Here is a 56,881-nt window from a genome sequence, read left to right as displayed (position 1 = left end):
CTTCTGAAGGCAAAGATAATTTTATACTCAAAATTATGTTTATAGAAAAAAGCAATAATTATTAACTTTTGCGTTCACTAAGGCTGCATTTGTTTTTGAGAATAAAATAAGACACCGAGAATAATATATAAATTGTGTTTGTTTTTAGAATAGGACAAGACAAGACACTTAGAATAAGACATAATAGACAAAGATACAAAATTTTGTATTCTTATATTTTGTTTAGTGATAAATTAGAACAAATTATAAAAATCTACTTTATTCTCATTTTTTTCATTCAAAAAAAATTGAGAAGAAAAATATAATTATAAAAAATTAAGAAGAATAATAAAAAAAATAAAAAATAAGTTGTATCTCTCGTTAGTATTTCTATAACCTTCCTGTTAGGATGGACACAAAATACATTAATTCATGTCTCTAGACACAATGTCTTTGTCCATGTCAAGGTTCTAAGAACCGGATTGGTTATTGAACCGCTCTAGTCACTGATTTACTGATTTATTGGTCTAATCAATCCAACCGTAGTCTAATAAAAAAAACTGTTTTAGAATAAAATAATAAATAAATTATAAATAAACATCCTAAAATATAATTATAATCTAATATAAATTTTAAAATATCCTCCAAATTTAAAATACTATATGAAATATCATCAACCAAAATGATATGATCTTATCAAAATACAAAGTCAAAAATTAAATAATAAGCAAGACAAGAGAATGTCCTGAAACCAAAAAATTATAATAACTTTAATAAAGAGATAATTGAGAACCTTAGATGGTAAACAAATTCATGTGAACGGTGGTCACTTTATAATACAAAAAACTAAAGATATTGCACATCATTTTAGCAACAAAATTTTAGTTCCGACAAGACACACTGAATCATATATGTGTACTTAAGCACAAAGCTTATTTATTTATAGAAACTAAAAACACTATCAGCAGAGAGCAACAGCATGATCAAGCGGTAGAAGTTTAGAAGGGACAGAGTCTTTGACAATTATTATGGCACATACGATCACCTAAAAAAATCCATGTAAAAAAATAATGATAATATCAACAAATAATATGATACATAACAAGATGGATGTAAGTATATACAACTTGACCAACAAAACATTTTATATATAAATCAAGACATACGATAATAATAATATAGTGAATTTAAGGTTTTGCTTTTTCATAACACTTATTGTGAAGAGAAAAGAATACAAGTAACTGAGTGTTCAAAAGACAACATGCAAAAATAGAAGAAATTGCATTTCAAGAAGTGAAATTTAAAAAAAATGCAAAAAAATATCAAATATGTTCCTTTTGTAGCAGCAGCAACTAATTAGTGCCAACAATTTCAACCAATAAAATCCAATAGCCCATTTAATGTCAACATTACAATTGATCCACGTACACAATTTCATTGCTATATTTCAAACAACAAGAAGTATTAATTTGATTGATTCTGATAAAATCAACCACCACACATAACCAAGGTAAATACATTAACAAATTAGTTCTTAAATTCATATCAAAATTCTACTAAGATTGGTGGATTTTTTTTCAGAAATAAAATAAAAAAATTCATATTTTACCAAACATCATTTTTGAACTTTAATTCCTCAAATGCGATTTTTTTTTATTTAGAGCAAGTTCGTTGCAGGTCGCACCCCGACAAACTCTATAAAATTATAAAGTTCGTCTTACCGCCAGTGAATTTCCTTTAAGTTTTTTGAATCCCGCGTTTTTAATCTATTTTAATCAATTATCATTATCTCTAAATAGTATATAGATCTATAAATAATATATAGGAGTACACAACAAACATGACTTCTTCAAGGATTTTTTTAATTATAAATTAAAAAAATAGCCATATTTAATAATTCAAAATAAAATACGGACTTATAATTAAAAAAATTCTTATTAAATATAACTTATTCTGGTGTATCTGTATATTTTTCGAGACGATGGTAATGGTTGTCATTGTTAAATATGACTTATTTTAAAAGAAACGTGATAAAAAAAATTTTTACTATGAAAAAAGTCATTTTTTTTACTTCTTTATAAACACTTAAATAGCTTTTTAGAAAGTTACAATTTGATTTTGAAAATTATATCAGACATTAATATTATTACTTTTTATAAGTTAAAAGCTCAAAAAAGTAATAATGATACTCATAAAGATGGAAACCGCTTGATGGAGATGTTTAATTTTTAACTTTCAAAAGAAAGTTAAGGGAGTTGAGTGTTATGGAAGAGAGAAAATATGAATGGAAAGTGAGAGGAAAAGAGAGAAAGAACTCAATACATCTACCATTGAGTTATGGGTTCCTGCCATAGAATGCGTGCGGTGCAAGCACGCAGAGAGCGTATTATCAGTGCAATAAGCTGGGAGCGGGTTGCATGTCTGTCAGAACAGCGCCTCTAACCTCCTGTTAAATTTTGTTTGGAACTATTTCACTGTAAAACTCACACTTCTCTCCAATTATTAAATAAAAAAGTGGTAGGATGTTACTTATTACCAAATTCGATTAAATTATATTTTTTCCTATCGTCTTTATTGGTGGAATTTTTTTAAATAAATAAAAAAATTATATTTACCACTTTACAGTAAAATACAAATATTTACTATTTTACATAGTATTTTTTCATTTTGCAAGTACTCAATTTCGCCGTCAATGCATGCAAAATAGAAAAGAAATGCTAGTGAAATGTTAATAATCTATTTTTTGTTGGTTTGATTTTATTAAACAAAAATAATAAATTCTGTTAGTATTTTTTGAGATAAAATATACAGAAAAAATATTCACATACAAATTTAAATAGTATAATACAATAAACAGTCGTTGAAGAAAAAAAACAAGAAAAGAAAAAGAAAGAAAAAAGGAAAGGAGGAATTCACATATTGATTTCTCTTTATATTTGTAGGCATTTGCAATATATATAGAAACAAATATCATTTGCTAACGAGTTATAACTCAAATAACATAATATTTTCATACTCACTTAGAGATCATAGATTCGAGCCTTTCTCCTAACTTTAGGGAAAAAAAAGAAAAAAAAATAAATACCATTAAACTAATGTAACAATGATATAAATTATTATGTGATAGTCCTTTTTGTTTGACTATCTAATAAGAAGGAGCATTGATTTTTTTTTTCTAATAAAATAACATTATTACAAAGAATTCGAAAAAGATCACCATTTGAAGCCAGTCATTGGTCATCATTTGAATCTATTTAGGCATCTTATTTTGCAAGGAATTCAATCATATCATTTACTTTTCTTTTTATCATATTAAATCGTACCGTTTAAAATTGGTAAAGTTTTATGTTAAAAATCATTATAATTATATTTCTCTGCAGGATCTAATACTATTTTCTAATTCTTAGCCACATTTATTAGCTCTGCACAACATGATATTATGTGATTGTCTTTTCATATAAAGCAATCTAACATGCATTGTGTGATACATTTGACAATTCATTCCACTTAATAATACTTGCTCACAAAACCAAAGTCGGTTAGTTTAGTTGGTCTCACTCTCTAGATTCTAATAGTTGATTCACTAAATATAGTTGAAGATATCTTTGAGAACAAAAACAAAGAGCAATGAGATGAGGTATAAGAGGTATGCAGGGATTGATGTCCAAAGAGGGAAAGTGGTGCGGAAACTAGCAGCAATCCCCATGACAGCACAAACAATGGCCACAACAAGAACATCTGCTGAGAATTCCCAAGTTATGTCCCTCACATATATCAGAATAGATATCACCACAAATCCAAGAATGTTGTTCATGAACACTGCTCCATATATCTGCATCCATTCATCCAAATTTCTAATATAAGTATCTACTACTTAAAAATATAGATTGATCTCTATTTACAATGCTTGGTTGTTTAATTAGCTCAATACTTGGTATGTTTATATGAGATGTTAAGAGCTATGATGATTCTGGAGTAGAAAACATGTAACAGAAAGTGAAGGATACTATGGTGACATGACTTAATATGAATAAAGTATATTTTTTGTCCCTGAAGTTTGACAAAAATTTTAAACATACTCTTAAGTTTTATTTTGTTTCAATTTTGTCTCAGAAGTTTTCCATTTGCATCAAATATATCCTTGACGGCTAATTTTTAAAAAAATTTAAGACCAATTCAACAACAATTTCATAAAAACCAACTCTCAACACAAGCAAATCAAACATCATTTTCATGCATTATTGTTAGATTGATCTTAAATTTTTTGAAAATTTAACCGTTGGGGATATATTTGATGCAAATCGAAAACTTTTGGAACAAAATTGAAACAAAATAAAACTTAAGGGTATTTTTGAAACTTTTGTCAAACTTTAGGGACAAAAAGTATACTTTACCCGGTTAATATTATACTAAAGTTGTACTCGAGAGATTCAGGCGCTAATAAATTATAAAAGTCATTTTGAAAAGTTGAAAAAAAAAACCACAAATAAATATGTGATAAACATTGAAAATTGATCACTCTTGTCAAAAAAAGTGTTGAGAATGGAATAGGAAGATTGCTAACCTCATATATTGTTTGACAAGTGTTGCTGCTCTTCTTGTGACTAGCTTCTTTGATTGCTGCAGTTGCTTCTCTGAAATTTGTGGCCAGAGGTACCAAGATAAATGAGATGGAAAAAGAAGAAAGTCCTGCTTCTTCAGAGAAGTTCTGGACACTTGCTATGAGTGGCTCTGCAAGAAGGGACAACATGGTAATTCCCAACACCACATATCCTATAGCCTCCAACCATGCAGATGCTCCTTTGCTTTGGTTTTGTTCCATCACCTTCTCAACATCTTCCCATGTCTAAACCACAAAAATATCAGATTGTATGCAGTTATTAAGTTATGAATGTACCAAGTTTTCAATTTGTTTCTGGTTAAATTGAAGAGTTTAATTTTGATGTATAATAGTATAAAACATTTTACAAAAATATCTGTTCTTTTCAATGACCACTCAGACGGAAGCATTACATATTGAATGTATATGTAAAACTATTTATACTAACAGTACATCAAAATTAAATTCTAAATTGAATGGTGGAATTTTGAAAGTAAAAAAAAAAAAGGTGTTGTTTGAGCAAAAAGGAATAGGGAAAATACTTGATGAGTTCCATGAGATGAAGATTTTGAATTAGCAGCTTGGCTGGAATTTGAGTTTATCCATTTTGTGAAACCATCAACAAATTCTTTCTCACTGATTTCATTGTCTCTATTGACATCAAGATCTTGAACAAGTTTCGAGAGTGCCTCCTCCGCATCGACAGCCTTACTAAAATGGATGTCTTTCACTATTCTTTCTAGCTCAGATCTTGAAACATGGTTATCTCCATTGACATCAACTTCCTCAAATAGCCTGTCCAAGTTGCATAACATTGGTTACTCAAAATCATGAATATGTATCAAAGAATGTTATTGGCAGATAAAAATGAGGGAGAGAATAGTAATTGACCTTCTAATGGCGGCTTTATCGGCTGTGCCATCATCATTAAGGAGCCTGCCAACCACATCCTCACTCTGGACATGCTTCAAGACTTGAGATACAAGATGTCCCTTCAATTCTCTTTCTTTCCTCACATGTTCAATCCATGGCTTGATAAATGTCTGTTCAAGTTTTAATTTTAATGTTAAATGGACTAAAATCCTGCATTTTCTTAGATAAAAACGTATAAATGGTTATATATCTAGCAATTTATGCATAGGTCTATTTTTGTTTTATGTTAAAATTCTATCTTTATTTAGAAGAACTCTAAGTCTAAACATTTTTGTTACCTGATAAACTTTGTTGAGTGATTCTTTTGGGAGGTATTGTCTATCCAAAGCATGTTTTGTTTGGTTAATATATTCTGTCAAGCCACTCACAAATTCTTCCTTGGTTATAATTTGGTCACCATTTTTGTCAAAAATCTTCAACATGTCTGCTATCTGTTCCTCTTTGATGTTTGTGTCTGATAATTTGTTCTTGAGTAGTAACTCTTTTACTTCTGATGCTGATAAATCCTTGCCCTCATGTTGACTAATTTCTTGATATAGCCTGCAAGTTTGTGTAGAAAAATAAGTTTTGAATTTAATTTCTATGCTTTAATCAAGTTAATTCTTTCTATTAAATCTTACTCACCCACTTATGGCATTAACATTAGGAGTGCCATCCTCAGCCAGAATCTTTTGCAGAGTTTGCTTTTCAACACGTTGCAATATTCTTAATATCAAATCATCATGTTTTATATACTCTAGTCTTGTTTTCTCTATCTGAGGTTTGAATACCTGCATACAATAAAATTAAACAAATTTAGTTAAGATAATTCAACTAGAAATACTAATAGAAATTGTTGGATGAGAAATTAAACCTGGTAAATGAAGTATGAGATGAGGAAAATGACAGCTACAATAAAAGCAATCATTAATGTCACATTGCGCAGTGTGGAAGAGTTTGGGAACAAATTGGTAATCTGCATTATAATCAGTGGTGTCACTGAGAAAACCATATTTCTTGCCATCTTTCTTGTGTCCACATCCATGGTAATTCCATAACCTATAAATCAAAGTGAATAAGCAACACCTAACTTTAACATTCAAAAATAAAAAATAAAGAAGAGAAAACCTATAAATGAGTTAAGTTAATTAATATTATGCATATACATGTAAGTGATTCTTTTATCCCTCCACATGATGAGTTTGTAGCATCAGAATCAGAGTCAAGTTTCAACTTTTGCTTGCCAATGATGACACAGGTTCCCCACACAACAGTGAGAAGCAAGATAGAAGAACCAGCCAACAAACCAACTCCAGTTGAAGCATACTCTTGTGCACTCTCCTTATCACTTGAAAGTCCAGTCACTTCCACAAACAAGGAAAAAAAAAAATTAGCTAAGACTAATTAAGATACAGCATATAAATAAACTAATTGTGTTAAGAAATTAGTCAATTTTAAAATTTCTTTAAGAAAAAATATAAGAACCAACGTTCAGGTAGTCAATGTTAGCTAATTGTGTTAAGATCTAAAATTAAGAATTTATGATTTCGGATCTAAAAAATTTAAGACACACAATAATTTAAAAAATATTAGTTGATATTGACCATAAAAAAATAGCTTTCAAGCATTACTCAAAAAAGAAGTTATTGAGTAACTAAGAAGAAAACACGGAGAAAATCATGAAACTAAAAGAGGCTCGGAATGATGTTGCATACCAACTAGAATTAAAGACTCAGGAAGAGCACCAAGAATGTCAAAGGCACTAGCACCAAAGACACCAGGTCCAAGAATCTTGAAGATTTGTTCACCACCAGCAGCCAAGTATGATTCACCATGGAACAACAAGTACTCATACACCAATATCAGGAACAAGTGACCAAAAATGTTGTTGGAACATGGCAAGAACCCATACATTTGTTTGCAATACTTCCCACCAGAAGAAGACTCATCAACAACAAAAACCTCTTGTCTTTCATTATTATTATTATTATTATCAACTCCATCAGAGACTAATAACTCATCATAAGGACTAGTAGTGTATGTGTGGAGAATGCGGCATTCAACATGATGAATTGCTACTACAACAAAAACAGTAAGAAGAAGAATAGTGAAGCATGGTTTATTAGAAAGAATGCTCTTCATTTTTCAGGTGCTGTATGTAGTGGTGACGAACAAGAGAGAAAAGTATCCAAGCAAATTAAAGCCAAGTCTTCATTCACATGCATCATGTGAATTAGGAACGGATGCTATATAAAGTATTATTAATCCAAAATATTTTTCTGAAAGTAACGTTTGCTTGTTTAGATCAGTAACAATTGCACAATAAAAGAAAAAGAAAAAGAAAAAGAAAATACAACCTGGTCCATAGACGCTCAATAATGCAAATGTAAATCCTAACAAATTATTCATGACGGATAACCCACTTGAACTGGTGGAGCGATCAACTCATTCGTCCGCTTAAATAAGTATTGGGAGTTAGTGTTCTACCTTGTGTCTGCTATAACTCATCGGCTAGTAACAGATTTTCAAACGGAGTTTTGATCCACAACAAATTAGTCCTTAGTCTATCAAATTGAAAAGTCCTGTGGAAAATCAAAATTTTTCATCACATATCTTTTAATGCAACATCAGATTAATTTGGAAAGTTTTCTATACACAGTTCATGGTGAAAATAATTAGGAGTTGATGAGGGATGTAAGATGTGACTATCATACATTTTAGGGGCTGATGTTAATTCTTCTTTTATATTGCGTTTATAAATTCTCTTTCTAAGACAGAAAAAAGAGAGAAAGAAAAAAAATTAATTTACACTTAAAAATATAAAAAAAAATTTAGCCTTTTGAAATATAAAAAATAAAATTGAAATACAAGAATGCGAGATTGTTATGAACATTTATAGCTAGTAAAGACACACAACAAAATTAGACACCAAAAAATATATATATTATAGCTGGTAGGTGAAAATAATAAGAACCTCTCCTACCTTATCCTCAGAGTAATTATGATCCAATGGAGTAAGGTCCTCTTGATGTCTCTGTCCCCAAAGAAGTTATATCAAAGCAGTGTCTTATTATGTATCTCACTCCATAGATCATAGTCATATTTTTGTCGTCCAGTTCTTGAAAACAAATAAACAAAATATGCAATGATGCATGAAAAATTTAAGGGAAACAAAAATATATAAAATATTAAGCTATATGCTTAATTTGAAATTTCGTGTGAATATCACAAACATGATATGAGTGGTGCTAATGTGCTAACAAAAAAGTATCTGAAAGGAATAGAGATGCACCAAATTACATCAACCAATGGAATTTGGAACTTAAGAAACAAGAAAAATACACTGGGTGGTGATGAATCTATTTATTTATCCATATATATCTATCTACAAAAATATTATTTATATCCTAAGATTAGATCAATCATTATATCCTCGTATGTTACCTAGATTATTTTTTTTATCAATAATAGGCTTACTATTGTAATTATTTTTTAGTGAAAGTACATAAAGAATATATAGTATATAAAGTATAATAACTCAATAAATATTTTTTAAGGGGATTTTTCATTCTCTTCAATAATGAGAAGAACTCATTTTTCTTCCTCTTTTAATCCCTTTTGGTTCATCAAACCATCAACATCACAACTTAAATAACTTAAGACATGAGATTTTCTTCATCATACATATACAAATACAATACATATCACTATATCAGCCACCTAACAAACCATTCACTTTTCATTGTGTTTTTATCTATTGCGTGATGCTAATCTTGCGTGTGATACATCAATTAATTTTTTGTTTGAGGTAGTGATAGTGATTAGTGAGAACTAATTTCTTTTCTACCAAATCAAATTGGGATGTATCGGTGGTATGTTATGCTATGCTTCTCTACTTGTAATTTTACTCCATTGCAATTAAAATAACAATTTAATTTGTTTTATTACAAAGCAAAGGGTATAAGAATTTTCAAGTGGCATCAAGGGTGCAACGTCTTCTAACAAGTATATAATTTGTAAAATTCATATGTTTGTGCAGTTAAGGCATGCTTTTGATTAATTCCTTTTGATTTATAAATGCACATTCAATTATAAGTTAGTAGCAAGTAACAGCTTGTGTGATATATATCAACCAGTTATAATATATAGATTATTTAGCTTTTATATTGTGTGGTCTTTAGTGTGCTTTCTTTTTCTTTTATGTAATGTTGTTCTTAGTAATAATTTTAAAATTATTTTTTCTATTTGTATAAAATAATTTTACTCTATTAAAATTTAAATAACAATTTATTCTGATATAAAACAGCAAAAGGATATAAGAACTATGAGATTAGTTTTTAAAGATAACAATATTAGAGATTAGTTCTTAGCCATCTTATTAGACATACCATAGCAACATAAATCACCAATAAATAATTGTTGATCATTTTTCAACTTTTTGACTATTTTCTTTTTTTATTTCTTTCTAAAATTGAAGTGTTTGATTATGCAAGGTCAGAAAAACCAATTAAGTATATGTGTAGCTGTTAGATTGTTCATTCTTTATAGAGAAGCAGATATATAGAGGCATACGATTAAAAAAGAATTGCGTTTGTAGAGTAATGAGAGAGTATAATTAGTGATGTATGTTTAAAAACTTGGGAGCAAAATGGTAAAATCAGCAAAATAGCATTAAATAAGTCCATTCACATCAATTAACGTGATGCCTCGTTAGGCGCATGCACGATTACTAGGATCAGAAATTTCTAGGTGACCACTCGGTGCTAGCAGACCTATTAGGACAATGGGCACCAGGCCCATGGAAACGCGCTATGGCTAGGATTAGGCGCCCCGCGTTTGGGCCACTGTCGTGGACCCGAATTCTGGCCTCAACGGCCTAATGATAACTCGGCTACTAATCCTAAATCATTCTTCTCAGACCCAAAATTCCAGCACCTCTGAATCGACACATCACTAATTGATATTCGAATTCAAATTTTTCTTATCTCCTAACAAATTGGGAGATTAGATAGACAGCCAAACTTGTATAACGGGAAGTTGCAGGTTCTCCCACACACCTACTCTCACTAACCTTACCTCGGAAATCCATTCTGATTTGATCGTTAGTATCTATGCAGGTCACCCCTCACCTTTCACACAATTGGACCGGAGACCGTGAAGATCACCAGCTCAGTGAACAACGAATCCCAACATTTCAGGTAACTCATAAACAATTATCATTTTGCACATTGTCTCTAAAATAACAAAAATATTCTCTTCAGCACGTATCATATTTTTTCTCTTCAAAAAGATTCGTTCCCAAATGTATAAATATAACAAAAAGAGAAAAATTAGATACATCAATCAATTATAGCTAAACAATAGTACTCACCAATTAAATTTATCTTGTTGGTATTGTCATTGATATTCTCCAACACTTGGAATGGACTATCTTCTCTAGCAACAAATGTAGTTTTTCTTTGAATATGAAACTTCTTTTTCATCCAATAAATCCAGACCTAATCTCATGGTTCAAAAACCATATTTTGATGGATCTTCTTTACTCACTAAATTGTGACTATGTCCTTGTTAATTATGTTATGAGCCTTCACGTATAAATTTAATCTTTTCAACCTTATTTTCACTTTCTAAAGTAACATCATTACTCAAAAGTAAAAACATTAAATCCAAAATAGTTAAAATCATTAAAAATTCACCAGAATAACGACCAACAACCAACAGAGTTATAAATTTCAGAGTTATAAAAAAGCTCAATATCTCACAAATAATTATCCAAAGGGGAGTGTTAGGTAAACAATGATTATTTTGAATAACATGAACAACCACCAATCAAATACAAGTACACTACACCCTAATTTAATGCTATTCATTAAATTTACTCTTTTAATCCTATTAATTCACATTGTTCACACATTATTCAAAAATGTTATTAGTTACCTAAATTTTTCCTTATCCAAAACACTCTTAACATGCAAGACATGATTATCTAAACAACTAGCATAAAAAGTTATCACATAATCAACTTTTTGAAAAACAACTTAGTAATGGATGTAGAATAATCTTTAATATTTTGACATACAATTAAAGTTACGATCATATTAGTTCTGTCCACAATAAGAAATTATGATAAATTCCTTTAACACTTCTATGTCTATGAGATCAACAAAAATATATAAATAGCAAATTTAATATTATTTTATTCTATTATAGCCTTTTAGATCAATATTCTCACAAGCAACATAAATAGAACAAAAATCAAATTTAGTTGCATAAAATATTTTTATACATTCAAATACTAAGTTAAGAGTAAGATTAGTGATTAGATCATACATTTATACATCCAAATACTAATAAGAATAATATTAGTGATTAGATCATACCTTATTACCAATTTATTAGTAGCTGCATTCTTATTACCTTGTACGATTTTATATGAAAAATAATCAAACTCGGTTCATTTTGCAGGACTCTTGTTCAAAATCTTTCACTATCAAATGCAAAATATAAAATACCTTGTCATGTATTGAGTATTTGAGACTTGGTTCATGTAACTACTCATTAAAGTATGCAATTTTTTTTTTTTCTTTTCATCCACATAGCCTTCAAAATTCACCAATAAATATGCAAAACCTTGAAAATCTGATAAAAATACACTAAGCAATTCATGGTAAGATATATGAAAAATTAAAGACTCTTTATCTAAACTGGCATTTTCTAGATCTCTTTCACAAATATATTTATTGCTCCTAATTTTTTTTCCCTCATCGAATTTTTTTCTTGCTATGCTCTTTCTTTCTCTCAAAATTCTCTCTTTAAATCAAATATTGACTCTTTTCACTCAAATATCTACTCTTTTTCTTAGTTTTTTCTTCTCTTAAACTCGTCTCATTTTCCTCTTATTTTTTAGGGTAAAGTATTAAATTGGTCCCTACGTTTAGACGTAATCCTATTTTGGCCCTTAAGGTTTAACGTGTCCTATTTGAATCTAAAAAAGTTTCATTTATCTTCAATGTAGTCCCTGAAGTTAAAGTTAAATAATTAACAGAATATCCTACATGACAGCAGTACAAGAAACAAGATTATATGGAGAACAAGTACAAGCTCCAAAAGCACAAAATCAACTGTGGATGCATCAATATATTTATTTATTATTTTTCTTACAATTTAAATGAAATATTTTCTATAGAACTAAGGAGAATAATAAATAAATATATTGATGCATCTACGGTTAATTTTGTATCTTTGGAGCTTGTACTAGTTCTCTAGATTATCGACTTTATTCTTGTATTGCTGTCATGTAGAACATTCCACTAATTATTTAACTTTGACCTTGCAGTGGGACTACATTAAAGATAAATGAAACTCTTTTGGATTTAAATAGAACACTTTAAATCTTAAAGACCAATACAGAACTACACCCAAACGTAGAGAACCAATTTAATACTTTATTCTATTTTTTAAATTGCTTATATTCCAAGGACCTTTTTAAAAACGTTTGCATCTTTGATTTTTCTAAATACATATCTCAATTTATAACATATTCAACAAATTTTTTTATTATTGGTCTTGAAAAAGAATTAAAGATAGAATTAAAAGAACTCTTTTTCTCATGTTGATTTATATGATTCTTTTTGAAATCTGTAATTTTAAATGTTGTCTTATCCTCAAACTTTACTCCTTTATAAATTCTTATATAATTGGAATCAGGCGAAAGTCAAGTTGCAATAAATTGCTGGTGCTTCTCAACCTTAATGACCAAATTGACTAGATCATCTAATGTTACATAATAATGATGTTCAACCTCATCTACAATATCTTGGTCTAATCCATCCAAATATAGCCTCATAAGGACTTTAGGACCTTTTTCCAACATTAACCTTACTCATCAAATTCAACAATTCAACAATTCCTTGTAGTATTTCTTTACAAATTTTGACCCTTGTTTCAATCTACAAAACTTTTTAAAAACTCCTTATAATATGATAGTAGCACAAACTGGTTATTCATGATTTTCTTTTTTTTTTTTAGTCAGTATTATCTTCTCCCAAATGCAAATTGGGCTTTTTTTTCGTACTTTTTTCTATATCTTTCTAACCTATTCCACCAAATATGAATATCCTCAAAAAATTTGGCTTCTAATAATCTAACCTTCCTTTTCTCTAAAAGATTGCAGCATGTAAAAATAAACTCTATCTTATTTTTCCATTCGGTATAAGTTCCAACTCATTCTTTCTTTAAAAGGTAGAGATTTACATCTTGAAAATCTTTTTTTCATGAGATGCTTCGATCATCACTGTTACCGTTTTCAGTTCTCATTGATTCTGATTTGGAAACTTGTAAAGAATAATAAAGATTTCAGACCACTCTTTTCATGTGTATCATTTAAATTAGGACACTTATGTTTACATTCAATTTGTGGCTTTTTTTCCTTTTTTGAACTCATCACTCTTGCCTTTTTTCACTCTTAAATTGCTTTAAACAAATTGCACTTCAGAAATTAAGAAAAAAGAACTCTAACTAAGATAATCTTAATGATAAAATTTTTAATTTAACAAGAAAAAGAATTAGATTATGTGACAAAGAAAACAAACAAGGATAGACACTTTTCTAAGTTTAAAAAAAAAAAGATCCAATTTGAATTGATACCTTAGAGTAATGTGAAACAATTCTAGATTTTTTAGTGTTACTTTTTTTAATTGTCAATTTTCTTTTATTCTCCTAATTTTTTTTTGAACTTTTTTATTTTTTTGAATATAACTTTAAAATAAAATTGTTGAAATAAAAGATAAAACAAAGAAGTTAAGTGAAAATCCTAAAATGTGTAGATAAATAAGAATTTATTTACGACTTGTAACTATAACTAATACCAAATGATGAGAAAAAAAAAAACGAATGATAGAAGACACAACAGAAATGAAAAATAATGATAAAAGAATAAAGGGGATAATTGGATAGTTGTTTTTCTCTTAGACTTCTAAAAACCTTGTTCTTAGCAACCTAGATCATTAAAAAAAAAATTCTACTAAACTTTCAAAGAACATGTACTTAACAACCTAGATCAAAGAGATGAAATTAAAAGTATAACACTAAGAGTTATCTTAGTTTGAATCTTTCAATTTCTTCGTATAACAAACAAAGCATATTACTTGCCTCACTTGAATACACATAGAAAAATGTGCATAAATATACCCATAAAATTTATTTACCTTCATAAAATGTCTTACAAATTTACTTAAATAGCCCCTATTTAATCAACCTAAAAATAGATCAAATCTTTCTAAAATAAAATAAAACAATAAAATATGAAATTAAATAAAAGATATGACTCCAAAACTAACTCTAACTAATTTAAATCATATTTAATCCTATTAGTTCAGATAAGATTTGATTAAAAATTAAATTTTTAATGATATAATAACCAATTTAAATCATATTTAAACTTATTAAATTAGATCAGGTTTGATTTAAATTTTAAACGTCTAAAAATACTACTAAACAAATCAAAATCAAATCAAATCTTTTGATAAACCCTAACAACAAATTAAACAATACAAAAAAAATGGTCTATGGTCATAGTAAAAAAAAACAGTGACCATAGCTAGTGAAAAAAGTGACCATAGATCCATTGTCAAATTTTTTGAACTATTGTCACGGTTTTTTTACTTTGGCCTATTTTGCTGTAGCCATAGATCTATGGTCATAGTTTTTTTAGTATAGTCATAGTTGCAATTTTTAAATTCTGACACTTTAGGCCACGTTTTTTTACCGAGGCCATAACTTTATCTATGGTTACAGTCTATGGTTACAGTTTTAGCGTGACAATATCTATGGTCAGTCACCCTATTTTAAAATCATGATCATAGCTTACTCTATGATCACCCATATTTTATACTATGACCATAACCTAATCTATAGTCACGGTTTTCGTGTGACCATAGATATCTATGGTCATCCTACTTTAAAACCATGATCATAACTTATTCTGTGGTCACTTTTTTGTAAAATCGTGACCATAAACCCTAGCTTATCTATAGTCACCCTATTTTAAAACCATGATCATAGCTTATTCTATGATCACTCTTGTTTTAAACCGTGGCTATAGCTTAATCTATGATCACGGTTTTAGCATAATCATAGCTATCTATGATCACTCTACTTTAAAACCATAACTATAGCTTACTCCATAGTCAACCTTTTATAAAACTGTGACTATAGCTTATCTATGGTCACCCTATTTTAAAATTGTGACCAGAGCTTACTCTATGGTCATCTCTGTTTTATATCGTGATCATAATCTAATCTATAGTCACGATTTTGCATGACCATAGCTTATCTATGGTCACCCTATTTTAAAACCGTGACTATAGTTTACTTTATTTTATGAGATTTATTTTTTTAAAGCATAATCATATCCCAAAATTATGATAACCATAAAATAAGCCTAAAAAGACAAATTTAAGTAATCTAAATCATAAAATTCACATTATAAGCTAGATATATTTTTAGTCCAAACAATACAAATTAAAATATATTATATTATATCCATTACATGTAATATCTGGTAAAATCTCTTAAAAAATACAAAAAACATCAAAATATTACATTTAGATAACTAAAGTATATATGAGACCTATCTCATCTCATATTTCTATTAAAAATAATATTTTTTTCAATCACATTTTCTTGCTAGCAAAAGAAATAAACATTTTAGTGATATTTATATTTCATTAAAAAATATTTAAGTAATTAAAAAATTATAACAAAAAATTTATAAAATATAATAACATAAATTGTAAAAGAATGCATGACTAGATAAAAAAACAAAAGAGAGAAAGAGAAATCATTGATAATATCATACGCAAATTCCCTTGCTTCCTTTTTATGCTAATCTATGTATTTGTCACCATGTTTAAATTACATTAACACTATAAAGAGAACTTGTGATCAATCACATGGAAAAAGATTTAAAATTAAGGAAAGTTTAAATTTGAAGTAAAAAGGAAAAGGGAAGGTAAGTAATATAATATAATTGAGTTTGCATACCTGTGCTTCTGATATTTCAATACCCTCTATTTCATTGAAGCTTTTCATCAAGGAATCTCGTCACTCCCTAAAGGCTTTCATCATATTAGCCACAATTTCTGAGATATGCTATTGGCAGATGAAATCAGCTGAATTCAACAACATGCATCAGCAAGCAATTTTACAAATATACACAAATATATAGCATAGTATAGTCTTCCAACTCATTCCGAATGAAACTAGAAAGTAGAAAGTTTCTTAAGTTTCACTCACCAATGTTGAATCAAAAGAGATATTGCCCGAGACAAAGAACAAATATCCAAATAATTAACCTGAATTTTCTACAATCAACCTAAATATAATTTATTAAGAGAACAGTACACTATACAGTATATTCGTGCGGTTCATACAAAAATGGGAGGAAATATGGTATATATTAGAAGGAGAAAACTGAAAGTAAAGCAATGAAATAAAAGTCAAGGTAATTAATATGCACAACACGGATCTTAGCACAGTAAACATTTTATATATCTAAATGTAATATTTGAACAGCATAACAAATATAACAAATACTAACCTCACTCCAAATAAGATCTTAGCACAGTAAACATGGTATAAAGTATAAACCCTACAATGCAAATATTACCCTCTCTGCCGTCTACAATAATTAATGATCACAATAAGCATGCAAAGTAGCTCAAAGTTGGTGAATTTGCAAGTATGATGAATTTGCAATTTGGAAAACTAAAGTTGAGCAACAGTTTGCCGAAATAACAAATAAATTGAGTGATATCAAAGCATCAAGGAAATGTGTTCCCCCTAGTTCTCCTTCAGACAGGTGAAAATATTGGATAGAAAATACTAACCTACCGGAAGATGAATTTGCAATGAAGTATATGGTATGCTGCAATGAAGTAGACATCATTTTCAAAGCCTAGGATAGGATTATAACCACGTCGTCCGTATGTTTTTCTTCCTCCAATGTGAAAAATGGTAGAGATTGGAAATTGTACAGCATTAACAATATGAGAAAACTAACTGCTTAAAGCCAATTTCATAAGCAATCTAAGAGAAAAATTATGTAAATCTTGTGAATTGAAAATAGGAAACACAGAAAACAAGTTCCACTCTTTTCCATCTCTCTCAGGAAATTCACCAAACACATGGCAAGCATAACAATACTGAACCGAAATACAGTTAGAAAACAAGGAAAAATGGATTACAATTATAGAAAGAAAGGAACAGATTTCATCTTGTAAAGTCCCTGTATCTTAATTCTAAATTTTGGCTCCCAAATAAAGGTCAACAAAATCGCATTGAATTGGTGGTATTTAGAGGAAGAGATGGATGTGAAACTTGAGGGAAGAAGTTCGAGACGTCGAAGCCTTGTGCAATGAGAGCGAGTAAGCGCTTGAGCAGTGGAAGCGAGCTCGAGACAGAGACGCGAGCGAGGCAGAGACAGAGAAGTGAGCGAGACGCAGGCGGCCGGAGGCGGAGACGCGAGATGCGGGCGGAGGAGAGCTGGTGGATCCGGCGAGAGGTGCGGCGACGAAGGTGATCGTGCGATGGCGCCGTGGCGGTGAATCGAGGTTACAGAGACAGAGCTGGGGTTGTTGTTCAGGGGGGCAGGAAGGAGACCAAGGACGAAGGTGAAGGAGGAAGGAGAATGGGGACGAAGTCTCTCTGAACTTGAATAGGGCCAGGGTTCTCTTTTTTTTTTAATTCTGGGACGTCCAACGACGTCGTTTGGGGCTCGGGTTTTTTTTCCAATTTGAACCGGTCCGGGTTTTAAAAACTCGGTCGCTTCGTTGCTTTTTGGTCTTGTTTTGACAATTATGCCCTATACAAATTGACAAGATACAATGCTAATTAATAATAACAAAATAACACAAACATGCACTTTCTATTTTTTTCTATTTTTTATCATTTTTATTTTTTTATTTTATTTTTAATTTGTTATTATCATAATTATCAAAACAGAATCGATAATCAATCCAGTCAAATTACCGAATTATTAGGTCATTAGCTCAACCGATTAATCATAGATTAAACTAGTTGATCTATTCATAATTATATAAAATTTTATTTTATTTTTTATTTTTATAATGAATATCTTTTTTCTTTAATTTTATTTTATATTCAATTAATTATTATTTTTAAATATTTTTTATATTTTGTATTCAAAATCGTGACTATAGATATTTATAGGTCATTTTCCAAAACCGTGAATATAGACCTCTTAGGTCATACTTTTGTAAAATCGTAATCATATACTCTTTTAGGTCACTCTTTAAAATCGTGACTATAGACTATTTAGGTCACCCTCTAAAATTGTGACTATAGACCCGCTTTAGGCCATCCTTTTGTAAAATCGTGACCAAAGATCCTTTTAGGTCACTCTTCAAAATCATGACCATAAACCTTTTTAGCCTCCCACAAAAACTGTGACATAGACCTTTTTAGGTTACTCCTGTAACCATAAATCCTTTTAGATCATCTCCAAAACTGTGACTATAGGCCCCTTTTAAATAATCGTGACCATTGATCCTTTTAGGTCACTTTGCAAAACCGTGACCATAGATACCGTTAAGTTACCTTCCAAAATCGTGATCATATTCAAGCCACCTTTCAAAACTGTGACCATGGACATTTTTAGGCCACTGCTCAAAACTGTAACCAAAAACCCTTTTAGATCACCCCCAAAATCGTGATCATAAACCCCTTTTTAGGTCACCCTTTTGTAAAACTGTGACTATAAATCTTTTTAGGTCACTCTGCAAAACCGTGACTATAGATACCTTTAGGTCACCCTCCAAAATCGTGACTATAGACGCATTTTAAATCACCTTTTTGTAAAACCATGACATAGACCATTCTAAGTTGTTCTGAAAAATTATGACTATAGACTCTTTTAGATCACGCTCCAAAACCATTACTATAGACTCTTTTAAGTCACCCTTTTTTGAAAAATCGTGACCATAGACATTTTTATGTCACTTCTCAAAATCGTGATCATAGACCCCTTTAGGTCATCCCAAAAAATCGTTACCATAGACTTTTTTATGTCACTCTTTAAAATTGTGATCATAGATACTTTTAGGCTACCTCCTAAAATTGTGATCATAAACCCTTTTAAGTTACTCTTTTTTTAAAAATTGTAACCATAAGTATTTTTTGGTTAATTTAAAAAAAAGTGACCGAAAAACCGTAATCATAGACCAAATATTTGAATATAATAAAATTATTATTCTATATATTTTATTTAAAATGACAAAAATACCCTTTTAGACATGTATCAAATTTTCTCACTCAATAGGATATGTTTAAATGATCTTTCCCAACAACTTGAGTTGACGAGCATCCTTTCATCCCTTTCATACCATCCCTCATTTTGTTTTTGTTTATCTTCTGGCCTTTTCTTTTGATTTAGATATGGTTTAATGTAGTTTTGTTCTCCTCTCTTATATCTCGCTTATGTTATCTTTAAAACCGCACCGTTAATCCTTCATCCATCCAAGTTTTGAACAGCTCTTTAAACATGATAACATGATTCTTGAATACAAATCTAACAAAAATAAATTTGTATAAAGTATTTCTTTTAATTTTCTCAAACAAGACATCTACAACTTGAACTTCCTTGCTTAAAATTTTTTATAATTATTAAATGCTTGTTTTTTTCTGTCAAATTGTCCACAAACACCAAAAAAGACTTCCGTTCTAACCAATAAAAGATTAACGAAAAAGATTCTTCTATTTCTATCAACGAAAAATATAAAATAACTAACAATATCATGATCTAAATTTTAATTATATCTGTCTATTCTCTTAATTATCATATTATGCTTTCAATTGCCTTAACTTCATATGCCTATTTTTTTAATTTTTTAGTTAATTAACACCCAAATTCCACAAAATATATTTCTCTTTTAAATGCTAATTAAATTGAATTAAATCTTAATTTTTTTTCTCACATAGTCGTTTAAAATTTCAACTTCACTTTCCATTTTATTCTTTTTATTTTTTTTTCCCTCTCGTAAACCTTCACTTTCTATTTGTAGTTTCCCTCTTTTCTTTCATGCTAGAGCATAATTAGTAGTTTAAAGAGAGAATACACATTTCAGTTTTCTTTTTATATGATTTTAGTGATAACTTTAGATATGTTTAGTTAATTTTTTGCATAGACATAGATAATTCTAAATGTGTCTAATTCAGAACATTTGGGGAGACTGAATAATGTGAATTTTTTTAATCACGATATCCTTCGGATCTGTTACATAAAACCAGTTACACCTATAACTTGGAACCTAGAAGATATAACATAAGCACGTACTATACTAAAGGGACGTGATTTTCTTTCCTAATGGATCAACTGAAATAAAATCAAGAGCAATTACCACAAAATCAGGAAAATAAGTCCCAAATCAGTTCCGCAAATATAAGCAACTAGCCATAGTGAATCTATTCTATAAATACAAAACTTTTAATTTTTTTTTTTTTGGAACAAAGAAGCTTAACACAAAACAGGGAGCGAAAAAACAAACAAACAAAAAAAATATGTAGAGACTATAAACAAACAACTATCTTTAGTGTCATCTCCGGCATTGCCATCAATAACAAAAGGGATCTAAACTACTCCACTCTCTAAAACTGATTAAGGATTGCTGGAACACCTTTTCCGTACTCCCTTCCTTATTATTGAAAAGCCGCCCATTATTCTCTAGCCAAACGTTCCAAATAACCGAAAAAAAAAACATATGAGTCACTTGTTGCGCTCTCCCTTCCTATTAGCAACACATGTCCAACTCTCAAAGTGTTCTTTTAGTGAGGTCGGAAAAGACCACAATCTCCCAAAGTCAGATAGCCAATGACACTACACCTGCCAAGTAAACTCATAGCCCAGAAACAAGTGGTGAATATATTCGACGTCTTTTTTACACAAAACACATATGTTATCACCATGACTAATAATTTTCAGTCTATGCAGTCTTTCCTTAGTGTTAACTCTTTCTATCAAAATAAACCAAATAAATAACTCTACTCGTGGCAGAACCAAACCTTTCCAAATGGTTCTGGTAAAACTGTAGCTGGTTATTACTTATCAGGTATGTTATTCATTCTGAATATTAATATCACATATTTTATCTCAAATTTATTCTGACTTGAGCGTTGGAGTGCCTTTGCACAGGTGTCCATCGCCGTCGTTCTTGAAGACGCTGACGCATATCTCATTCAACCCAAGAAGGAGTGAGTTCAAGCGTTTAGTAGGACGAGCTATACCTTGGAACCGGCTATCTACACAAGAACATTTGGCACCAACCATGGGCCTAAATTTATTTAACCCCACCATCACTTTTTCTGTCGATTGTTTACCATCTTTTGCAGGACGTGGCTTATGGCAGACGAACCAAGTAATCCCCCTCCTCCTCCCACTCAAGCTGAATTATTGGCCATCAACGAGACCCTGTGAGCAGAGAACAAAAAAATGGCCGACCTATTATGTCAGAAGCAAAACAACCAAAGTAAAAGAAGGAACATAAAAATACTGAGAACAAAGATGATCAAGACGAGCACATGTCGGAAGCCAAGCCTATAATATCAAATTTCTATGAAGGCGACAGTGGAAAGGACCAATCCTTTTTCAAAAGATATCATGGACTTCTAGATGCCCAAAAATTTCACCATTCCGACGACAGTAGTAAAACCTTATGAAGGAATAGGTGATCCTAACATACGTGTCACCAAGTTTTACACGATTATGTTTTATGAATGGTGCATCTGATCCAATACTCTTCGAACATTTCCTACCTTTTTAGATGGCACTACCTTGATTTGGTTTTCTAATTTGTCTGTAGGTTCTGTATCAAGTTTTGACGAGCTGACCGACCTCTTCGTCAACAACTTTGCTGCACCAAAAATCTACGTGCACGATTCGGATTATCTTAGCACTATAAAATAAGGACAACACGAAAGTCTCAAAGGCTATATAACAAGGTTCTCCAAAGCAACCATGGAGATACCCAACCTCAACCCGGAAGTCCACCTGCACACCCTGAAAAGTGGACTCTGCCCTGGAATCTTCCAAGAGACTATAGTCGTGACAAAACCAAAGACGCTAGTTGAGTTCCGAGAAAAGGCGAAAGCCGAATTGACATTGAGGAGCTCTGACAAATCTTGAAAGTAGAGCGGCCTAACCCTAACAGAGATGAGGAAAAATGGAACAAGTACCCGAATAATAAGACCGATAAAAAATCCTTCAAACTAACACCAAAATTTGATGTGTACATCCCTTTCAACACCAAAAGAGAGGACACCATCAAAGACATTCTACACTCAAAGCTGATCAAACCATCAAACAAAGCAGAGACATATAAGGACCAACGATATGTAGACAAGTCTAAGTATTGCACTTTTCATAAAAAATATGGATACATCATGGATAACTATGTTATAGCAAAAGACCTACTTGAAAAGTTAGCCCGGCAGGGCCTGTTAGACAAATATGTCAACAGCCGAGGACAACAACAAAATATGGAAGACCTCAGCCACCATTCCAAACCGGCCGACAATCACAGAGACAAAGGGAAGAAGGAAAATGATAACCCTAATCCACCTCACAGAATTATTAACTGCATTTCTGGTGGTTTTGCAGGTGGCGGATGTAGCAATTCCGACAGGAAAAGGACCTATAGGACCATGATGTCAGTCACCGATTCTGAACCAATCTACACCACACATATAGACATTTCAAACGTCACATTCAGTTCTTCAGATTGCAAAGAAAGTGACAAAAATCGGGATGACCCTGTAGTTATATCATTGCAAGTCGGCAAGCCATTGGTACAAAAGTTCTCATGGACCCAGGCAGCAGTGCCGATATGCTGTTTTACTCCACATACCAAAAAATGAAGCTAAATGACAAAACTCTCCAACCATCTACAGGGGAACTGGTAGGTTTCTTAGGTGAGCGCATTCCAATTTGAGGTTACAAATAACACTAGGCAATTTTCCTTATTGTAAGTTTAGCTTGGGGGCTACCACAGCCTCGATTCCGAGCTATAGGTCAAAAAGCTCAACCTGCCTACACCTAAAGAATATCGCAGGTCAAGTTTGGGACTATGATCTATTACCTAAAACCAGTCATACCTATAACTCGGAACCTAGAAGATATAACATAAGCACATGCTATACTAAAGGGATGTGATTCCCACTCCTAACGGATTAATTCAAATAAGATCTTTACCACAAAATCAGGAAAATAATTTCCAAAACGGTTTCACAAATATCAACAACTACCCATAGTGAATTCACTCTATAAATACAAAACTTTTAATACTTATCAAAGTATGTGATTCATTTTGAATATCACATATTTCATCTCAAACTTATTCTAACTTGAGCGTTGGAGTGCCTTTATTTGCAAGTGTCCACTGTCGCTATTCTTGAAGACGTCGGCACATACTTCATTCAACCCAAGAAGGAGCAAATTCAAGCGTTAAGCAGGACGAGCTATATTTTGGAACGACTATCTACATAGGAACACCTTCAAATTGGCAGGTCAACGATTAATCATCCATTTAAAGGTTTGTCGCTGACCAATAAGTTGCAACATGCACAAGGCGGGGTTCGAACTTCTGACACTTATTGAAACAATTTAGTAAGCTAATCACTAGAACAACTCAATTTGATTAGTAAATAATGTCTTTTTTTTGTAATTTGTAAATAATGTCTTCTTTTTTTGCTTTCCACGGTATCTCTCAGCCCGACAAGTCAAGGACTAATCCGTCACGGTACTGAGCTTCATTTAAGGGTTTGTCGCTAGTCAATGAGTTGCTGCAGGCACAATACGGGATTCGAATCCCCAACACTTGCTTAAGCGAACTAGTGAGCTAACCACTAGATCAACCCAAATATTTTTTTTTGGGTGACTCAACCCAAATGTCTTTGTTAACAACAACTAAGTCTCAGCGTTTTTGTCGAGGAACTAATCAGATCCAGATCCTACACAGCACACACACATTAGATATTGCACTGTTTTATTTTTGTTTTTAGACCTTGTAGTTATGACTTACGAGGTTCTTTTTTTTTGTCATTGACTTACGAGGTTAGAAACATATTTTTTTCTAGCCTTATGGGGTGTTGGAATGGAGTAACATTATCCATGATAGGTTAGGGCCTATAAGTTAGCGTTTGGTAGAGAGACAGAGATTTAAAGACTGAGACTGAGAGATTGAGATTTAGAGACAGAGACTGAAAAAAATCTCAGTATTTTGTTTGGTGCAAAATAGGAAACATAAATTGAAACAAGAGTAAAGGTCTAATTTAATTTGTACAAAGGATAAAATTGGAATTAATTAATTGAAATGAGGGTATTTTAGGTATAAAATGTTATTAAAATTTTGGTCTCCGTCTCTAAAAATTTCAGTCTCTTGTGTCCCCTCTTTTTACAGATACTGAAATGCTGAAATTTTGGGGACAGAGACAGAAATTTTAGTACTAGACTCTAAATAAACAAACATGATATTGAACCTCAGCCTCCTAATCTCTGTCCCAATATCTCAAAACAAACACTACACTGAATATGTCCATATTATGATTGCTCTTCCCGACCCAAAAAAAAAAGTGATTGCTCATGAATTTTTTTAGGATTTAATTAACAAATATTTCGATTACCAAAATATATATATATATATAACACTTATTAAGTTATTAAGATGTGAAATATCAAAAAAATTGTTATAAGTTAAAAACTTCAAATTTTCAAAATAATTATTATATCAATATATTAAAAAACTATTAAAAGTTTTTAACGTATATATTTTTAATACTTATTCTAACAAAACTGTTAACAAAATGAATTATTGACCTTGTTAGAGAATCATTAGAATCAATTTAGATCAATTAGTATCGTCTATATTTATATAGTATATCTGTATATTAATTGTAGGATTTTATGTCTTTATTACTTTGATTCATTTAGCACCTATAAATACCCTTTTTATATTGTACCTTTGGAACACAACTCAATAATACACTTTTCAGATTACTCTTTCAGTCTCTTGTTTATAACAGTATCAGAGCTTAGGTCTTTTTTTTCAATGAATATTAGTTCATAGCCCCATTGTTTTTTCTTTTCCAGAAGTGTTCTTTGGCCTCTTTTTTCGTTTCCTTTTCGACGCTTTGGTTTGTCACCCCCGTAACCATCTTGTTCATCTTGTCGCCGTGATTCCAACGCAACCAAAACCGCCGCCATACGCCACCAGACGCGCCTCCACGCGCTGCCGAAAGACGCTGTCATGACCAGGTTGATCTTCCTTCCAAATTCCACCCGTGCCTTTTGCTCGCATTTTTCGATCTGTTTCTGACGCTTTGGTCCGTCACCTTTGGCATCATTGTGATCTTCTCTTCGTCAGCTTTCCAACGCCGCCGCCTTAAGCCACCGGACGCGCCGCCATGCACCGCCGGAAGTTCGTTGTCCACCTCCGTTATTTCTCCTTCCAGAAGTTTCAGCAGCCGTTAGATCTCGGCGCCGATCGGACGTTCCTCGTACTCCCACGTGTCGCAACGTCAGCCTTCCTCGCCTCCAGTTTTCAGCAACCATTGATCTTGGTTCAGATCCAACGCTCCTGGTGCTGCCACGTGTCGCCCGAAGCCATCCTTGCTTGACCCGCGTGAGACCCGGCCTGACCCGCGCTTCCACCTCCCTGCCAGCGTGTCTCTCTCCCTCCTCTCAAGTGCCGCCACGTGTCATTGTCTTGCTGACGAGACTGCTGATGTGGCACTGACGTGGCGCTGATGTGGCAGACAAGTAGACCCTTTCTAAAGTTTTTTTGTGAGCTCTTTTCGATTCTGCACTCCAATTTCTCATTTTCTGCTCCAAAATTGTCATTTTCTCTTCTCTCTTTGATCCTTGTGACTGCTATCATGGAAGAGCCAGATGTTTTTGTTGCCACCGATAGAAAGGGTAAATTTTGTCGAAACTGTAACCGTTCTGGGCACCTCTTATCCGACTGTCCTTCTGTTGAATGTCGCACATGCCACCAGAAAGGTCATATTAGCTACCATTGTTCACAGCTATTCTGCCATTACTGCAAGCTCTCGGGACATTTAATTACTGCCTGTCCTACTCGCCCACCACGTCCTAGTCCACTCAACTCATCTCTTGCCTCTCTTTCTGATATTGCATCTCTTCTTCAGCATATTTTCTCTATTTCTAGTAATACCCCTGCTGCTTTTTCCACCCCTCCAGGTAATTATAAATGGTACTTTGACTCGGGTTGCTTTAATCACATGTCTTTGTTGCGTAATATTTTTTCTTTCATGTCTACCACTACAAATGGACCTTCTGTCAATACTGCAAATGGCTCCCTCTTGCACGCAACACACAAGGGTTCTATATCCCAGTCAACTCTTAATTTTTCTGATACTTATTATATTCTCAAATTAAACTTCAATCTTATTTCTGTTGGTCAACTTGTTGATCTGGGTTTTGAAGTCACTTTTTCTGTTTCTGGTTGTCGTGTACAGGATCTTCGGATGGGTCAAATCATCGGGACTGGACGTAAGGTCGGAAGGTTGTTTGAACTCGAGAATCTTCATATTCCTCCTGTACCAAATCTCTGTGCTGCTTCTTCTCCCTCTACCCTCCACTTATGGCATCAGCGTCTTGCCCACACCTCCTTAGGAAAACTGCGTCCTCTTATTTCTCAGGGTGTTTTAGGTCAGGTTCCAAATGAATCTTTTGATTGCATTTCTTGCCAAACTACCAAACAACCTGCTTTATCTTTTCACAATAATTCATCTCTTGCTTGCTCTCCTTTTGATCTCATTCACTCTGATGTTTGGGACCCCGCTCCCACTGCCTCTATGGGCGGGGCTCTATACTTTGTCGTTTTTATTGATGATTATTCCCATTTTACTTGGGTTTATTTGATGACTACTCGCCATGAGTTACCTCAGATCTATATCAACTTTGCTACTATGATTAAAACTCGGTTTTCAAAGGTCATTAAGGTTTTTCGACGTGATAATGCTATGGAATACCGTGATTCCAAACTCTTAGCCTTTCTTGCAGAATTGGGTACTTTGTCTGAGTTTTCTTGTCCTGGTACATCTCAACAAAATGGTAGAGCTGAACGCAAACACCGTCACATTCTTGACTTCGTCCGTGCAATGCTCCTTTCTTCTTCGTGACCTGAGCGTACTTGGGGTGAAGCTGTTCTTACTGCTGTTCATGTTATCAATAGACTCCCTTCTTCTATCCTTGGTAATGTTACTCCCTTTGAGCGTCTTTATCATACCTCCCCAGATTATAGTTCTCTTCGAGTTTTTGGTTGTGTATATTTTGTTCTTCTTCAGCCTCACGAACATAGTAAACTTGAACCTCGGGCTCGTATGTGTTATTTTCTTGGTTATGGGACTGAACACAAGGGTTATCGCTGTTGGGATCCTCTCTCTAAACGTATTCGGATATCTCGTCATGTTGTCTTTTGGGAGCACCACATGTTTTCTCGATTCTCATCCTTTGAGTACATTCCTACTACTCAGTCACCTTTGTTTACTAACCCCAATGTTGATATTTTTCCTAGTGATGATTCCACAGATTCTATCTCGAGTGACCCTCCACAGTCTCTTGTTTTTCCAACTTCTCCATCTCCCGATGATTCCAGACCGGACGATGATCCTGCTCCTACAGTCATGCCTCCTCCTCCCGCTTGTTCTTCTAGGGTAAGGAATCCACCTCCTCATCTTCTTGATTACCATTGCTTTTCTACTATTCTTCATCAATATAAACCTAAGACATTCAGAGAAGCCTCCTCAAACCCAAATTGGCAACAAGCAATGCAAGAAGAATTACAGGCACTTGAAAAAGCACATACTTGGGATCTAGTTGATCCTCCTTCTGATCAGGAAGTTGTGGACAGTAGATGGGTATACAAGATCAAGACTCGCTCTGATGGCTTTATTGACCGTTATAAGGCCCGCTTGGTTGCACAAGGTTGTACGCAAGAGTATGGTATTGATTATGAAGAGACTTTTTTCCCTGTCACTCGTCTTACATCTGTTAGAGCTCTTCTTGCCATTGCCGCGGTTAAAAAATGGTCTCTTAGTCAGATGGATGTGAAGAATGCATTTCTTAATGGAGATTTGAAAAAGAAAGTCTATATGAAACCACCTCCGGGATATCCTTGTCCTTCTAATAAGGTTTGTCTCCTTCGCATGGTACTTTATGGATTTAAGCAAGCTCCTTGTGAATGGTTTGACAAGTTCAGCACTACCATATGCAGTCTTGGTTTTACCTCTAGCCCTCATGAGAATGCGCTCTTCATTCATAAAAGCGAACGTGGAGTTGTTCTTCTACTTTTATATGTTGATGACGTGATCATTACTGGGGATGATGTTGATGGTATCTCTGATCTCAAGGCCTCACTTCACCGTACCTTTGAGATGAAAGATCTTGGTTCTCTCAGCTATTTTCTTGGTCTCGAGGTCATCTCCACCGATGATGACATCTATCTCTCTCAGGCTAAGTATGCTTCAGATCTTCTTGCTCGCGCTGGAATTACAGATAGTCGCACTAAGTCTACTCCTCTTGAGCCTAATGTTCGCTTTACCCCTATGGATGGCACTGTTTTGGATAATCCGACTCTCTATCGACAGTTAGTTGGCGGTCTTGTCTACTTGACTGTCACCCGACCAGACATCGCCTATCTGGTTCATGTACTTAGCCAGTTCTTGTCAGCTCCTCGTACTACTCACTATGCGGTAGTTCTTCGCATTCTTCGCTACATCAAAGGCACTCTATTTCATGGCCTTTATTTTTTTGCCCATTCCTCTTTGTCTCTTCAGGCTTACTCCGATGCTGATTGGGCTGGTGATCCCACTGATCGTCGTTCTACTACTGGTTACTATTTGTTTCTTGGCGACGCTCTCATCTCTTGGCATGCTAAGAAGCAAACGTTCATTGCTCGTTCAAGCACAGAAGCTGAGTACCGTGCCTTTGCTGACACCACTGCTGAAGTTATCTCGGTTCGTTGGCTTCTCAAAAATTTGGGTGCTCCTCAGTCGTCCCCTACTGATGTTTTTTGTGATAACCGCAGTGCTATTCAGATCGCCCATACTGATGTGTTTCATGAACGCACCAAACACATTGAGATTGATTGTCACTTTGTTCGGCAACATATCCTTATTGATGTTGTTCGTCTCATTGCTGTTGGAACACTAGATCAGACTGCTGATATCTTCACGAAAGCTCATCACCCGACTCATTTTCGGACTTTGTTATCCAAACTCAAGTTGGTATCCTTAGCTCCTACTTGAGTTTGAGGGGGGATGTTAGAGAATCATTAGAATCAATTTAGATCAATTAATATCGTCTATATTTATATAGTATATCTGTACATTAATTGTAGGATTCTATGTCTTTATTACTTTGATTCATTTAACACCTATAAATACCTCTTGTATATTGTACTTTTAGAACACAACTCAATAATACACTTTTCAAATTACTCTCGGTCTCTTGTTTATAACAAACCTAAAAGTTATCTCTAATGATAAAAATTATCTCTAGGTACATTGGGACAGATTTCCTGATGTTTGGATTCGAAAATTTTGAATTTTCTTTTGTTGGGACGAAGCTAATTTTTCCTACATATAAATCAATAATAAAAAAATAATAACCGTGCAACAATTATATAATATATGTTAATAGGTATTTATAAATTATTTTATACTTTATTCTTTTATTTTATTAAATATATGTAAAAATAATAAAAGTAAAATTAATCGAGATGATAGGTAGTTTGCATTTAATTATAGAAATGGTAAAAAAATTATGAATTATATATGATGAAAAATATTTTTAAAAAATTATGCACCGACCTTTTCTATTTTTTTATATAATAAATATAACAATTATATTAGGTGTATACCAAAATTAATCATCAATATAAAATATATATTATTAAAATATAAAATATATATTAAAAATAAATTAAATTACATATATTTATATATAAATATATGGTATCTGATTTTAATATACAAAATATTAAAGTATAGTAGATAGTAGATAATGTGCATTTCTCGGCCAATCACTACAAGAGAGGCGGAGAATTGCGGCGGTTTTCGGTGTGATTAGCGGCGGTTTTAAACCGCCGCAAAAGTCTATTCCGGCGGTTGAGTGAACCGCCCTGGATAGTGGCGCGGGCAAATGTTTTAGTGGCGGTTTCCAGCAACCGCTGGTATAACCGCCGCTGTTTTACTATTTTGCGGCAGATAATTCAGAGGCGGTTTAAAACCGTCGCTATATATGACTGTTAGCATTGACCCTCTATTTAGCGGCGGATGAACAACCGCCGCTATTTGAAGTGTTTTTGCCAATTTTTAAACTTGTTTTCGGTGGTTTTAAAACCGCCGCTAATTTCAGTACGAAGTGCCGCAAAAAATTTTGATTTTGATTTAAAAATCACAGCTTTTTTTTAAAATATATTATAGGTATTTTTTGCTTTTTAGATTTTTTTAATATTACAAATCTTATTATTTTTCATTTAAAAATCTAAATTGATGGGAAAAAATAACTGCGAAAGAAATTAATATATTTATAAAAATATCAATAAAGTAAATCTCTTGTTAAGAGTCACATAGTTAAATTCAAAAAAATATTTGCATCAAGCTAAAATAATTATAATCCTAAATTTCTAGTTTTTCACTCTGTTTTCACGGAATTCATTCCTGTAGTGATGTCTGGTGGCAGCTCCTCAATTCTTTCCTACATACATAAATCAGCAAACATAATTAATTTGTTGATTGGCCTTTCTCATGTCAAGAATATGACTTGTATATTAGAGTAACATAAACTTTAACCACTACAACTCTACAAGTATATTATTAAGTCAACCACTTATACTCTCATACTAATAAAGGTATCTATTTCGAAAAATAAAAAAATAAAACAAAATAAATTAAAAAACTAACCTATGTGAGGTCATAAAATGAAACCTTAGCTTGTATGAGGATTGAATTCTCTTTAATTTTACTTTAGTTTGCTAATGTGAAATCAAAGACCCAAAATTATACTAACCAACTCCATCAGCTCCTAACCTGCTATATATGTTCATTTTGAGCAACTTTTGTTCGCGCTTATTATTAGTACAGTAGCAATGCACTATTAGTTGCAAAAGTATATCCTCTTATACACATATATAGTGTTAACTAACCTATGCAAAAGAAAATTAATAATAGCTAGCGTGCGTGTAAGCTTGTGTATATACATGTATGTTTTTGCATTCCTAATTGGTTCACCCTTCCCACTTCATCAATTTTGAATTATATATATATATATATATATATATATATATATATATATATATATATATATATTGGCAGTGCTAGCTATCTATATCTCTTTCTAAACCATTGACAAATTAAATGCGGCCAGACTAATTAGATATTTAGATATCATATGTATGGTCTCAAAAAACTAGCTGAATTATATATAGATAACATACATATTCTTCTTCATGATTATATGAATGTGAACTCTTCAAAAAGGGGTATGAACAACGTAGAATAATGGTGCTTGAGTTAGTTGGTTGTTTAAACTAAAATACTAGGCTTATGCTTGTTAGGACAGTAAATAAACTCAATCAATCTATGTTAGCTGTGCATATGGGACCAAGTGGAAATTAAAGAAGGATCTGATCGGAGATATCCAAATTGAACCAAATGAATGAGAAAATTTAAGGTCCTTTGAAATACAATTGTGCCGCCTATGGAAATGGAAATGGAAATAGGCTTTGTTGAGATGAGAATGAAAAAGGTCAATGTTGCTGTGATGATGCCAAATTTAATTTCGATCAAACATGAGACACATAGTTCAGTATATATAATAGACAGAGAAAAAGTTATGACGAGGAATCGGAATATACAAAAAATTTCAAATCTATACATGTAAACCTTAGTCATGGGACTGCAAAAATTACAGAGAACTAGCTTATGCTATTATTGTTCTGCTAAAACTAAAATAGATAATGCGATGATCTATAGAAAAGGACAAGGGGATGGCCTTTCATTTCTAACCAGGGACAAATCACAAAACATGTGCATTGTGTAGAGATATGAAAACACAAGCCGAAATCAGTTATAAAGGAGAGGTGTTGGTTCAAGATATACCTCTAGTATAGTTTGACTCTAAAATTCCCAGTTTTCAATCTTTGAAATCAAATTGAGCAACTCAAACTTATACAATCATCCACCAAGAAAACAAACATTAACGTTCAAGAATACTCAACCTCTTATCATCATTTATTGTCCTCAAACTCATATTATAGAATCAAAATTCATTCGTTAACAATAAATCTCTAACTCAAACATTCCTCTAATAATCAAATGATTATTTTTTTGTAACAACTTCAAGTATTACCAAAGATTATTGAAACTGAATCAATCAAAGACCCCACAAAGATAAACGAACCATCAAATAGTAATTAACTATTTTAATTTATTTACTCAAACTAAAAAACTGAATACAAAGCACATATTAAATCAAAATAGTGGTACCTTCAAATTCTCTAACTCTATACAGCCACAATTAACCTGAATAAATAGAAGATATAGACAAAATCTGCATCAAATTAACCTGAAAGCATAATCTGAACCAAGAAGATATAGAAAACTTCACATACTATTCTTGTTTCAAAATGAAATTGAAGGGTAACCATGCATGAATGAAGATCATGTGAATAAGAGGCATGTGATTTTTTTTTAATTTTAATTAAACAGGACCAGAAAGAAATAAGAGACGATCTCTTACACGTGTTTGCAGTGATTTGTTTATTATTGTGACCAGTTTTGATTATTAAATTAATGTATTAATATTAATATTCTTAGGGAGTGGCTAATATTCCCTTACTCTGACTTTGATCTCTGTAATTAAATCAAACAAACCATTAAACTTTTAATGATCTAAGTTGAGGTACTTAATTCATTCAAATTTTGAAGAACATAGGCTAACATTTTTCCATGATGCTTAGCTTCTTGTTTAAAGGAAACAAAACAACAAAAAACAACTAAAGAAAAAGTTGTTTCTGCAAAACATTAACTACAACATAGTAATAACTAAAACATAACTTTACTGTTACATACATAGTTATAATGTCTTCTTGAAACTTTATTCTAATTTTACTCTGTTGTTTTAAAAGCTATTCTTCTATGGCTCTATCACCCAATGTGTACATTCTTGATGAATTTGATGAAGCATGTATGCTTTAAGGATTATTTTAGCATATCCAGTTAAATTTTAAATAACATAAAATTATTCAAAATAATCTAAAACTGAATCAATTAAACGAACCAGTGACAGGCTTCCTGTTGCGAGTGAGCTGCTTTTCGTTGTCTATCTGCTCCCACCAAGTTAGCCTATTGTAGATCCCCTGATCATCTGCCAATGGAGTTTCCTTTCTTCCAATAAAAAAAGTGATAAGTTACTTGATAGAAACAACATACTCAATCAAGCCGTGTAGACAGAACAGTAAAAGAGACCAAGCATGGTTTAGGAAGATAGTAGAAAGATCAAAAGTAGAGGGCTGAGAAGAGGTTAAACATATAAATCAAAATGCATTATAGACATGAAAGGGAATGCCAATTGCAATATACTGCTAACTAAAGGTTTTATTTAGCTTTAATATCAGCAATGTTTATTGTATTCACCAGTAATAATTGAAAAAATTCCAAACAATTACCATAACCCAAAAATGAGTTCTACGACATGGTACCTGTTCATCAAATAATTAACTCATATTCCATTTTTTGTGATGAAAGTAAGTGGAGAAGTAAAAGAGAATTAGATTTTAGGGATTGGGAATTTCGCGTACCGTGGGGGAGGAAGCAGGGTTTTCACGCACTATGGAGGAGAGGCGAATGGTCGACACCGGGGGGGAGAAGGACGGATGCATGGCAGTCGCGCGACTCCACAACTACACAAAAGTGCAGGGTGGAGCAAAGATTAGGGATTTCGCGCACCATGGAGGAGGGAGTAGGGGTTTCAGGCACTGTGGAGGAGTGGCGAAAGGTCGACGCTGGAGAGAGGAGGATGGATGGGCAGCAGTGGCGCAGGGTGGAGCAGTAACATCAGGGTTTCACGCACTACCATCTGATGAGTTCGTGGATTTCTGCAGCTGTGGGGGAATTGTTGGTTATAAGAGAAAAAATAGATTACTGGCGGTTCATCATGCAGTAGCCGCTAATCAATCAGATGCTGCGGCACATGGATGTCAATTGGTGTTATCTCTGATATCTGCGGCGGTTAGATTAATGGCCGGCAATTTTTTGCCGCTATGCTCTGTGTTTCTTGTAGTGAATTTTTTTATTTTGGATTAGAATTGTGTACAATTCAATTGTATTGTCTATTTAAGTGTTTTTTTGGTATGGGGTGTTAGTTCTCTATATTCTTTTATATTAAATTGGAGTGTTCCATTAACTTTTGGTTGTAAAAAAGAATTAGAAAAATGTAATCTGATGGTTTGGTTACTTTGCATGGGAGTTTTTAAAATTTTTTAATATTAAATTAGAAGCTTTGTTTTCTTTGTTGTGATTATATTTTATATTTTAACAAAAGTATTATTTACACAATAAAATCAGTTATTAAAATTAATTATTATGTATTTATATTTGAATATATGTATTGTTTAACTCATTTTTAATGTATATTTTATATTTTAATAATATATATTTATATTAGTGACTGATTTTAATGACTAATTTTAATATACACCTAATATAATCAATATTTTAAAATTTACAAATGGTATGGTTCAATTTTTGTATTCTAAATCAAATAGTACCATATTTAAAATTAATATCCTAGCAGTTTATAATTTGAAAAAGAGCAATGCTAGGGGGCCAGCAATTTTTGTGATTGTTAGCCATCAACTAACTATCAATGATGATTTGATGGTGTGAGATTGGTGTGAGATTTCATCCAATGGCTCACCTTCCTCTGCTGGTTACATGCTGGCCAAAATTCAATAAAACTGCTGGTCCCCTAGACTTTTTCAACCCTATATAAAAAATAATTTGCGATATGTATTTCTTCAAAAAAGGGAATAATGTATGTTAATAAGAAAAGTTGACAATCTGTTTTGTGTTGCTGTTTTTTTTTTTTTGAGTTACTTTTCCTATTTCGCACTCTTCCCTTTTACCCACTCAATTGAATTATTTATCAGTTACATTGCTCCTACATTTTACCTTTGGTAATTTGGATGCACATTAGGTGTTTGATATTTGAGTTGCCTACAAGTTAAGGAATAAGTGCATTTATCTATAATTCTATGTTTCTTTGATCTTCTTAGCTTATTTTGTTTGTTTGTTTATGTCTACATGTGTTCTTATATTTTTATTACATGTGCTATGGAAATATTGAATCTTGATTTTTTGAGAAGCTCTTTTGTAATTAAGTGTTTGAAGAAGCGGAAAAAGAAGAAGAGAAGGAAGATGAAGAAGAAGAAGAAGATGTTAAAGAAGGGATTTTTAGTCCTTCCAATTAAAGGAAGATACCTAGCACTGATATTTTGACACTTTAGCCTCAATCTGACATGTCCCAGTTGTCATCCGATTATAGGATTGTCTTATCTATTTTTGTTAGTGAAGGAGGACCTGGATGAGGTTTAAAGATAATTAAAGTGCACTATATCTCATGGATAAAAAGTCAGAGGCCAAAAAATATATTTACTCTATTCTATATTATTCTAAATTACATGTTCAATTCTTCTCTTTTGGCTATTTATTTATGATTCTAATTTCCTTAAAGTATGTGTTTACATTGTATATTCCTCTAGTTATGTTGTGTATACAATGATATTTGATTTCTTTCATCCCATACTTCATTTTGCTTTAGGTGATACTTGTATTTTTTTTTAGTATTGTCTCTAGCATAAAGTTAGAGTTTGGTTTTGAGAATAGAATAATGCTACACATTTATATTTTTTATTAATTAAATTGATCTAATATAATTAAAATAAATTATAACTAATATTATTCCAAATTTTGATTGGACTTGATTCATAAAAAAACTAGAATGTATAGCATTATTATTGTGAATAATAATCTTCATAATTATACCATCTTATTTTGTTTTAGTACTTAGTTTTCCATGTACTTATGTTGAGCATATTGCAATTTTTTTACACAGGTAATATCAAATTTACATAAAAAAAAGAGTGAGTTTGTATTAGGGGTGTTCGTGGTGCGGTTTGGATCGGTTTTAAGTCAAAAGCTCATCCGATCCGAACACTATGTTTACTTGTGGTGCGGTTTGGATTGGATAATTTAAAAAAAAAATCGATTCGATCCGATCCAATTTTGAGCGGTTTGGATTGGATTGGATTGGATTTGCGGTTTTGTAAATTAAAAAAATTAAATATATATAATAAATCTCAAGATCAAATTTCAAATAACCAACAATGACATAGCAAGTCTTAACAATAACATAATAATAGAAATGAAATTATAGGTTAGTTAAAATAAATAAATAAATCACATTTTGAACATAAAACATCTATTAAATAATAATAATATATGAAAAATATAAAAATATATAACAAATTGAATATGTTATAAATATAATTGTAAACATAATAATAAAATAATAATATTATAACACATTGAGCGGTTTGGATTGGATTGGATCGGTTGTGAAAAGTAGATCCGAAATCCGATCCGATCCAGCGGTTTGCAAAAAAAAAAGATCCAATCAAATCCGAATCAGTGTGATTTTAATCGATTTTCAATTTGGATTTTATTGGATGAGCGGTTTAATTTAGATCGGTTTGGATTTGAACACTCCTAATTTGTATTAAGCCTCAGTGAATATAAAACTTTGTCTAGTAATGCATAAATCCAAGAATACTGTGAATTTTATATAACAAAAAGGAGGAAATTTGAAAATTCTGCATATAACCTTTTTTCCTTCCTAAGTTGGAAGTGATGATTCATGGCCTTATATTTGAAATATTCACTGAAGACTATAATCAATGTGCTTCCAAGCCTCGTTGTTTCTGTTTTAAAACTTGATGAGGGACAAGAACAGTGACGGATCCAGAAAATTTTGGTAGTGGGGCAAAATTTATATAACATCATAATTATTTTTATAATAAAAATAATACATGTATATAAAAAATTAAATATTAAATTATTTATTAATTATTATATATCTGTGTATAAATATATGTATTGTTTAACTTATTTTTAATGTGTATTTTATATTTTAGTATATATTTTATACAAATAATTATTTTTTATGTACATATAACATAATTATTGTTATGATTATATTTTATTATTGTAAAATATGATTAGCCTTCAAAATATCTAATATATAAATTACAATACTAAAATAGTAATTTAAATAATAATATATAATTTAAATTTCTATTATTTTAGGTTTTATATTTTAAAAAATTAAATAATTTTTTTGTTAACTACCATCAAAATTTTTCTCTTTTTATATATATTACTAAATAATTATTTAAAAATTCACTTCCTAACACAATTAGAAGTCCACTCTTATTTATATTTATAGTTAAAAAAGTTCTTTCAATTGATACAGTTGCTATGCAAAAATTAAAGCTAATTTAAAAAGAAGATAAATAATATTCTTTTGAGTTGATTTTTAAAAAAGAATACTAATTTCGTTTAAATTTGAGAATTGATCATTCTAAATTCTAACAAATTTCTAATATAAAATTTTTAAATTGACGATTAAGTACCAAAAGTTGAGTAAAAATTTATTGTGGGGTCAAATTTAATAATCTAATGGGGGCAAATAAATATTATTATCATGTATTACTCAAAAAAATTCCAAATTGTAGTGGGGGCGCTTGCCCCCACAACAATGAATGTAGAACCGTCCCTGGACAAGAAGCTACTGATGAACCGATTGTTCTAGAAGTCCTTTTGATTTGAGAAATGTTTTTATTTACAGGATTTAAATGTGTTCACCATTTCTTGCTGCATCACACATGACATGAGTGAAGTTCCTAAGAGTCTCAATCAAGCAAAATTGCCATTAATTTTTTGTTGCTCTCGGTTTTAACAAAAAAAAAATAACAAGAATATATTTCATTTGAAGTATATACTCTCTCTTCCTCTCAAAATAACTAGAAATAATAATATTATTTCTATTTTTGTAGGTGAAAATTTAGATGCAATCGAATTCACGTAAAATTAATAGTTGAAAATCGTTAAATGAAAATTTAGTCAAATCAGTCAAATCATTTAACGGCTTTCAATTATCAACTTCACGTGAAGTTGAATGTACCTGAGTTTTCACCATTTTTGTAATGTTATTTTTTGTTAGATTTTTTATATACACAAATTAAGCTCGTATATACGCTGATTTTATAAATGTACCAAAAAAATAAAGTCAGTAACTACTAACTACACAGTTTTGTGAACCAAAGTAAGTAGGAAACTTGATGAAACTAAAATGTGAACGAAGGGATTTGGTATGTCAGACTTTTTTTTTTTTTCTTGGATCTGATAATAAACTTGTATATGTCATTCCCATGCTTTGTTGGGGATTTAACCATTTGACCCACTACTACATGTCTTTGTTTTTCAATGATTGAACAAGACTTGCCACAAAATGATGCTAAATCTCATCTCAAGTTTTTGGGTTTTTTTTTTTTGAAATTTCACTTTTTTTGTTTGACTATTTTTTCTCATTCAAAACATAAAAATCTAATCTACTTTTACTGAAAACTAAAAATTCTAATTTTTGTGTTAATTTTTTATTAGATCATTAATTAAAAAAATTTATTTCCTATTACCAATGATATTTTTCCTTATTTATATCATAAATTTATATTACTTTTTCTTTTTATGATATTTTTTAAATATTTTCTTATGTATATTATTATTATTATTATTATTTTTATATGGTTTTTATATTTTTTATCTATATGAATTTTTTTACCACTCTTGTTATTTTTTTTGTATAGAATTTTTTTTTTGCTTTATATTAAAATTCTATTAATCTCATTGGAAAGATTAAATTAAATAAAAAATTAAAATAAAAGTAATAGAACTAAAAGAGTATCCAAAATACTAAAAAAAGTCTTAGAATTTATTTAAATATCTAAAATAAATTAATAAGATAATACAAAATAATTATTTAAATTTGTATCTTTTGAATAATTTTTTATTTTAACGTAATTTTGAGTAATATAATCAAAAGAATATTTAATTTATTACAATTTATTTTGATATAAAAATTATTAAACATAAACAATATTAACACTAACTCACTCGTAATCAAAATTAATATACAAAATTATTTTTATATAAACTCGTATTTATAAATTTTAATCCAAACAAACATTGTGTTCTCTCTTACTTTGGAAAGGAGGAACACTATTTCAGGTACAAATTTGCATATAAGGTTTCAATTTCCAAACCTAAGAATATCCTAAATTCGATACCATATAAAAGAAGGGATTATCAATGAAATGATACTCTATAAATTATGAAGCACGGACATTTTTTTCTTTTTATTTATAAAATTTGTATTTTTAGATACATTTTAAATACACACTTATCAATATTTATTGTGTTATACATGTTTTTTATTTAATTGTGTCTTAATAAAAAATAAAAATTTTTTAGATATATTTAAATATATTTAAATACTATCACGTGTCAGCATATTCAACTTTATTCTTAATATATATTCTTAAAATGAGTTTAAAAATAATATATATTATTAAATATTATAATAAAAAATATTTTAAATAATAAAAAATATTAAAAATAATAAAAAATTAATTTATATTTTAATATAAAAATATTAAAATATTATTATAATTTATCTAAAAAGTATTTTATATTTTATATATATGTTGTATATTATAAAAATTTTAAATTGATGTCCATGTATTTTATATTGTGTTTGTCCCAAATTTGTATCTGTATTTATACATCATAGAGTACAAAATACTAAAATATAAATATTGAAATTAACTAAAGAGAAAGAAGAAAATAAAAGTGAAAAAACAAAAAAAAATCACATTTTTATTTTTAATATTAAATTAATAATAATATTTTTTTAAATTATGATTTAATGTAATATTTTTTTAAAATATGGGATAATATATAATTATGTCTTGCATTTATATGTGCGGGAAAATACTGCTAAAGGATAAAGCAATGTGCTAGACAATAGACCACATTAAACAAATAAAACAATAAAATAAGGTTTATAGATGAATGTCTCAATAACTTCTGTTAAGAAAGGTAAGGTATACAGTGATAAAATAAGCTATTTTTTTTTTAAATTGTTTACTTATGCACAAATATTTATTTTCCATGATATTACATGCATATTAAATAGTAGTTACTATTAGTCACTTATTAATTATTATTGGATTATAGATTGACCTCTTAATTTTAATAATACAGTGGAAAAAAAAATACAGAGTACCTTTATGGAGTTATGCATAGTAATTGATCAATGGCCAAAGAAAAAACAAAAATGCTCTATCAATATTAGAAATTAAGTATTTCTTCGTATAGATTTATACGTGTTACCTAGATTATTTCTTTATCAATAATAGGTTTACTATTGTAATTATTTTTTAGTGAGAGTACATAAAAAAGGTACATAGTATATAAGGTGTAATAACTCAACAAATATTTTTTAAGAAGGATTTTTCATTCTCTCCAACAATGAGAAGAACCTATCTCTCTCCCTCTCTTAATCCCTTCTGATTCATCAAACCATCAACATCACAGCTTGAACAGTTTAGGGCATGAGATTTTCTTCATGGTGCGGTGAGCGTGGAGAGCAACCAAGCTGTGAATAAAAAAAAAAGGTTGTGAATTGAGATCAATCCAATTTTGCCATTCTCTTTCTATCCCTAATTTTTCTTTCGACATTTTCCTTCCCCCATTCTTACCTCTTCCTTCAAACTCATCCAATAGAGTTTGATGAGAGGCTATTTCGCAAGATTCTTTCTTGGTGAACATAGCTGTTCCGATCAACGAGTTGGAAGGAAGAAGATCTGAATCCCTATTACTCTGTGATTCATTGATTTCTCAAAATGGCAAACATGGCAAACAGATCCTCCCATTGTAGAGGTCGTGGAGCTACATTGGCTTGCTCTCATTGCAACAAGCAAGACCACACAGAAGATGTATGCTATAAGAAGCATGGGTACTCCTCCCACTTCTACCAATGGCAGCAACATAACACCACCATCAATCACGTGATCACTGAGGGGGGCATGATGATATACTCAGTGACAAACAATTCCAGCTCAATTGTCTCCAAGAGAACATTGGAATATCAAGATCTGGATTCACTCCAGAGCAAAGATTTGCCTTATTAGAGTTGATCAAAGACAAAAGTGTGCAGCAACAACCTCATAATGCAAATCAAATTTTGACTAATTCCATTCACACTTCCACTCCAGGTAAAACCATTGCATTACATTTTAATGAGAGAATTATGAGCATTATCACTCCAAAATCTGCACTATGGGTCATTGATTCCGGTGCAACAGATCATGTGACTTTTGACTTAAAAGATTTTGCAAGTTTTCAAAATATTGATCCAATCAATGTGATATTGCCAAATGGAACCAAAACTGTTAGCACCATCATTGGCACAATCACATTCTCTAAAAATTTTTTTCTCAAAAATGTTTTATACATTCCTTCTTTTGATTTTAAATTGATATATGTGTCAAAGTTAACCTCAAACTTACATTGTCAATTGTTAATCAATGATAAGTGTTGTGAGATACAAGATAGATCCACATCAAAAATGATTGGCATTGCTGAGTGTATAGAAGGGTTATATACAATGAGTAGAGAACCAGAATTCTCTCATTTTCTCCCTCTTCCAACAAAGCAAGCTTCATTGGCGGTAACTACTACTACTACTCATCCCACCACACCTTCACACAGTGAGCACAACAACATTTGGCATCTTAGATTAGGACACATACCCATGCATAAATTGATTTTTCTGAAGAAGTATTATCCTTTTATAGATAGTATTGCTTCAAAATTTCCTTGTGATTCATGTCATTTTGCAAAACAAAAGAAATTATCTTTTAATCTTAGTACAACTAAAATAAAAGATTGTTTTGATTTAGTTCATATGGATATCTGGGGTCCTATTTCTGTCCCTTCCAATGAAGGACATAGGTATTTTTTGACTGTGGTGGATGGTAAAAGCAAATTCACTTGGATTTTTTTTATGAAAACCAAATCTGAAGCATCACAATTGGTTATTAATTTTGTGAATTTTGTCAGAGTACATTTTGAAAAACAAGTTAAGTGTATAAGGACCGATAATGGGCCAGAATTCACTCTAAAATCCTTTTTTGCATCAACTGGAATTTTACACCAAACTTCTTGTGTAGAAACACCAGAGCAAAACGGGATTGTAGAGAGAAAACACCAGCATATTTTAGGTGTTGCTAGAGCACTGCTATTTCAATCAGGAATTCCACATTGTTTTTGGCAATACGCAGTTGCTCACGCCATTCACCTAATTAATAGGCTGCCCAGCACTAACCTGAATAATGCTAGTCCTTATAAGCTTTTGTATGGCAACTTACCTGACCTTTCATATTTAAGAGTATTTGGTTCTCTTGCATATGCCTCCACATTAACAAATTCAAGAACAAAATTAGACCCAAGAGCCAGAAAAACAGCTTTTCTTGGTTTTAAATTAGGAACAAAGGGTTTTCGACTTGTTGATTTAAAATCAAAGGAAATTTTCATATCCAGAAATGTAATTTTTTATGAAACTCATTTTCCATTTTTACATTCCACTAGCACTGACATTTCTGTAGTGCCCATTCGTACTCCACAATGCATTGATCTTTTTCAATATGATACACCATCCACACATCATTTGCAATCACCCACACATACCACACTCATAGATTCAAATGAACATTTCTCAAGCTCAATGCACTCACCAATTTCCTCACACACCATTGCACCTATTACCACACCACACACTAATAATGCACCTGCATCACAACACTCTGACATCACACATGACTGCATTACTAAAAAGTCTGAAAGAGTCAAGAAACCGCCTGCTTATTTGAAGGACTATCATTGTATGACAACCCACACAGCTCACTCTAGCAATATTTCCAACTCTAACTCTTTATATCCTATCTCACAACACTTGTCATATGATAAACTAACCCCGAAATATAAGTCACTTTCTCTAGCCATTACCTCAAATCAAGAACCTAGCACTTATGAGGAAGCGGCTGCACATGAATGTTGGAGAAAGGCAATACAAGATGAATTGACAGCTCTAGATCAGAACAGAACTTGGTGTCTCACTGAACTCCCAAAAGATAAGAAGGCTGTGGGTTGCAAATGGGTTTTTCGGGTAAAATTCAATCCCGATGGCACCATAGAAAGGCACAAAGCGAGGCTAGTTGCAAAAGGATTCACTCAAGTGCAAGGAGTAGATTATGGTGATACTTTTAGTCCAGTTGTCAAAATGACTACCCTACGAGTAATGTTAGCATTAGCAGCGGCAAAGAAATGGCATTTGAAACAGCTGGATGTCAACACTGCCTTCCTTCATGGAGATTTAGACAAAGAAGTTTATATGAAGATACCACCCGGTTTGGCTGTGTCACAACCAGGTTTGGTTTGTAAATTGCAAAAATCTCTACATGGGTTTAAGCAAGCAAGCAGGCAATGGAACATTAAGCTCACTCAGACTCTTGCGGATGCTGGTTATAAGCAGTTTTTTGATGATCATTCACTCTTCATTAAGAAACAATCTCAAAGCTTCACTGCCATTCTAATATATGTTGATGACTTGGTTTTAACCGGGAATGACATTGGTGAAATCAATTCCATCAAGCAAGATTTGGATGACAAATTCAAAATAAAGGATCTTGGTGATCTCAAATACTTCTTGGGAATGGAAGTAGCACGCTCTAACTCTGGAATTCACATTTATCAGCGGAAGTACACCATGGACCTTCTCAGAGATTTTGGTTATCTAGATTGCAAGCCTCTCTCTACTCCATTTGATTATAGTCAGAAACTTTCAAAGGAATCAGGTACCATTTTAACAGACAACACTGTTTACAGACAGCTCATCGGCCGACTCCTTTACCTCACAAATACTAGACCCGATATCTCTTATGCTGTGGGACGTTTGAGCCAATTTTTGGACTGTGCAACAACTTCTCACCTACAGGCTACTTTTCGTGTACTCCGATATTTAAAAGGCCGACCTGCAACTGGTCTCTTCTTCTCCTCTACTTCTAATCTACATCTCACTGGATTTGCCGATGCTGACTGAGCTACCTGTGCCGATACTCGTCGCTCCATTTCCGGTTATTGCTTCATGCTTGGGAACTCGCTCATTAGCTGGAAGAGTAAAAAGCAAACTACAGTTGCCAAGTCCTCTGCAGAAGCTGAATATAGGTCTCTTGCTGTTGCCACTTGTGAAGCTAGTTGGTTATCTTTCTTAATGGATTTCATTGGCTTGCCGCTTCAAAAGTCTATCACTCTATTCTGTGACAACCAGTCAGCCATTCACATTGCCAATAATCACATTTTTCATGAAAGAACTAAACACATTGAAGTGGACTGCCACATTGTTCGTGAAAAGCATTTGTCTGGTCTCATTCATCTTATGTCAGTTCGTTCCAAGGATCAACTTGCTGATTTTCTTACCAAAGCTCTGCCACCGGGTCCTTTTCTTGCCAATATTTCCAAGCTAGGATTGTTAGATTTACACAATTCTAGCTTGCGGGAGGGTGTTACCTGGATTATTTCTTTATCAATAATAGGTTTACCATTGTAATTATTTTTTAGTGAGAGTACATAAAAAATAGGTACATAGTATATAAGGTGTAATAACTCAACAAATATTTTCTAAGGGGGATTTTTCATTCTCTCCAACAATGAGAAGAACCTATCTCTCTCCCTCTCTTAATCCCTTCTGATTCATCAAACCATCAACATCACAGTTTGAACAGCTTAGGGCATGAGATTTTCTTCGATATGTATTTTTTTTTAATTTTTATAGACTGATCAAACTATTAATCAACACAATGATATTATTATATAAATGGCGTGAATAATCATTTAAAAAAATAGATATAATTAAATAATTTTATAAAATATTTTATATTATTAATATATTAAAATTAAGTTTTAATAAAATAATAAAAAAGTTCATTAGCACGAAAAAATAACTATTTATGCAATTTTTTTTTGTATTTTTATTTGTGTTTCTGTTATAAATTTGAATTCGGTTTTATTATATTATTTATAAAATTTAATTATAAATTTGAATCAAGTTTAATTATATTGCTTATAAAACTTAAGAACTCGATTAGATTATAAATGTGAATGTAGGACTATTTGGTACTTCTATATAAATGATTAATTAATTGATAGTTGAATTTTATTATTCATATAATACAATTGCAAATTAAATGTGCATGAAGCTTTTTTTTTTTTTCATTTCTTTTAGGGGATCTAAGTTTAAATTATTTTAATATTTTAACACACACTCGTATGATCTGAAGTGAATGCCTACTTAAAAAAAAAAGAGAGTAATTCAAAAATTAATGTCTATTTAAAAAATAGTGTCATAATATTTTTTTTCAATCATATGTTTAGGATTTGTTTTGGTGAATTTATAAGAATTTTTTTAAAATTATTTTTTTTAAAAAAATTATATAAAAAATAAAAATAATTTTATGTTTGGATAATTTATATAAAAATATTTTTATTTATTAATTATATTTTTGTATAACTATATAAAAATATTTATTTATTTATTTATTATGCAAAAAATATTTTTTCAAGAAAAATATGTTTTAGAAAAAATATAAATTGCAACTTTTTGAAAAGATGTTTTTTTCTTTTGATTAGTACTTTTATTTTTACTGTTAGAATTTATCAAACATGTTAAAAAATAAAAAAGATATTTTTTCATTAAAAAAAAGATTTTTTATCAACTTATCGTTTAGTGTTTGTTTGGACGCCATTATTTTGATAAAAAGATAATTTTTAATGAAAACAAGATCTTTTTTTATTTTTTAGGGTGTTTGGCAAATTTTTAGTAGTAAAAATAAAAACACTAAAAAAATAAAAAATATCTTTTTGAGAAGCTGTAATCATAGTAGCTAGAATCTCGATTTAACTCTTAAAATCTTCTGATATTACAATTTTAAATGAGTCAATCGATTTTATGAAATTTATACTAGGTCTGACGATTTTATGATTTAAATCTTGTTAAAATTTTACGTTTTATGTACTTAATTTACTTTTTCGGTTTCACGTAAAATCTCGATTTTCTCTACCGTGGCTGTAATTTACATATTTTTTAAAATATTTTTTTCTTAAAAAAATAAAAAAATACTTTGATATTGTTATACTCAAACATAATTGATAGATAAAAACATCTTTTTGCATGAGATATTCAAACATAAAATTACATTTATTTTTACATAAGATCTTCTAAAAAGAAGATAAGTCGAAAAAAAATATTTTCTTAGAAACTCACTCAAACAAACCCTTATTTGAGTCATTTTCTAAGAAAATATCTTTTTTTAAAACATCTTATATAAAAGTAAAAGTAATTTTATATTTGAATAACTCATATAAAATTTTTTTATTTATCAATTATATTTAGATATAATCATATAAAAATACTTTTTTATTTATTTATTACGTGAAAAATATTTGTTTTAAAAAATATTTTAAAAAATGATGTAAATTATAATTTTTTTAAAAAATATATTTTTTGATTTTTTTTATTTTTACTACTAAAAATTTATCAAATATTTTAAAAATATTTTTTTATTATTTTTTTATCAATTTAATAATGATCAAATAAATATTTAATGGTGTCTAAACAAAAACATAACAAACTAATGGATAAGGGAGAATAAAAATAGTAAAATAATTCAAAAAGAAGTAATCAATGCTATGAGACTATTAATCCGCCTTTTAACTTATTCTCTAATTAAAAGAATTTTGGTTTCAAATTTTAGAAATAATAACATATAATAAGAATAATTTGTAACTCAATTTTTAATTTCTACAACTTCATTGTATTTTTAATAAATTTTTTAATCGACATAAAATATCAAAAGTATACACTTATTTTAAAAATATAATTGTAACAAAACAAACAAATAAATAAATAAATTGGTAATAGCCATACTGCTTAGAACTTTGAAGCCATAAAAAGTGATTTGACAATTCCCATCTCATCTCAGTTAATAATAATAATTTGAAGAAGTAAATGAATCTTGATTCTTGAATCCCCAGCAATTTTTACAAAAAAAAAAAAAAAAAAAAGAAGCGTCACGCTCACACACTACCCTCTTCTCTCGTGCCCCTTCCTCTTCTTCTCTTCTCTTCTGAACGAAACAAAATAAATAAAACTCCTTAGGGTTCCTCTGTTCTTCTTCTTCGCCCCAAAAAAACCACGCTACGCGAAAACCAAAATTAGGGCACAGATTGAAAAACCACACATATACCTACCATTATTCGCCATTGCAGAAGCTCAAATCCCTCGGCATTCTCAACAACCCTCATTCTCCTTTTTCGCTCTCTAAACAGAGCTCAGAGGACCTTCTCGCATGGCGAAAACGAGACCAGGGAAAAGAGACTTGGACTCGTACACCATCAGAGGCACCAACAAGATCGTAAGAGGTAACCAAGAAAAAAAAAATCTCTACCCTTTCACCTACCTAGTAGCGTTAACTCTTTCAAAATCGTTCCTTTTAAGGGTTAGACTCAACTGAACGGTACAATATAGTCTTGGTATTTCTTCGATTGCTGAAAGGTTTCGATTTTTGTATGTCTTTTTATTTATTATGTTTTTGTTTTTTGTGTGTGCTTCGTTTTCGTTTTCGTTTTGTTAGTTGGTGACTGCGTTTTGATGCGTCCTTCGGACACATCGAAGCCACCGTACGTGGCGAGAGTGGAGAAGATCGAGTCCGATAGTAGGAACAACGTGAAGGTTCGTGTGAGATGGTACTATAGGCCTGAAGAGTCCATTGGTGGAAGGAGACAGTTCCATGGGGCAAAGGAGCTTTTCTTATCTGATCATTATGACATTCAGAGTGCTCACACCATTGAAGGGAAGTGTGTTGTTCACTCCTTTAAGAACTACACAAAGCTTGAGAATGTGGGTGCCGAAGATTACTACTGTAGGTTCGAGTACAAGGCTGCTACTGGAGCTTTTACACCCGACCGCGTCGCTGTGTGAGTTCTTGTTTCATTATTGGAGATTGGTGGTGATGTTGTCTTTTTAGTGTTTGAAATGTGGGGGTTTGTGTTATTGATTTTGTTTTTTTGTGTGTTTTGTAGGTATTGCAAGTGTGAGATGCCTTATAACCCGGATGACCTCATGGTGCAGTGTGAGGGATGCAAGGATTGGTAAAACAAGTGTATTTGGCTTTACTTTGTTTATTTTTCACTCAATTTGTGTGTGTTTGTATTTTGTCACTTTTTGATTCTAATTTGTGGATGAGTTGTTATTTCGGCTTGGATTTAAGACTAGCACCTGCAGAGGCAGTCTAAAGTTTGTTGACCATATATGGAAAGGAGAACAATTGAGAGAATAGAAAGACTTCAAGAGCATATGGATATGTTATTGCTAAGTTTTATGAACTAGTTAAGTTTTTGTTATCGAAACTCTGCCTTGGCCTGAGCACCAATTCTGCATGTTATTCTTGACAACTGCTTCTATTTGCCAAGTGGAATGAAAAAAGATAGAAATAAGTGCAGAAAATAGGGAAGACATAAGGGATTTATTGGGTTTGTCAAGTAGCTGCTCTTGCTAAACAATTTGAAAATTCGGCGGCAGATGCATTTTGGAGGGACTTTTAAATTGCTTATATCCTACTGCAGCCATTCCTTTGGCAAAAATTTGCAATCTTGGATTTGTAATATCTTTTCTTCAATGTATTTATTTTTGGTAGCTTTTTCTTCAATGTATGATTGTCAGCTTATATATTCAAATATATAATGGTTAACATTTTATGCATCTGGCTCTGACCTAATTTGGATCACATTCTCAAATTGATTGTTAAAATTTTAACGATGCCCCAGAAACTACTCAACCTTAAATATTTTGAAAGAATCATATTTCAATTTTATGAGTTTGTTGTAGGTACCATCCTGCATGTGTGGGAATGACTATTGAAGAAGCAAAGAAGTTGGATCACTTTGTATGTTCTGAATGTTCATCTGATGATGACATGAAGAAACCCCAGGCTACATTTCCAGTGTCACCAGGATCTGATGGCAAGGTGAGATTTTTTTATTCTATTTCCTACGAAGTTTCAATGCACTCTTACTTTTGGAGAGTGATGCTATAGTGTGTTATTTTCTTCCAAAAAGATGGATGTATTCTTTGCAGCTAGGCTTGAAATGGGCAATGTTATGTTGCAGTTCATGTGTATATCGGTTAGCATGGAAGAATGCTTGTTTAGAAAGTGAAATTCAAGTTGTTTTTGTTATTTTAGAAACCACGTACGGGTGATGTAATTGAGACATAAAAAATTAACAGACTGCAGACTGTGTCATATGCTAATAAGAGTTTTATTTATTTATTTATTTATTTTGATGGTATGTGTTAATTGTTTTTCTTGTCTGACAATCAATGAAGACTAGCATTTACTTTTAATATGTATTTGTATTTGAAAGGATTAATGGCTGAAATTATTGTTTTCATGTAAATATCTTTGAATAATGTTCCTTCACTTGGTTAATTTGTGCTGGTGAAGTAGCTTCTCCTCAAGCTCGTACCTTTTTCTTTGTTCCAGTTATGAGCATGAAGTTATCGAAAGTTGTGAATCTCAATCATTTTCTAGATTTTTTTGGTACCGCTGTATATAATCATATGGAGGGATTCTTGGTTTGGATAGGTTTATATGATGCAAGTACACATTTTAGTTCCAACTGTTTTTAGTTGTGCTTTGGGTATTTATGAAATAAGGATTGCACTTATAAAAACTTGTCATCCATGTTCATCTGTATTCATCTGTGTAACTTCTGTAGAAAATTTAGTTCTACTTGTTGAATTGGCTTAATTTTCCCATGCTTTTTTCATACATAGTCTTCTTATGAATGTTGTGTAGGACTTTTCTTTTTATCCTTTTCAGAATAAAATATCCCTCCGTTTCAAAACAAATGTCATTTATGACAAAATTAGTACATTGGAAAATTAATGTTTCAGGATGTAATTGTGTCAAAATACGTTAATTTTTTCCTGTACCGATTTAGTTAAAATGACATTTACTTTCTAAACATATGGAGTATTTATTTTATGGTATGGGGATTCGTGGCCATGTTAGAACTGGAAAAATAATTATATGTTGAATTGATGGCTTGTATTTTCTTGTCTGAGCATGTTCTCATTGGTTACATCGCGTTTCACATTGTCCCATATTTTGCTTTTTATGATGACAGATGAATGAATATTTTCAGGTGGAGCCGAAGCGACGGAAGAGATGACCATCAAGGTAGAGGATTTAGCGTGAGACGTGGCTTTTGCTGAACTTTGGCTGTGGTTTGTGTGGTAGTAGTTGGTGTGTTTGTACAGCTTCGACCAGAGGCTATAAAACATTTGATGTATTTGACTCAGCTTATGTATCTATTGGTGCTAGTTTTATGACTTATCAGTTTTTCCTTTTGCTGTCCAGAAAGAGTTAGCTCCGGTCTCAAGTGTTAATGTCTCTGAGATAACATCAAAACCTCAAACTATGGAGTAAAAAGAAATTATCATTAGTTTTCTAAAATCTTGGTTCATTATATGTATAATTCTAGGCTATAGTTGTGTTTCTGGTAACTATGGTTTGATGGGAAAAGTACTTTCCTTTGTTTCTTTCCACTGGAACTGGGTAATTGTGTTCACATTGTTTATCTATAAATATTTGAATGATTAGTGTGGTTGGTTGAAACTGCTAGGTATTTCAAAAATGATCAAGTTTCAGTTTATATATGGGAACTTAAGAGATGGTTGAACTGGGGTTTAGTGGATGCTTGATAGTGATGGTTTAGGGGGGAAAGTTAAATAAGATTGATTATATTTGATTGGGAATTTGTTATATATTATCCAACCATAACAGGCCATTCGCATTGTGAGTGGAGTTTGGGAGCGAAAATGAGAGAAAAATAAGACTTCAATAATATTATGGGTTTTATGCTATGATGCACGGAAAAGACATAATACGGGGGATACGAGGGCACACCAGTTATATAAAATGATATTTTGATATTTTATTAATATTAAAATATAAAATAATTTTTAACTATTTTTAATATTTTTTAACTATTTAAAGTATTTTTGTTTTAATAAATAATAATATATATTATTTTTAAATTTATTTTAAGAATATATGTTAGGAATATAAGTGATAGTATTTAGGTGTATTCAAATATGTTCGGAAACAAAGTTTTTAGTTTTTATTAAGAAAGTTAGACACAGCAAATGTGTCGAACGAATATCAATAAATATTGTGTCCCACAGACAATTCACCGAAATATCCTTGCATGATAGGTTTTATGTTTTAAATTATTCTGTTTCCTTTTGTATTTCAAGTGTACAAACTCAAACATGTTCTAAACGTTTAACTTAAAATGTTGCTCCTTAAAAAGAAGAAGAAAACTTTAAACATTGTTTAGCCAAATAAATGTGACTTGTCATAATTTTTCTTTTAAAAATTGTAATTCATGATTTTTGAAGATGATGTAGCGGCTCTTACTTTTGTTATTCATGATTTTTAATGAGGATGTAGCGCTCTTATTGTATATTTGTATAAATTTGTTAAAAAAAAAAAACTATTATCAAAATAACGATGACAATATCCATTCTCTTATTTTTAAGATGTGAAATAATAATTGATGCGAGATTTGTCAAAAGGAGAAGTTCTTTAGTCTCATAGTTAGTTGCCTACGACTACGAGTGATTTGTTTTCTAATAAAAAGACCAAAACATGAGAAGAGACCAATTCAAATATCTCAATTCTCATTAAACAAGTATTTTGAAACAAACGCAATAAAAACGTTTCATAAGTTTAGTTTTATCTTTTGATTTTTCACATACATTTGTTATTTTCTTATATTTTCTAATTTTTTTATATTTTTTTATACACAGATTAATTTAATTAGGTTAATGCATTCAATACTTTTAACGTGTGCTTGCATCCGTTAATCTTAAGGCATAGTGACAACAGGAAGAGAGAAAGGGTGCCATGCATGCACGCCTGACGTAAAATGAACAATCCTAATCATCATCATCAATTCATCATCATCATCATCATCATGGTCAGAAGCAACTAATGTGTAACGTTGAAATTAATAAATCCTAATTGTCTCGTATAATTTATATCTTACTTCAAAATAAAAGGTTATGGTCACAGCAACCACGTGTTTCTAGATAAAAAAAAATGCATACCTATATTTGGTGACTGATGGTATATATTACTATACCATACAACTTAATCAGCAGGGAAAAATCTCCCACCACACCATTATCATCATCATTATTACCAGGTAGGTTTCCTTTGACTTTTTCGCACACCACCACTTAATCCCAAAGAAAATATTTGTACTATTATTAACTTATGTTACCGTTGAAAAATATCATATGCTAGCTCAACATATTCATTTTATCATTACTCAAAACTAGACTTCTCCTTTAGTGTTGTGTTTTGTCTTCCCCTTGCATGGTATATCTAAAAATAAAAAAAAAATCATCTAAAATAATAATATCAGTAAAAGAGAAGTGTCAGAAGATCAGCATGTTTTATGATTTGTAAATATTAATTAGTTATCATTAATATTTTAATGGTGTGAGATTACATCTAATAATGTAAAATTATTCACTTTTTTTTATTGATTAAGTGCTGACTAAATTTTAATAAAAATACTAGTTTTGTAGACTTTCAATAAAATGATAAAGTAATACTTTAATTACCTTTGAATTTGTAATATTTATTAATCCAAAAGTGATTTATGGTATAAATGTATTCCCTTTCTTTTCTAAAGTGACTACATAACTTTAGAGGTGCCGAATCCCTGAATAATATTCTAGCTAGCTATACCCACTAGACATGTATGATTATGAACACTACACACACTGGTGCAGTTCTTGCGTGCATGAAAAGCATGATGCACATGCAAACAAAGCACGTAAGTTATTTTCCATATGCTGAGTGCATTTGTTATATTTATATCCACCCTTATTATTCCAGTTTTTGGGGATATATATACCGCAGCTTTTTTCGGGTGCAAAATTAAATAACTTGGGTGATAGAACTATGTACTCTCTATTTGTTTTATTATCTACTTGTTATCTGTTTAAGTTTCGAAATTGAATTTGACACTAACAACTTTAATTTGCAATGCAAAATTATATGATATGGTTTATTTCAAAAATGTTTGGGAGGTATATAAATAAACTTAAAATCATCCAAAATGTTTTTATTTTGTGTTTACTAATTACTGTTAAAATAATTAAATAATATTAAATATAATAATTATGTAATTATAATTGTTTTACCGACGTAAATACTTGTTAGTAATTAGCTTAGTTCAAATCAAATCGATTAGTTTTAAGAAACAACACAAAAACATAAAACATATTTATAGAATTTAATTTATAAAAATGTTATTTGTATATTAAATTCAACTATTAAAATAATTATCATATCTATGTATAAATATATATGTCGTTAAATTTATTTTTAATAATATATATTTTATAAAAGAGTGTTAGGGCCAGCAGGTTTTATAATTTATAGTAATTAATTAATAATTATTAATATTTTTAATGGTATGAGATTATATTTAATAGTATGAAATTACTCATTTTTTTTACTGATTAAATGTTGACCAAATTTTAATAAAGGCGATGGTCCTTTAAACTTTCTCTATTTTATATTAACAATTAATTTTAATGTTTGATTTTATTGTACATGTACACTTAACATAGTTGGTTAAATACCTTTTAAAATAGATAACAAAAGAGAAGAGAACCGAAGAAAAAGAGAGGATATATAGGGATGAAATGGTAATTTTAAATATTTAATATATAACCGCAGCTTTGTTCTTACGAATTTACGATTATGATGAATGCGTTGATTTGTAAGTGGGATTAATTTGAGGTTTTATTTTCAATGTATTTTTCCTAAAGAAAGTGTGTAAGAAATAAGGAAAGCAGTTAGCTCTCATCCTAACAAATAAGGAAAGTACAACAGTATAACTACCCTAACAGAAAATAAAGTAGTTAATGCAGTTATTTCCTAAAACAGAATTGTAATTGAGTAGCTGAAAATCATGAGGATGAATATAGGCACTATGAGGCATAAAATCCAAGTTTACTTGAAAGGTTGTTATGATTCATCTCCCGATTATGATATTAGATTGGCTTTTTACAAGCCTACTAATACCAGGAGATAGATAGAATTTTTAACTAGAGATTCATTTGAAGATGCTATGTTTTTTTCAGAGAAGCATTACAAGAAAGTCGTCGAGTACCGTCGTATTTATCGATGAATTTTTTAGATAAATTCGATAGTAACAAGTTTACAGTTGAATTTAACAGTAAAATAAATATAACAGTATAAACTTTGTTGAAAAATATTTATTGGCGAATTTTTAGAATTTGACGCTAATTTTCGTCGAATTTAATAACAGAATATATAACACAATCCGTTGAAAATTACCGCCGAATCAATCCGACTTTAAAGTTAGCGCCATGTTATAAATATCTGCACTATTTTACCATTGAATTAATCCGACGAAAATTTTTATGAATTTTTTTTGAAAAAAATACTGTCGATAAAATTCCGACGGTAATGTCGATGGAAGTTTTCTTTTTAAAAGAAAAAAAAAAGTCATTTTTCGTCCATTTTTACCATAACCTGATAACAAGCATAATTGAAACAATGCTTTAAATATGAAGTGAAATATCAAGCATACAACGTAAAATTATAGAAGGATGTGGTAATTGATATATCTGAAACAATGTTAATTACATTACATGCTTCTCAAAGTTTGGTAAAGAAATATACATATCATAGAACTATATTTACATTAATCCTATTCAGATTCATCATCTTCTTCCTCTGATTCACCATCCTCGTCTTCTGAGATAGTTTCCTAATCATCGAACTTGTCTTCCTCTTCTTCGTCCATGTCGACCTCTTCTTCTTCTTCTTGAAGATCATCGTCCTGTTGTGGTAGTGCGTCGTGATGTAACCCAAGGTCAATGATATCATCATCCGTTGATGCTGAGCTAAGGGTAATCAACTCATCGATATCAAACACCGTTTTTGAAGGAGTTGGATCATCAATCTGGTAAGGTTCCTGACCTTCTGTCCTATCATTAAACTTGATCCGGCCTCTTGGCTTAATCTTAACCACAACCACCTAACTAGACTTGCATGAACCAGATAAGGCAAAAAGTACACCTATCGTGCATTTTGAGATAAAATAAAGGGATCGTAGTACCTATATTTTCTGATTACATTAACTTCAGTGATATCATACGCCTTGTGCTTTTGTGTTCTTTGTTGCGAACTTGGATCATACCATTCATATTTAAACACACACACCTTGTATGTAGTGCGACAAAAATACTCTAATTCAATTATGTCGTGTAACACAACAAACCAATTAGAGTAACCCCCGCCTGAATCCCCACGAACCCAAACATCAGTGTTATCTATTTTTGTTCCAATCGATCTCTGTAAAGTATTGAACCGATATCCATTAATAGGGTACATCAGGTAGCTAGTGCCCTTATTCATTGGGCCCCGACTAAGTGCAACTAGTTCCGAATCCGTTGTGTCAGTTAGCTGCACGCTGACGTATTCTCTGAACCAACGTGGAAAGTTGTTCAATGAGGTATTAGGATTTGCCTCTTGGAATAACCTATATGATATATAGGATAAATAAATTTTGATTAGATTAAAAAGTTAGAGTGTTACTGATTGCAATATTTACGATGACTTAATAAACTCACATGAGGTACGGTGAAATCTGGTCACAGGTAAGCAGCACATGCAGATGCACGGCATCAATTTTCTTCTGTTCTAACCAATAGTCACTGCCCGTACCCATTGCAGCTCCTTTCGGAGCAAAGATTGGGTATGTTGTTTCACCCGATGATGATTCTCCCCACTCATCGTTCCTTGCAACCCTTGTTCTACGTAACTCAACATGAGGCTGAAAATAGAATGAGCAAAATGCGGATGTTTGCTTAGCTAGGAATGCTTCGGAGATGCTGCTTTCAATTCGAGCCCTATTCTTCACGGTACGCATGAATGAACCAATCAT

General features: G+C 31.3%; 2 protein-coding genes and 2 long non-coding RNA genes across 8 annotated transcripts; 2 read left to right on the top strand and 2 right to left on the bottom strand.

Annotated features, from left to right (window-relative positions):
- Window positions 1-3,416: 3,416 nt before the first annotated feature.
- On the bottom strand, window positions 3,417-16,834 carry LOC112703637 (sodium/calcium exchanger NCL). 3 transcript variants are annotated; one of them, XM_072199806.1, is made up of 11 exons: window positions 16,535-16,834; window positions 8,475-8,609; window positions 7,207-8,073; window positions 6,658-6,855; window positions 6,366-6,550; window positions 6,137-6,282; window positions 5,791-6,052; window positions 5,471-5,622; window positions 5,122-5,374; window positions 4,544-4,825; window positions 3,417-3,811 (listed from the first exon to the last, which is right to left on the bottom strand). In XM_072199806.1, exons 3-11 carry the CDS (start codon window positions 7,631-7,633, stop codon window positions 3,563-3,565), a joined length of 2,154 nt encoding a protein of 717 aa, XP_072055907.1. In that variant the 5' UTR covers window positions 7,634-8,073; window positions 8,475-8,609; window positions 16,535-16,834; the 3' UTR covers window positions 3,417-3,562. The 3 variants fall into 3 exon arrangements, with proteins under 3 accessions (XP_072055907.1, XP_072055908.1, XP_025610974.1); XM_072199807.1 differs by lacking the exons at window positions 8,475-8,609; window positions 16,535-16,834 and adding an exon at window positions 8,206-8,403; XM_025755189.3 differs by lacking the exons at window positions 8,475-8,609; window positions 16,535-16,834 and having other exon boundaries at window positions 7,207-8,468.
- LOC112703638 (uncharacterized) lies at window positions 10,205-17,940 on the top strand. The gene is made up of 3 exons (XR_011864212.1): window positions 10,205-10,534; window positions 10,609-10,689; window positions 17,815-17,940. It is a non-coding gene; the product is annotated as an uncharacterized lncRNA (long non-coding RNA).
- A 13,156-nt stretch (window positions 17,941-31,096) lies between these two features.
- LOC140174526 (uncharacterized) lies at window positions 31,097-34,895 on the bottom strand. 2 transcript variants are annotated; one of them, XR_011864207.1, is made up of 4 exons: window positions 34,387-34,895; window positions 33,867-33,969; window positions 33,074-33,109; window positions 31,097-31,283 (listed from the first exon to the last, which is right to left on the bottom strand). It is a non-coding gene; the product is annotated as an uncharacterized lncRNA (long non-coding RNA). The 2 variants fall into 2 exon arrangements; XR_011864206.1 differs by having other exon boundaries at window positions 33,867-33,973; window positions 34,387-34,894.
- Window positions 34,896-47,775: 12,880 nt separating this feature from the next.
- LOC112703634 (chromatin remodeling protein EBS) lies at window positions 47,776-51,336 on the top strand. 2 transcript variants are annotated; one of them, XM_025755188.3, is made up of 5 exons: window positions 47,776-48,241; window positions 48,454-48,796; window positions 48,902-48,970; window positions 49,707-49,845; window positions 51,026-51,336. In XM_025755188.3, exons 1-5 carry the CDS (start codon window positions 48,169-48,171, stop codon window positions 51,050-51,052), a joined length of 651 nt encoding a protein of 216 aa, XP_025610973.1. In that variant the 5' UTR covers window positions 47,776-48,168; the 3' UTR covers window positions 51,053-51,336. The 2 variants fall into 2 exon arrangements, with proteins under 2 accessions (XP_025610973.1, XP_025610972.1); XM_025755187.3 differs by having other exon boundaries at window positions 47,796-48,241; window positions 51,008-51,336.
- The last annotated feature ends 5,545 nt before the right edge of the window (window positions 51,337-56,881 follow it).

This window comes from Arachis hypogaea, chromosome 7, assembly GCF_003086295.3.
Source record: "Arachis hypogaea cultivar Tifrunner chromosome 7, arahy.Tifrunner.gnm2.J5K5, whole genome shotgun sequence".
NCBI lineage: Eukaryota > Viridiplantae > Streptophyta > Magnoliopsida > Fabales > Fabaceae > Arachis > Arachis hypogaea.
Note: the sequence above shows the minus strand (reverse complement) of the source record. Positions and strands in the feature narration are given on the sequence as shown.

Bases quoted from the DNA above. Each gene is read 5' to 3' on its own strand.
- LOC112703637 (XM_072199806.1), bottom strand. From the start codon at position 7,633: ATGAAGAGCATTCTTTCTAATAAACCATGCTTCACTATTCTTCTTCTT. The intron at 4,826-5,121 runs GTATTTTCCCTA...TTTGTGGTTTAG, and splicing joins CATCTCATGGAACTCATCAA to ACATGGGAAGATGTTGAGAA. The intron at 3,812-4,543 runs GTTAGCAATCTT...GAATGGATGCAG, and splicing joins CTTGTCAAACAATATATGAG to ATATATGGAGCAGTGTTCAT.
- LOC112703634 (XM_025755187.3), top strand. From the start codon at position 48,169: ATGGCGAAAACGAGACCAGGGAAAAGAGACTTGGACTCGTACACCATC. The intron at 48,971-49,706 runs GTAAAACAAGTG...AGTTTGTTGTAG, and splicing joins TGTGAGGGATGCAAGGATTG to GTACCATCCTGCATGTGTGG. The intron at 49,846-51,007 runs GTGAGATTTTTT...TTATGATGACAG, and splicing joins CACCAGGATCTGATGGCAAG to ATGAATGAATATTTTCAGGT.